Source organism: Carassius carassius, chromosome 18 (assembly GCF_963082965.1).
Source record: "Carassius carassius chromosome 18, fCarCar2.1, whole genome shotgun sequence".
NCBI classification, from domain to species: domain Eukaryota; kingdom Metazoa; phylum Chordata; class Actinopteri; order Cypriniformes; family Cyprinidae; genus Carassius; species Carassius carassius.
Window position 1 is genome coordinate 13221438 of NC_081772.1, and position 72089 is coordinate 13293526.

Sequence of the window (72089 nt, forward strand, 5' to 3'; positions counted from 1 at the left end):
GTGGCGCGATATGCAACAAAATGCTTAAAAAGACTAATAATAATTCATTATAATCAGTAATTATGTCCCCACTAAATGCAACAAATGCCTCGTTTGTATTGGGTGTTATTGTGTTTTTCTCGTCGCACCGGGACATGGCATCACAGTATGGTAAGGGGTGTAACATTTCGGTCACATGCTTGAGGTATTCGGCCAATCAAAATGCACTGGATAGCTGGCCAATCAGAGCACACCTCGATTTTCAGAACGATGAGCTTTGTAAAAATCGCTGCGTTTCAGAAAGGTAATAATATAACCCCTTTAATTAGTCTCTTCTCCAGCTGAGACTCCAGCACATGTGAAATGTGATCTTGTTCATCTGGTTGGTAACTTGTATTATTTGGGCATATAACATTACACACTACTATTTGAAAGTTTGGGCTCAGTAAGACTTTCTAAAGTTTTTGAAAGAAGTCTCTTATACTCAACAAGGCTGCATTTATTTGGTCAAACATACAGTAAAATAATTTATATTATATGAAATGTTATTGCATTTTAAAATTACATTCCTATTTGAACATATTTTAAATGTGATGGCAAAGCTGAAATTCAGCAGCCATTACTCCAGTCTTCAGTGTCACATGATCCTTCAAACATTATTCTAATATACTTATTTGGTGTTCAAGAAATATTACTTAAAATTAACTAAGAAATTAAAGTCTTTAGTCACTTTTTCTTTTTCGTGTCCTTTCTAAATAAAAGTATTTATTTTTTTAAATCTTACTGCTTTTGAATGGCATTGTAGTTCTTTTATTTTCCTAACAAATGTTGATGATCATAAACTCCAAGAGTGTAAACTGATGTTATACTGATTTACCTGGTAGAATCCAAGATATAGTGAAATGGAAGTATATAAAAAAAAAAAGTTATCATTTGTTAGAAAAGCGGAATTAATTCAGTTTTGCAGATTATTTTGCACATACAGTACATACTTGTGTACAAATTTGGGGGTATTTGTACTAAGGCCTTCACTGTATAACACAAGAAACTTGAATGTGCTTTTAAAAAGAAAATACTTATTAAATACTACTACTAATAAAGAAATAAATATGTAGAAAAATTAAATAGCCAAACAAAGAATTACAGAGAGGAAACATTCTTTTTATTCATAATTTTATGGTAATGAAAACTTAGGAGTCTATACATGGTTTTTAAAAAAGGATAAAAAAAAACTGTACAGTACAAAGCAGGAACACTGGTAAAATATCATAGAAATTGAAAGTCTAAATGCTTGGCAAATCTGTTAAAGTATTAGTAGAAATCACAGACAAACATACAAAACAAAAAGGAAATATATATATTTTATTAACTCAAAAATGTCATGCAGCAACTTGGAGAAAAAAAAGGTCTGATCGTTTTTTTCCTTTCTCTTTTAAATTATTATTTAACAACAAAAACAAAAGAAAGAATTTTAAGAAAATATCCACATATTCTACTTCAAACCTTTGCAAATCCATATAATCAATTTTTTTTTTGTTTGTTTCTTTATAAGAAACAGCAGTCACGCTTCTCTCCAGAGACACAAAAATCATCAAACATCAGAGGCTGAAGATAAAATCACTAGACACAGTGAGAAGGTCCTGTGCTGTGAATTTGTCAGATGATAGCCTTTGTAAATCTGAACATTTTCAACAAAGAAAGGCATAATCTTTTGAAGTTCAGGTAGATACAGTGGATTTGTTTACCACGTTAAAAGATACCAGCTAAACGCTGGATGTTGCATGATCAGAGAAGAACAGACACATGCATACATTACAGTATGACGCATACCACACACACTGAAATTTGTAAATACAAACTCACTTCGGTTTGATGTCCTGAGAAGTGTTTGAGACAAGCACTAATTTCTGATTTACCACCAGCTGCACCAATCAGTTAAAGTACTAGCTCTGGATCAGGGGAAATGACATGTCATCAGAGAGCCAATCATTAACCCCAAACTATACTTTGGCTGTCCGCATTCCATGACGGTTCACGCACTGTCCTAGTGACAAAATTTTCATCAGAAGGGTCCACGGACATCTGTCCACGTGCAACAATTTTTGTGACCACGTGGATATGTCCGTGTGCAACAGTGCAGGTGCAAGATTGAACGTTTTAGACAGAACGAGTCAAGTAGGTGGTGCTGTGCATGTGTCGAGCTCCGTGGTTGAGTATGAAAGCTGAGCAGATGCGGCTTTGCACGAGATAGAATGGAACGCGGAAAGTGAAGTATAACAGGGGTTTTATGCAGAACGACTGTAAATAAATGAAGACAGACGATAATGCCACTGATTCAGCATCTTTATCCAATCGAGTGACATCACATCTGTCAGGGGCAAGCAAGTTTTTGTATGATAGTTATAGAATGGGGAATTTTTTCTTAACTTTTTTGTGTTTAATATTTAAAACTATATTTTTTAATCACTTTAGCTCTTATAAATAGACTATACACTGCATTGCAATGCATAATACTTTGTTTTTCAAAGTGTACTTGGGTCTCAATATTAGCACCAATCATCAAACAAAGATAATTCTTGGGATTTTTGGAGGTTTAAGGCACTTCCTGGTAAAGCTTAATGAAGATCACAGGACACAGTCTTACTCTTATTCCATTCGGTCTCTGTTTCTCAGCATTTAAGGGAGTTTCTAACCATACTTATTCAGTACCTTCATTTGTGTTGCTCCAAGAAGGACAGTCTCAACCCCCAGAAAAAAGGGGTCTTGCTGTAACTCACAGTCCTGTTTTGTTCTCTTTTAGACCTCCATCTCCTGTTGTCCACTCTGTCCTGGGATCGTGGGCACTGCGATATCAAAGCAGGTCTCCATCATCACACGAGACTTGCATAGGTTGACACAATACTCCAGGTCTCCTGTGGCCTGGGCCAGAGCCTCCAAGTAATCCGGTGACTCCTGGTCCAGATCTGGGTCCACATCAACTAATTGAAAAAAAGGTGAAAAATACAAACAAAATTATTATTTAAAAACTTAAACTTACAGTTTAATAATATGGGATGTCAATTTACCATTTAACATTCAATTCTTGAAATGATTGATTTACTGACTGACTAATTGAGCAGTCATGGTAAGCCAATTAATGTCCAAATTATTTAAATAAATGTATAAATAGTAGGCCTATGTTCAATGAAATTGTCACATGTTTGTTCTTGTTTTCCTTATTTGGTCCTTCCTGTTCCTGTCCTCGTTATGTGAATTTGGTTCCAGCTGTGTTTCATTAATTAGTTCATTTGTTCCCAAGTGTGTCCTATTGTGTCATGTGTTTAAATAGTGTTCCCTGTTTTGAGTTCTCGGTCTGCTGTTAAATGTTATAAAGGTCTGAATGTCTCAAATGTTATATGTCTTAGATGTCTTTTAGTTCCTGTATATGCCTGTTGATGATTAAGCGCTATATCTTGAAGAATTCTCCAGCATCTCCACACTCATTCCTGAGTTAAACGTGACAGATATGGACATAAAATGTACTGTATAATATAGAGTTCATCGTCTGCTACAATGTTTCAAATTATCTTTATTTAGGGGGGTTTTCTCAATAAATAATTTGCATTTGTAAACTTGATTTTAATAGAGTAACTCATTTGAATACAGCTCTCATTACAGTGTGTATGTATATAAAAATCTAACAATCTCTAAAATACACATAGAATCCACATTATTGTACTACATAATGTATGTAATATACATAATGTGGATGTGAGATGCAGCCCTGCTGACACACCTTAATTGACAGTTTTATCACTCAGAACATAAACAAAAATCTCTGCATGTGATGGTTTTCTGGTGTGGGAGATGGGCTTGCAGAAACACCATCTTCAATTTACTAGGCTCTGAAGAGGGGCTGATTTATACAGCATGACATCACCAATCACAGCTTTACTCAAGACAGCAGTCACATATGAATGGTAAACATCACCTGGCCGGCGGGCAGGTAATGATTGCAGAAGAGAAAAATAATACCTTATTGATTCAAGAACACACGCAGACACACGTTTTCACCCCCTCTCTCCATAGACCTGCCATTTTCTCTACATTATTCCTTTACATCCTGTGATTTTCTTCCACATACTGTTTACAGTAAGTGTATTTTCTAGCAAAGTGGAGACAGATACTTTGCAATATCAAGGTTGTTGTATTGGTGGTTTGTAATAGTTGTAATTCTAACTAAAGCTGGGGACAGTTAAAACAGAGATACAGAATCAACAGAGCTTTCTTTGCTGCAAATGTTCTTTTTCATTCTCAGTAGAGTAAACAATACAAAGTAGCCAATGCTCATGACATTTCTGTGAATGCACCAATACCTCAGCATTTCCTCTGGCACTAAGTTCAAACACTTTTAAATTAAAGTTATAAAATTAAAGCCCTTAGTCTACATCACACTACAGGGAAACTTGCTGTGTATGATGTGTGTAAATGCTGTGTAAGATGTGTGTAAAATGAAACATTCCTGACTTTAATGCATGGTATTGCATTCCTTTTGGCTGGAAGCAAGTGAAATTTGTAATATGAACAAAGAGTTGCTCATGTATACCACACCACTAAGTTCAGTCAAACAATAGACACTTAAAGGGTTTTCATACTGAGGTCAAAGGTATTGGTATATTGTACCAATATACCAATATAAAGGTATATTATTGTATTCTATTGACAGTCCTAATTATTAAACAATAAGTGGATAGAAAAAGGAAACTGTGAACTTAATATGAAGTAAATATTCTTCAGATAATGTTTTATAGCTTTGATTTTAGTGCAGTTAAAACAGCATTTTAGCGTATTCTATATTCATGCATAAATGTGACTTCATGCATAAAAATATATTTGCCATAATACTCATTAGCATGAAAAAAGTTTGAAAACCCAGACATAAAACAATAATACACTTGGGAACTTACATTCTCCTATCCATTTACTGGGGTCCAGCATGAGACAAGTCTTGGCATCCTCCAACTCTTTTTTCAGCTTCTCATGCTTGGCTCTTATCTCCCTGATCTGCTGCTGCCTCTTCTCCAACATCCTAAGGCGGGCGCTGAAGTACTGCAAACCCTGCAAGTGTGGGACAGCAAAGTCAGTTGCATACAGTCAACCACAAACCTTTGTACCAATTCCAATCACCTGCTACAATGTCTGGTTCTCCTCAGGGTTGACTTAAAATGCAGCGGCTTAAGCCGAATTGATTCAATACTCCCTACCCTATACAGAGGATTTAGGTCCTCAGCCCTTTGGTCAGATTAATTAGGGCCAAGCTGGAAATAAAATTAGCATCCAGGTTAAACACTCGCTGGTCTCTTAAAGGCACGTTTGCTTAAGGGATTAAAAGCAAAGATCATGTTCAAGAGGAATCTGTTACTGAATGGTTGAATTACAGTATATATTACCCTACTCCTCCTATCATGTTTATTCTGTCACTAAAAGGTAGCCGTTAGAAAGTACAGTACATGAAAATTCAAAATAACAATAGAAATTTTACTTATCTTTAAATATAGCAGGTTTTGAACTATAGATGAAGAAAAACTTAAACTGTTATGCTATGCCCACTGCATATAAGATTTCATTTCATGAAACATACATAAACTTAGCAGTTATACAACCCCCTACTGACACACATACATAGCGATTCACATAAAACAAGGGACTGAACAGCCTAATCCTTTATAAGCAAACTTCCAGACTCTAGCATGTGAGCTGAGATCATTGTATTGAAAATAAATCAGAGCATTTCGACTGAGTTAATGTCTTTTACTCTCGTCTTCTCCACACAATTGCCTGTGTGATCAGGGTTAGAAACTTACAGAGAAACGGTTTAATGACCCATGGACGCGCTGTGTGGAGTGGGCCATAAAGACTGATCAGGCGGGCTGCAGATTGTGGAGCCACACCTCATTCATCACGGGCACCCCTGACCCCTCCCTGATGCTCTCCCTCCTTCTATCTCTCTCTTACCATCACTTCCTCTCTCTGGAAAGACCTTTGCTAATCTTTTTTTCACTTCTTTCTGTCTTACAACACCAGTCAACACCCTGTCTAACTAAAGTGATCGGTCCAATCTAGAATCAATTAGCCAACATAAGTAATCGTCACAGAGATAAGCTTCATTCCTGACAACTGCACTTTCTCAGATTTGAGAGAATCATCAGAATCTCAAGATATCTGATGCTTTTGAGCTTAGCATAAATTAAATATTTATTTTATTCCATTATACTGGGACTGAGCCACATGCTGAATACTAAAGTTACACAAACAACTTGAACAGAGTAATTTACTTCACTCTAAACTTGAGCTATTTACTTCATAATTAGCATACAAACTGCATAGAACACACTTGTCAAACATAGTCTTCTTACCTCTGCCAACCTTTCTTTGCGTCTCTGAAGGCGCTCCACATCATCAATCTGGTACACTTTGATCTCAAAGGGCTCCTTCATAGTACCCCCCAGTGGAGGTAGATCGACCCACTGGGCTGCTGCACCAACCTTCCTGCCAAGAGAAGAGGTGTCTGGCAGAGGAGCAGGAATCAGACGGCGTCGCTGCAGGCCTAGAGGAGTTACACAGATAATGCTCTTCATGTGGGCCAAAGATGAACAGCAGAGTTTGTAGGCATGCTTTTAAATATGCATGAGGCTTGCAAGAGGTTAAAGGATTTAAAGCAAAAATGATTTTTGGGTAAATGCAGATTACAGAATAGGGTGAATGCATATTAAACACCAGACATGCCTAATAACCTTGGGTTCATAAATTTAAATGGACTAAATAGACTGACTGGCTAAATGGAATGCTTTACTAATATTTATTGCCCTGGTGGAATCTTAGGTAAAAGCCATGACACACTGTGCAACATGAGTGGGCTTTATGTCAGACTGTAAAAACACATAGTCTAGAATTTTGTCCCATATGTCCCCACTGACTGCTTTAAGGGGCAGTCATACTGGACAACTGTGATGTAAAATCTGGCTAAGACATTCTGCCAAAACGTGTGCACCCCTTTTGAGGATGAAAATATCAAGCAATATTTGTGGTTCTCGTTAATTGAAATATACATCATAACATAATTTACAACAACCTTCACTGTACTACCTATTTTTCATTCTAACTTTTGAAGGCCATCAAATAAATAAATCTTGAACTGGACACCAGTAAATAAAGCCCTGATTGGTTTCACACTAAAACTCACCATTGGATCTCTTTTTGGGAGATTTTGAGGCCTTTGTTCGACTAGACCTGGACACTCCACTCTCACTCATGGAATCATGGGCAGAAGATGCACTGCCTGTAGTTTCACTGTCCCGGATCATGCTCTCATAGCCACTGCTGCCTCCACTGTGATAAAAAAGTGCAGTGTGCCCCATGGCAGGGGGCAGTTCACCACTAAGTACACTGCTGTTGTCACTACCATGGCCACTACTGTAGCGCTGAGGATTGCGAGGGGGCGTGATTTTGCTGTAAGGAGAAGGCAAAGGAGCAGCCAGTGGGGTCTCGCTAGACGTTCTGGAATCATTGTTGCCATCTGCTTGGTCAGTGCCCCTGAGGTGTTTCTTGGAGCTTCCACCTGCTAATTCACTGACCCGACTGTTGGCTGCACGAACCACTTGCTTTGTGCCCATAATAGTGCCCCTTCCTTGTTTAGCATTGGAGCCTATGACAGAGCGAGCTGGGGGTTTTCCAGTTGGAGGTAGACTGGTATTCTGAGCAGCTGACACAGCAAGGAACTTGGTGCTAAAAGACTTTGAACCAGTGCTCGACAAGGCCTTTCCTTTGTTTCCATTACCAACAATGGATCTAGGAGATATAATGGCTTTTATCTGTCCAAGCTTACAAATTCCACTAGTAGACGGAGGGGAAGTAGCGGTTGGTGTTGATATTGAACAGGGTGTCCCAAGTTTTGGCACCATTTTAGCAGATTTGCCAGTGCTACTGATACTGACATTACTGTTTTCCTTTGAGGGTACTGGTTTGGAACCCACTGAGGTTAACCTGCCACACCTTTCAAGGGACATAAGACTACCACAATTCCTTCCATTGTCTCCTTTAGCATTATGAGATCTGAGACTAGAAGCTGTCTTCAGGCTGGATGACTTAAAGCTAAAGTATTCCCCTCTTACTCGCACATCAATGTCCTCCTCAGAAACTGATGCTTTGGAGGAAGACAATTTTGTTCCATCATTACCTACTGACTTTAAGGCACTTGGAGACAACAAAATGTGTGTCCTCTGGTCAAGGCTTGACTTTCGAATAGGTGGAGCAGGGGGTGACATGCTTCCAGATTTAGGGAGTATACTACCTTTCTGTCCATAAGCTCTCTTTCCTAAGGATGAGAATTTTAGGCTACCATTCGTTTGTGAGGAATCATTACCCCATTTCATCTCATTTAAACTACGGGGCACTGAGACCATGCCGAGAGTGGTGGCTCCTCTCTTCAGCTGAGGCATCTTGCTCAGGTCCCCTTTCTTAATGCTCGACTTTTCACAACCATCCACAACCCTTTGAGATGTGGATGACACATGCATTTTAGAAGGGCGAGGTACACTGTTGCTATTCCCGCCTGTCTTTCTAGACGGAATCCAACTTGTGCCAATTTTTGGTGGTTTGTTAACAGAGTGTAGCCCACTAATAGTGTGGGTCCATTGTTCATCTATTCTGCTACTTTGACGTTGTAGCTCATGGCTGTAGCTACTGCTAGAAGATGCAGTTTGGGTGCTTTTTCGCGGGAGTGTAGAAATGAATGAGATTTGGGCAGACTGTGAAGTCATGAGTCTATTAGATCTTATCGTCTTTGGACCACCAAGGGATGATTTGGTACTGTCATGAGATAGAGGGCACTTAGATATGGACAATTTGTCAATGGTTGCAGAATCATAGTCTTGTTCTGAAAAGCAAATTCCACTGTCACCCAGTGGACTATTTGTTCTTTGCTGGGTGAAAGACTCTGTCTGTAAACCACCAGGTAAATCCGTCATAGAGCTGCTGACTGGTCCCTTGCGCACTCCCTTTGATAAAAGGCTCCCTTTAGTCTTATCACTACTTTGGGTACAAATATTTGTCTTGCAAGACCAGGACTGGACTGAGGAATGTGCAGTTGCATGTCCAGCTGTAAATTCCTCCTGTGACTTAGTAGTAGCAACTTGGTTCAGCTGGGACCTGCTCATATGGCATGTGTATGCATCAAACTCATCGTTGATGCTGCTGATAATGCTAACAGACCGTGAGTGAGATGCCAGGGGCTGCAAAGAACACTCTGTATTGAAGCTAATGATGCTGGATGGTCTCCCATTGTCTGGAACCAAACCAGCAGGCAGCTCTTCGACCACCATAAACACCAGCTCATCCTCTCCATTGAGCTTCACAGGCTGCTGCAGTGTAACTGTAGTCCTTAAAACATCCCTGTCGAGGCACCTGTTCCTCAGAGCAGCACATAGGTGGCTCACCTCCACAGGATTTCTACTGAGGTGATGGGATCTGTCAGTAATTGGGGATTCATTGAGTTCTCCCTGCCTTAGGGCTTGTTGACTCATACCTACTGGAGGTGTCCGTATGGTTAAACTTGACTCAGTATTCAAAACTGAGGTTTTTGAGATGCTCTGCAAGGATGAAGAGGCATTGGGCTTTTGTATAGGTACTCTACTAAAGACTTTCTCTCTGACAACAGGCTCTGAATCTTGCCTTAAAGTTGTGTTAATTTCAGATGTGGCCCCATGTTGCGTGTGTGCAGACTTCTGAAGAGAGGACTTGGCGGTCCTGGATGATACAGAAGCACTTTCCACTCCACTTTTTGAGGCTGTCAGTTGGCCTTTTCCTTCACTGGTGAAAACAGATGTGCTCTCACTGCCATCAATACATTCAAGCCGTTCTTGTAACTCTGCAAAGGTGTTACATTTGAGGTGGTCCCCATCAGACTTAGGTCCCTCTTTTACATGCTTCTTGTTCAGGGAGGGAATGATAGGAACAAATGCTGGTGGGCCTTCATTGTCACTGAGTTCACGATCAGAAATAGCGGTCCCACCAGGCCCTACATAGATCACTGTATCACATGAGTGCTCACTGCTGGAGGAGTAATCTGGGTCACTGGATAACATTGCAGGGTGGTCTGGGTCAAGAGCCACAGTCCGAGGGTAGATAGGTCTCGGTCTGATGTGTCCCTCTTCACAGGAGCTCTCCCCTCCAGAGGAATTTGATGCATACTGAACAAAATAACATACCAAACTGATATCAATTTATTTTGGCAGAAAGCTCTTTCAATGTGAAACCAATGTGAAAAGTGCTGTCCAAAGGAGAAGTTAAAATAGTTGTCAATACTATGCATAATTTAGAAAAGGAAATGACTTTTTTAGGTCTATAAAATATTAACATATTATGTCAAAAAAAGTTTAATTATGGTGAAAATTGCCTCTGTGATGGGATAGATTAAATGCTGTTCGGCCCCCGGGAAAAATACATTGATTACATTTGTTGATTACTTGACATAGGTCACTAAGAAATTTTGCAGCTAAATTATCACTATAACATTTGTTTCTCTGACAAAGCATGAATCGTTATTTAAATTTGGAATGATTCTGCTGAAAAAAAAAATTAAAGCCAAAATGTAATTTAGGAAAATGAGTCATGACCTATTGCAGAATGTATACAGACAAGAAGAAAATGAAAAAAATGCTGACAAAAATAAAGACTCTCAGTATATACTCTGTTGTCACTGTATCATACTAAAATAACAATAAATATAAATACAATAAAATAAATATATATATATTTTTTAATGACCTAGAAAATATTAATGTTCATTTTTAATTAACAATTAAAATATAGTTATTATAGTTATAGTAGTATATTACAGTTATATAGCATTTTCACAATAAATATTGGTCCAAAACATCTTTTTTTAATTAGCAGTTTTTACTTTTAGAAAAGTTTAGTGCCATACTTACTGCATTATATAGATACCTTGGTACCAGAAGCAATTCTTCATAAACATTTTTTTAAATAACCATGAATACATAAGCATACATAATTCATATAACAAATACATCTGTTTGAATCACAAACCTTGGATTTCTTCTTTCTCATGCGGTGAATACGGGAAGCAAGCTGCACAGTGGTGAGAGATATGGCATAACTGGCTGGTGACTCAGAGATGTGGGCGATCATGGTGGTTCTACAGTTGATGTTGCCCAGTGATTCCCTCAGCAGCATGGTAAGCTTGCTGTCTCTGAATTATACATAAAAAAAAAAATTCTCGTTAGCCAAAAAGGAAGCTAGGCTTTACAACGTTCTTCCCTCTAAGATCATTGACAGGTTGTCTTAAAATAGAGGATTATGAATCATACTTGAATAAAAAGAAACCCAAAAAAATTATGCTCACTCTCTAGAGACCTGATTTGGAGTGTTTTTATTTTATTTGGTTGTCGAGGATGTTATTTTCTGAAGCAACGTTTAAAAGAATATGGTGATTATTTCTTAATTTTCTTTTAGCATAAATCTCTTTCTCCCTGACCCACATTCCTATCACTACTTCCCACCTCAAGTCCAATTCACCCTGGCTGCATTCTCTCCCTGGAAAGCTGGCTAATTAGCTTCACTGTTTTGAGGAAGGTGAGCATGAAACCCTGGCAGATTTAAATCAGAAGGACTCAAAATGTGCTCAGAGACACACTACCACCATTAACAGATATCTATCATCTCCTGCTATTGGTTTATATTGATTAATTGAACCACAAAAGACATACCTGTATGGCACATGCTTGGCTCCATTGACCAATGCTAGGATGACATTTCCAAGAGCAGCCATTGACAGACATTGGCCTCTCCCTCCATCTCGTGTTTGACTCGAATCAGACTCACAACTGCCCAAGTCCAGAAGATGCAGACGGCTATGACTCCCAGACTCTTCAAAGTTAAAACAGAAATTTACTCCCAATGTCCATGACTCTTGGTTTCCATTTTAATACAGTTTTATTGTTTATGGGGCACATCTTAATTCCAAAACCCTAAACATAATCGAAATTTATAAAAAGCAAAGACTTTTGTCCTAAAGAGCAGTAGTTTCTACTCCATCAGCAGTACCAAATAATCCATTGTTAAGACAGACAGCTAATTTTGCTACTGTATGTGGACTACTCAAATAGCGATGCTGAAAGCACACCTGTAAAAAAACAAAACAAGATTCCACCTACAATTGACTTAGTTGTCTCTGGACATTAAGCTGAGACAGTGTTGCAGGGGACCTAATGAGACAACAGTTGTACTTAGGATCTTTTCTAGGTACGTGGGGATTCAATATCCTTGGCAGTCCATCAAACAGCAAGCAATAAATGTAAGTACAGCTAGTTAGATTACAGTCCCATGTAGGTCACTAGAGTAAAATTCATTACAGAAGATGCATTTATTTCACACTAAAATGGAGGCCATTAACCTCACGTCGGCAGGATTTACAAAGCCAGCGCTCAGAACCAAAACCCTCTGTGGAGCGGGAATGTAAACGAGCTTCTCATTTCATGCTGGGCACTATAAACATCTCTGCAGAAGAGACTCCAGCCTCATTACATATTAAAATCTATTCTGGCTAGTGTCAATGGCAAGAACCCAGCTTGCACTGCAGTGAAGGGAGTGCAATACTAATGACCATTCTAATGTTGACATGCTGACTTTACAGAATGGCTACGCCCAGTAATGAATATGTGCTAATCCTTCTTGTTAGTATTTTCATAAAGCAATTTTCAGCGGGACTAAATTGAGGTAACTGATACTCTCTGTGAACATGGAAAGCATAGTAATGGCGAAATCAGGTATCGGCCACCCTCAGTAACAGTCTTCTCAAAATACTAATGATGCATAAAGATAAATGATATTAAATCCTAGACAGTAATAAGGTACAGTAACTTTATTTTTGAGGGGAAGGTAAATTGCCCTTGAAGTTGAATTATTTTAAACCCTGGATGTTAAGGTATGGCTACTTAAAATATTACTTTAACATTTCTTCCCAGCTTTAAAAGTCAACTATTATGCTCTTAAATGACCAACAGCCATATATTAAATGGCCTAAATTTCAATAAATTGTTTGTTATTTAGTTTTTCTAAATAAATGTGAAAATGAACAGAGCATGCCATACTTCCTGCTTTGGTGCTCTTCTCCATAGGGTACTGGGAAATGTGTAGAGTGAAGAGCATATGAGAATTCCGATGGTCCTCTTCCTTACAGTCAGGTCTGCTGGTGCTGCGTGCTGCCAGAGCTGCATCCAGGAAGAATGCCACTCTCTCTGCAGAGTACGCCCGCAACTCGCTCTGGTTCTGCAGCTGAACAAATGTTTAATTGAGAATAAGACATGTACTTTAGGTGGGAAGGTGGGAAGTTGTGGCCTAATGGTTAGAGAGTCAGACTCGCAATCGAAGGGTTGCGAGTTTCAGTCTTGGGCCGGCAGGAATTGTGGGTGGGGGGAGTGCATGTACAGTGCTCTCTCCACCCTCAATACCACGACTAAGGTGCCCTTGAGCAAGGCATCGAACCCCCAAGTGCTCCCCGGCCACCGCAGCATAAATGGCTGCCCACTGCTCCGGGTGTGTGTTCACTGCTGTGTGTGTGTGTGTGCACTTCAGATGGGTTAAATGCAGAGCACGAATTCTGAGTATGGGTCAACATACTTGGCTGAATGTCACGTAACTTTTTATTGTATTAAATGCAGCCATGGTGAGCATAAAGAGACTCAAAATATCTTACTGACCCAAAACTTTTGAACGGCAGTCTGTATAAAACAAGATATTATGTTGCACCTAATTATGTTACATTTAATAATAATAATAATAATTGTACCAAAAAAATTTATTTGTCTATTTAATCTATTCCCTGGGAATCAAACCCATGACCTTAGCATTTCTAGCACCATGCTTCATTATTTGAGTTACAGGGTCAGTTTGTAGACCTACACATACTAAAAACAAAACTCTAATGCACCTGTGATCCACAGACCGGATCCTCTAGCAGGGAAATTCCTGCACCATGACTGTTCTGGAAAGTCTCTGTGGAAAAGTCAACCAACAGGTCTCTCAGCACCTCCTCCCTGCCACAGATTTCCACAGCAGACACGCGGATGGAGAATCGTGTGCCAGTCTTCTCTTTCCTTTCCTCGATGAGCTTGAAGAGCCAGGAGATAGCACAGGGTGCCACACCCAAGCTCTGCATAGAGCTGTCCCTGCCGATCATGGTGTAGCTTTTGCCTGTGAAGTAAAGGTGAGCTAATGTCAATGAAAGATGTAAATGAACATTCAAGATTGGTATGACTGAAGATAAAATGTAATTATTTACTCAGTGTGAGGAAGACAATACTACATTATGCTTTAGTTGTCCTTACATGGTTCTTATTTTTTTTAAAAGGACATAAAATAAGTGAGCAGCGTTTGTCAACAAAGACATGATAAAAGTTACACTGTCAATTGATTAACTTTGCATGACTACATAATGATATAAGAGAAGGTCTATAATAGGATTTGTGTTAATAATAGGACTGTCTATGTAAAACACCCCTAAGCTAATAAAATGAACCCACAAAGATGTTAGTCATAAAGAATATAGCACGATAAAGCAGAGCAAATGAGCAGCCAAGGTAACTATAGGGGGATTGAAGCAGCACGATGGGAGGCACACAGTCTCTCAAAGTGAGGGCTGAACAACAAGAGAGTATAAGAGAGAAAAAACTGAGCACTTTTCAAACACAAAGTGTAAAAAGGGAGCATTTTGTGTTCAACAAACCGCTATTACAGCTCAAACACATATGCCCTCCCTGCATTTTCTCTGCCTCCTTGTTAGGAAATTTCAAATGCTGCCAAAACAGTGTATTTTGCATCACTTTTCCTTTCGCCTCTTGTAAGTGATGGCTACTCCATCTAAAAATGGATTCTCAACAATGCATTATCTGTCAAAGCATGAGGAGTTGTAACAGAAGGAGGTGAGATATCACAACAATAAAGTGAATTACAGTAAAATATGGGCTACTAGGTTGAATAGATGTTTACTAACCGAGGTTGGCTTGACCAAAACCGAAGATGCAGCCATCTGCCCCGTTGACCACAGACTGGATAACCTCTGCCACTGTCCCTGAGCACACTTCTGCCTGAGGACACAACCCCTGATTTAAACAATAACTCGAACAGTATTAGTTGTACATACAGTACTTCTAATTCAGACAGACAGACAGATAAATTTACAGACAAAACAACAGATCGAACCATTGAACAACAGACAAAATGATAGACAGAACAGTAGATTGATAGACAGATAGAATACAGATGGACAGAATGATAGAAAGGAGATCAGGCAGATCAGACAGGATAGACAGACACATAGGTAAAACAACAGACAGAAAGAACAACAGACAGACTGAATGATAGACAAAACATCAGATAGACAGACAGACAGACAGAACGACAGACAAATAGAACAATAGACAAATGTCAGACAGATAGAATGACAGAGCAATAGATCGAATGACAGACAGACAGACAGAAACACGGACAGAAACAGTGACAAAGGTAAATAGACAGACAGAAAGACAGACAGAATTGCAGATGGACAGATAGATAGAACAACAGAAAAACAGACAGACGATACGACAGAGAGAGACAGACAGAAAAACAGACAAACAGAACAACAGACAAATGTCAGACATAAAGACGATAGATAGAATGATAGACGGACAGAAAAACAGACAGACAGGCTGATACATAGACACCACAACAGACGGCCAGACAAATAGAATTACAAACAGATAGATAGATCCTTGTAAACTTGATCCTTGCTCATCCTTGAAACTTCCCAAAGAGATGCAGAATACAGTAAGAAAAAAGGTGAAGATTTCAAACCCTGGAATTATGTGTGTGTATTTTGCAGCTTGAGTTGTCTCAACAGTGTTGTTGTAAAAACCACCTCTGATGTATGCTCGTTCAAAACCTCTTTTGTTCTGAACAATGTGGGGTAGTCATTGATCATCAGACCTGATGTTTCTAGGACAGGAAACCCAAAGACTCGAAACTCCCAAAGAGATCAGGAGGAAGCAGAGAAAAGAGCTCTGTTATCTTTTCCTCTGAGATCCCTTCAGGCACTGCGGACTCGGAATGATAACCCCAACTCACCAACCCAAACCTTTTATCTACCTCGCAAACGAAGCGAAACTGAATATCTCCCTTATGCATTGCTTTGATCTCAGCATATATGTCCTGCCTGTTTGACATCAGTTCTGTGAAGATTTTAGTTCAGTATAAAATTATGAGTACAGACAGGAAATAGGGGATATCTCCTTGGTGTAACTTGTAAAATGCTTGCTTTTATTAATCTGATTGACAAAAAATTAAGTCTTTATACCATTACTGTACCTGTGAAGCATCCTGGGTAAAGACAGCATCAAAGGTAAACATCTTTGGGGCGGTGGAAGAGGTGGAGCGTGCACAGGTGGGTGGCTCAAAAAAGGTCAGCTGTTTCTTATGGCCGTCTACCTTGAGAAAGGACATGGATTCTGAGGTGTCTCGAGATCCTTTGGCAGGACATATCCTCACCATTACTTTCACCTGCAAAGCACACAATTATATTCATATCATAATTATATTCCTACATGATTTTATTTGAAACAAGTTATTTTTGAATTTGCGGCTGAATTGAAAGCATACGGCTGTAATTGCACCCTCCAACCACCCACTAATTCTCACAATTATTTAGTGGTTTGAGAATAATTTATTTCAGTTTCCTGGCCAAGAATGCCCATCATAGTGGAAAGCATGTAATAAGCAGAAGAAGAATACGGAGATTCCCAAAGCTCTTCTGCTCCCACAAAAGGAACATCAAAAGTGTGGTAAAGTGTGGCTGGAAAACAGAAAACAGACCTGCCTTGTTCTGGCTTGTTCTGAATATATATAATATAGCAAAGTGAAACATGACTGAAGCAGAACAGTTCATTATTAAACCTACTTAATGAAGCAATAATGTACTCAACTGTCTGCGTTTAACACCTTGTTTTATAGCTCTGCCACTAGGGACACTTTTAGCAGCAAACAGCCTCTGAAGTTTACGGATCCTCCACTGAGATAAAGAATTAAATTGGCAGACAATAGCAGATGGGAGTTTTACTTACTCAAACATGTTATGAGGGCAGAAAGGAAAGTGATTGGTTTACAGATTCAACCAATGAATTTGAAGCAGAGGTTGAGTCAGGGAATTTGAACGTGTGGAAGGAATACTTCAGACAGATACGTTACTGATGCTTCATGGGAGACATTTATTGCAAGGTAAGTTAATTTACCATGTATGCTCATGAAAAAAATTAAAATCTCTTACATTTTAAAAGATAATTAGCGAACAAAGATACACAGAACAAATAATCATGCATTTTCACTTGACTGCTTCATCAGTTGATTGCAGCAAAGCTGGTTATGAGGTAACTGGAGTAAAACATGCTTTTCCAATGCTTCCACACTGTCTGTGAAACCGAAATGAGCGAAAAAGTACTAATTCATATCTCCTTGACATTACATCAGTCAGTTAGCGTTAGCATTAGCATTAGCACTGCTCTCAGGGCAGGAGTACTCGCTATTACTGTTATTTTTAATGAACCGTGTGTTGCTCTCAGGGCAAGAAAACTCCATATTCATATTACTATTATTTTACTAAACTATGTGCTGCTCTCAGGGCAGGAGTACTCAATATTCATATTACTATTATTTTACTAAACTATGTGCTGCTTTCAGGGCAGGAGTAATCAATATTCATATTACTGTTATTTTTAGTGTATAATGTGCTGCTCTCAGGGCAGAAGTACTCAATATTCATATTACTGTTATTTTACTAAACTATTGTGCTGCTCTCAGGGCACAAGTACTCAATATTCATATTACTATTATTTTACTAAAATATGTGCTGCTTCCTCAGGGCACGAGTACTCAATATTCATATTACTGTTATGTTTAGTGTAACATACTGCTCTCAGGGTAGGAGTACTCAATATTCATATTACTGTTATTATTACTGATCTATGTGCTGCTCTCAGGGCAGGAGTCCTCAGTATTCATATTACTGTTATTTTAATAAACGATGTGCTGCTCTCATGGCAGGAGTACTCAATATTCATATTGCAGTTATTTTTACTGATCTCAGGGCAGGAGTACTCAATATTCATATTACAGTTATTTTTACTGTTCTATGAGCTGCTCTCCACGTAGGAGTACTCTATATTCATACTACTGTTATTTTTAGTGTATTATATGCTGCTCTGGAGCAGAAGTACTCAATATTCATATTACTGTTATTTTTACAGAACTATGAGCTGCCCTCAGGGCAGGAGTAATCAATATTCAATTACTGTTATTTTTAGCGTAACATGCTGCTCTCAGGGTAGGACTACTCAATATTCATATTACTGTTATTTTTGCTGATCTATGTGCTGCTCTAAGGGCAGGAGAACTCATTATTCATATTACTGTTATTTTAATAAACGATGCACTGCTCTCAGGGCAGGAGTACTCCATATTCATATTTTAGTCATTTTTACTGATCTCAGGGCAGGAGTACTCAAAATTCATATTACTGTTATTTTTAGTGTATTATGTGTTGCTCTCAGGGCAGAAGTACTCAATATTCATATTACTGTTATTTTACTGAACTATGTGCTGCTCTCAGGGCAGAAGTACTCAATATTCATATTACTATTATTTTACTAAAATATGTGCTGCTCTCAGGGCACGAGTACTCAATATTCATATTACTGTTATGTTTAGCATAACGTGCTGCTCTCAGGGTAGGAGTACTCAATATTCATATTACTGTTATTTTTACTGTTCTATGAGCTGCTCTCAGCGTAGGAGTACTATATATTCATACTACTGTTATTTTTAGTGTTTTATATGCTGCTCTGGGGCAGAAGTACTCAATATTCATATTATTGTTATTTTTACTGAACTATGAGCTGCTCTCAGGGCAGGAGTATGTGATATTCATATTTTTAAGAGTAATCAGTTTTTTTTAATCATTAAATTTATAAATCAATAGACAATTTCTGCATTATTGAATGATCTTTTATTTTGTTTTCCAGTTACCTGGATGAGCTGGCAGAAACAGGACAAATTAAAGGAGTAAACACTGAAGAGGCATCTGATGTTGCTGAGTGCAAAATGGTGCAAAAATGGAGATGAAAAATGGTGTGTGTTTGGTTCCAACTGATAAAAGCACATAATAGCCAAGGGTATTCGAAGGGTAATTGGTTCTCATGGGGACGTTAGCAATTATCAACATTTACAGGGGTTAGTCTGTGATTTTATTGCCATCTGAATCCAGAATGTCATTGTTTTTTCTCCCACAATCCCCATGAAAATCTCCGGCCGAATCCCAAGGTCATGTGGTAATTTAATTGCTGTCCAAATCCACATCTCTGAGATTAAATCATTTCAAAATTAACCGTTAAAACAGTTTTCACCACTGTTTAACACCATATATATGTTGAAATACTAAAATGTTTACAAGAATACTATTTCAGAAATGCTCAATCACAGTGATTGGATGCTTATTAAGAACAAAAAAACAGAAAAGCACGTAAACATTTTAAATGGGTCATTATTATGGCAGTAGCAGGTATGCAACACAATTTTTCAATATTTATAGGCCTACAATTACATACTTAAAAATGCAAACCAAGTAGCTTTGTTTGCCTCTTGCAAATAAGAGGTTGCATTTACTTATTACTGCTAATCTCCACATTTTTAATAAAACAAATCATTTTGAGAGATAAAATTTAAGAAAACTAGTTCAGCTATATTGGGTCTATTTTCCTTTTAAACCAGAGATTTAAATAAATAATAAATATTATATTATTACATTTAAATCTATTATTCCAAGAGTATGACATTTTATTTAGAGCAGACAACCATGCAACTGGTCATGTCTGCAGTGCGTTCCTAGGTTCACACATCTATCTTCTCCACTGTGAATAAATCATCAAATCCATGAGTTATCACTGAGGTGTCATGTAAATAATTCTTTACATATGTTCATATGAATAACAATTGCCATCTGAATTGTGAGAGAAGTCCTGAGTTGACTTGGTGATACATAAATGTGATTTCAAAAGTAATATGGGGTGCTGCGCCAGATGACCTGGCCCCCACAGTCACCGGACCTGAACCCAATCGAGATGGTTTAGGGGTGAGCTGGACCGCAGACTGAAGGCAAAAGGGCCAACAAGTGCTAAGCATATATATATATATATATATATATTGTGCTGTAAATGTTGTTTCATTCAATGTCTGTTGTACAGATTATTTGTGTAAGAACAAAATGAAATGTTGATTGAAAATAATCAGTTTACAGGTCCAATATTACAATAAAATAATCAAGTATAATTATGACTTCTTTTTTCCTTTTTTAAACAATTACAATTACAAACAAATCCAGTGAATTAAATGCATGTACAATACACAGGAAGATTTCGCTGCAAAAGGTAGGTGCATCATTAAACTGCTGTAGTTTGAACGTGCTCCCTTTAAACCAGGCCCTAGGTTGCCTTGCAAGATATCTTCTCAAAGCCAGTTTCTCAAAGTCTCCAGAAGTTTGCAACGTCTTCCTGCTTTTGAAATACATAAAGAGTCTGGTTTTAATTTACACTGATGATTGTGAAAAAATAAGTAAATATATAAAAATAAAAACAAAAACATTATTTTACCTGAAGTCTTTAGTTTTGGACATTGAATCATGAACATCCTCATTTTCATATATTTTCTGGACCAATTTCTTTTGTGGAGCAAACTTGCACACCAGGAACATTACATATATGAACAGCTCACAGCCCAGCATCTGAAATTTAGCAATGTAAGCAAACATAATTACTAGTAAAATCAAATAAATCACATTTCAACTCCCTCAAAATTGACAATTTCTTAATGACACATAATACATCCTTAAACCCTGTCATTCTTACAGCCTAGTGTACTCTGTTTGGCCTCAGCTACAACTACAGTGATTGAGGGAAGATTAGAGTAGTAGACGTTTGAAGGACAGCAGATGACGTCCATAAACTGGCATTATGCAAACAAACTTAACAGGTAACTGGTAACATGAAGTGAGATTGGAGTTTCCGACACTCATTTCAGCACAGTAGTTCAGAATCAGTTTTCTTACTTTTACGAGACAAAACTTTATTTGTTGTGCAATTTGATCTGTAAACCTTTGTAGACCTTTTTACATTTACAAACAGCTATATTGCAATTCATGAAAAATAATATTTGAGGGGAAAATAATATGGGCACTTATATCAGCAATAAAATGGGCACAAATATCAGCAAGATTCTCAAATAAAACTAGAGGAGCTTACAAAGAAAGTCCAGAAATTTACTTTCTCCAAGAAGGGACCACTGATGGCTTCTGCCTTTTCCAAGAATGTTATTCTGCAAAGAGAAGAAAAACTACATGAAACAGTCACAGCTGTAATAAAAACAATGTATGGGACCTGAGTGCAGCACATAGTTTAGTAAAATAATAGTAATATGAATATTGAACAATCCCGCCCTGAGGGCAGCATATAATACACTAAAAATAACAGTAATATGAATATTGAGTACTCCTGCCCTGAGAGCAGCTCATAGTTTAGTAAAATAATATTAATAAGAATATTGAGTATTCCTGCCCTGAAAGCAGCACATAGTTTAGTAAAATAAAAGTAATATGAATATTGAGTACTCCTGCCCTGAGAGCAGCGCATAGTTTAGTAAAATAACAGTAATATGAATATGGAGTACTCCTGCCCTGATAGTAGCACATAGTACAATAATAATGACAGTAATGTGAATATTGAATACTCCTGCCCTGAGAGCAGCTCATAGTTTAGTAAAATAATAGTAATATATATTGAGTACTCCTACCCTGAGAGCAGCGCATGGATTATTAAAGTAATAGTAATATGAATATTGAGTACTCCTGCCCTGAGAGCAGCTCATAGAACAGTAAACATATCAGTAATATGAATACTGAGTACTCCTGCCCTGAGAGCAGCACATAGTTTATTAAAATAACAGTAATGTGAATATTGAGTACTCCTACCTTGAGATCAGCACGTGGATTATTAAAGTAATAGTAATATGAATATTGAGCACTCCTGCCCTGAGAGCAGCTCATAACAAAGTTAAAATAACAGTAATATGAATATTGAGTACTCCTGCCCTGAGAGCAGCTCATAGTTTAGTAAAATAATATTAATAAGAATATTGAGTACATCTGCCCTGAGAGCAGCACATAGTTTAGTAAAATAATAGTAATATGAATATTGAGTACTTCTGCCCTGAGAGCAGCACACAGTTCATTAAAAATAGCATAAATTTAAATATTGAATACTCATGCCCTGTAAGCAGCACACAGTTCATTAAAAATAACAGTAATATCAATATTGAGTACTTCTGCCCTGAGAGCAGTGCTAATGCTAATGCTAACTGACTGATGTAATGTTTAGGAGAGTTCTTTTTTTCGCTCATCTCCGTTTCACAGACAGCGTGGAAGCATTGGAAAAGCATGTTTTACTCCAGTTACCTCATAACCAGCTTTGGTGTATTTTGTCATTGATTACGTGTTCTGTGCATCTTTTTTTGTTAATTATCTTATTAAATGTTAGAGATGTTAATTTTTTTAATGAAAATACATGGTAAATGAACTTACCTTGCAATAAATGCCTCCCACGAAGCGTCAGTAAAGTATCTGTCTGAAGTATTCCTTCCACACGTTCAAATTTCCTGACTCCGCCTCTGCTTCAATTTTATTGGTTGAATCTGTAAACCAATCATTTTCCTTTCTGCCCTCAGAACATGTTTGAGTAAGTAAAACTCCCATCTGCCAGACAATAAGGAACTCTTTTGCCCGATCAGACTTACTATGTTCCTTACTTATACTGACATGTTTGCCATTAAATACTGTTACAGACTAAGCTTTAACTTCCAAGGAATATATGGAAGACCAGCAGCTTTTAAAAGTCACTTAGTACCGTAGGCAAGATAAGACCAATAGGGAATGACATGGTAGTCCAGAAAATTTATTTTCGCAAGTTTGGGGATCCAGAACCATTAATAAAATCAATTGCAATGTCATACTCCACAAGATCAGTTGAATGTTTGAAATAACTTCCTTTTGTGTGGCTTCTTATCACAGAATGACAGTGTTTGGAATAACGCCATTTAAAAGAACAGCGTTAGGTAACGACGTTATTTTTTCAGTAACGGGGTAATCTAATTAATTACTTTTCCCGTCGTTATAATGCCATTAACATTACTGGACGTTAAATGCGGTGCGTTACTATGCATTGAATAAACTGTGATCCGAACGCACCCCTGGCTCACACAGCTAGTGAGGACGCAACAGCCAGAGCCATATAGAGAGAGAGTTGCGACAACTCCATTGACTCCAATGGAACGCTTTTTTTACAGCAATGGCGGCTCGTGGAGCCTCTAAATAGTTCCCAGAAGTAACAGTAAACCGATGCCGCGCCATAGAGATGCAGCAGAACAAACCGTTTGCAACGCACTTTTAAAAGGTAAGACGTTTAAATAATAATATTGTATATTATCAGTACATCTTAATAACAATAAATTGAAAATTAAAACCTTCTAGTAGATTATTACTCATTAAATGAATAGATTTAAGGGATGTTATCAGATAACTAACATATTAGGCTAGGAATGGAGCTGAATAAAGCTAGTAACGAACATCCTATTAATTGTAAAATCTGTTCTCTTAATTCAGTTTGATTCAACGTGTTTGGAATTAGAAAAAAAGGAGTCTAAACATTTTTTTTTTGCAGGGTGGGAAAAGTTAGCTAACTTTACATAGCCTATTATGTTAGTTCAATGTAACGTTTGATCACGTGTGACAGCGGTGAGGGGAAGTGGTAAAAATGAGGTTATAAAGTTGTTCCTTATTACACGTATTAAATAATTAAATTCCTTAAAATGCACCCTATTGATATAAATTTAGAGTGAATTGAGTTTGCAAAAACATGGATGGAGTGTTTTTAGTCATTGTGATTCATTGACTATTACCTGTCTATATTATATAACCTGTCTATATTATATAATACTACTGTATTATATACTTAAACTTGTTAGTGTATAAAAGTAACATACTGTAACATTCTGTGGGTGCTGGTAGGTGGAGGATTAGTGGTGCCACTGGACTGTTCTGTGATGGAGCATCAGTGATGATGCAGGTTAGGAGTGCTGAGGGGACCATTTTTTATTTTTGAGAGCTGCATTTTCATTCTCTATTTTTCTTAGTGCTGCCTTTGCATTTTTTTATTTTTTATTTTTTATTTTTTCTTGTCTCTTTAATTTTTTTAATAGACCCAGGTAACTGGCTGATGGTTCACTGGAATGCTGACTGGCTGCTGACTGACTTGCTGCTGGTTGACTGGGCAGTGTCACCTGTCCCTGTCTCTCCTCTCTAGCCGTGTCCTCTATTTCTTCACTGTCACTTTCCCTTCTCTGAGTGTCCTCATTCTTTTTTTCCTCAACCTTTGTAACTAATAGAGGCAGAATACATGGTATTGCTAATTTTAAATATTGAAAATATCACATCACTTCAAAATGAGAAATATTACTTCAACTAGTACAAGTTTGCACTTATTATATATGCATCACCTGAAATAATATAGCTGTAATCAGCAGCCATTTGCTGTATGTTTACAGGTCTAGGGGTGCATTGTGGAACAGGGCCCTCCTCTTTTTGACCTCAGGACGATGTACAAAGATTGTGGGAATAGCATCTGGTCTCAGCCTACTCTTTAATTTTTTAGTCATGACAAATTGGTTTGCCTCAAAAGGTGCCTGCAGAGTGACTTGAGTTTAGTTTCCACACACAACTTTTTTTTGTCTACCCACATACGGTACATATCACATGGTGGTTAAATGCACTGTTATAGGTCAGCGGGGAAGCCATACATTTGCACACCTTTCTCTGACCGAGTGGAGCATCCCCATGCAGCACAGCAAACCATGGTGGATACTATGAAAGGACAACATGAAAGAAAGGACACATTCAAAATGCTTGGCATGCTATTAAATTTATTAGAAATGTATTCATGAATTGCTGTAAAAATTTAATTGCATTTATTTGAATAAAAATACAAAGTAATCTCGTAATATATAATTACAGTTTAAAATAACTGTTTTCTATTTTAAAATGTAATATACTCCTTTGATGCCGAGCTGAATTTTCAGCATCATTACTTATGAATGGCAGTGTACATGTTTATATATGAGTATGCTTATATATGAGTATGCTTAAGTTGTGTTAAACCTGAATATATTGTGTACATGAATAAGTATTGTGAGAATTATACTAGATATAATAGATATATTATCTATAATACATAATTATATTACTATATGTAATTGTATTTTACATTTCTTTAACATGCTAATTGCTGCTAACAGTTAATTGACCCATAGTGCGGTGCGAGCTGAAAATCACCTGTCACCAGCCTGTCTCTGTACTACCTAAAAGTCATCAATATGACATTAGTTAACATAAGATCAGTGAAAAAAGAACAATATGTAACGTAAAAAGGCAACAGCAACCGTGTTTATACAACTTAAGGTTAGCCTGAAATAAGTTGTTTTTAAAATAATGGTAATTGAACACTAATCCTCAAATTACCTGATTTTGATATTTTAAAAACAACATCGCTGTAACTACATACTCATGCTACATACACATGTTGGTGTGTTGTATAAATATATAAAATAAATGCATTTATTGACTCCTTATTACCAGAAATCGCAGTTCTGTCACTCTACTCTTATCAGTTTGAATGGCCACTAACGCACTTCCTGGAACTATTTGAAGTCGACATGAATCACGTGACAACCAAACGTTTCGAACTTCCGTTGTCACAATTCTCTCTCTATATGGCTCTGGCAACAGCTAAAGAGATTCGCAGCAGCAGCAGAGATGGCGAGTCAGGAGCAATCCTATGAAAAGTTGGCATTTTCAAGATGGCGATATAAGCACTGCTTCAAATTCATTGTGGTCAAAGGCAGGAACGTGCATGTAATGTGTACATTATGTCCAGGACCGAAGACTTTGTCGACATCCGTTGTAAGCAACTCTAATTTAATGAAGCATCTCACAACGACACACGCATCTACAAAGCTAGTGGCCAAAAACACTTTTCTTACAAAGATAATACTTGAAACGCAGGATAAAACTCTTGCTGTCTGTGTGATGTGCAATAAATATCAAAAGTTATGTACGAACACCTGTCTGTTCTACTCATTTCAACTGACTTGGCAACGCTTATGTCAAAGGATTTGCGGAGGGGAACAGAAGTACACACTCTCACAGAAACGGACATCAGTAATGCTGAGGATATTGTGAAAGTGATGACACCCATTAAGATCGCTACTACTATGATGTGTGAAGAAGAACAACCAACCGTGTCTGTGATTGCGCTTCTCCAGGCTAAACTACTCAAACATCTCGAGCCCTGCGAGGACGATACAGACATGACTCGAGAAATGAAATCAGCGATGACAACGGACTTTTCATCCCGGTATACCAACTCCCGCGACATTCTGCTTAAAGGTAAGAGATGTCTCTCTAATTGTCAAAAGCAAAAGTATTGCAAATGCACAACAATCTTTGAATTATTTATTATTAAGACCAAATTGTTGCTTATATTAAAACTTTTAATAGCACAACATTGTTCAAAGTTTTCATTTTGACTTGGTAACAACTAATAGTATTTTTTTTTTTTTTTTTTTTTGCTAGCATCTGCATTGGACCCCCGCTTCAAAGGGCTACCCTTTCTAGAAAACGAAGAAAGAGAATTTGTCTTCACCAAACTTACTGTTGATGCCACAAACAGTGTATGTTTGCAACTTCCCTTATTTTCATGAACCAAATGCTGGCTAATTAACTAGACTGTATTAAGGATTATAAGTTGTAATATGATGGTCCGAAATAGTACTTGGCTTGTTTTAGTGAAATTATTGACTTGACTGGTGTTCATATTTATATTTCATTTTGTTACAGATTCAAGTGGAACAGCAGGAGGATGCAGTTGAAGAGAAACCACCAGACACAGCTGAAGAAGGTATTTATTTTAATAACTTGTTAATAATAAGTAATCTGTTTAAATTTAAAGGGTAGGCATACTGTAGCATAAAAGTTTGGGATGCATTTGTAATTTAAAATGTATTCAAGGACAAGAAATGAGATGCAAACAAACAACTTTTTCATTATGTGTTTCCATCAATCTAATTAATTTTCTTTTTCAGATGAGATGCGTCCTGCAAAAAAATTGAAAGCTATGGATTTGCTCTTCGGCAACATCTTTCAGCAGGTGCCAGAGACCTGTCCACTATCAAGGTCCGCTAGCGTGGTCAGCAGAGACAAGGTACTCAAATACAGATCCATGGTTCCTCTGCCACTGACTGAAAATGCACTGGACTGGCGGATGTCCCATGAGACAGAGCTACCAATCCTTGCAAATCTGGCAAGAAGTTGTCTTTGCATTCCTGCTACCAGTGTGGCCTCAGAGAGAGTTTTCAGCACCGCAGGAGACATAGTGTCTTCTCAGAGAAGCAGTTTACGGCCAGATTGTGTTGATCAATTAATATTTTGGAAAAAAAATCTCAAGTAGATGGGGTTAGAAAAAAGCAAGTCATATCATAGCCATGTGTTTGTTCATATCTGTCTTACTACACTCACCACCATGTTTTAATCACACTCTGTGTGGTGTTACTGCCCGTTGGACTTGGCCTGTTGCATTTCTGCACTTTGCTGTATTTACACACTTTCTTTGCTGTATTTACACACTTTCTTTGCTGTATTTACACACTTTCTTTGCTGTATTTACACACTTTCTTTGCTGCATTTACACACTTTGCTGTATTTCCTAAATGTTCAGGAAATGTGTGCAATGTTTACAATAAAAGCACTCATGGTGCATTTAATATGTAGAAGTAGTTTTATTTTTCTTGGTTTACTTGCCTTAATGTATTTTTGAGTCCTAAGAAGTTAAGCTATTGAACTGAAGTTCTGAATCAAGTTATTAAATCTGTTGAATGGTCATGAATTTCCCCCAAAAATATTTTATTTGCTCAGATACAGATGCATACTAAAATTTACAGAATAGAATCGTTAATAATCTAATCGAATCAAATTTCATTGTTAATCGAATCGAAATGAATCGTTCTGATTTGCAAAGATCGTTTTTGAATTGAATCAAAAACCTCTGAATCATGAATCGAATCGATTCGCTGTCTACCCAAAGATTCACAGCCCTAATACTATCGGATACTGCATTACCGTTGCCTTTCCACAATCACTTGATACTCTCTACCTGTCGACTAAGCACTCTGACATTTCCTTCATTCAAATATAAAAAATTAGAGTGTTCATACCTATTTCTTTTACAAGTGCCTTTTGAAAGCAACATACTTCAACTCAGTGGGGCTTATTAGCAATCACTTCAATCTTTTTCTTAATAAAACTAATTAAAAACTTGCAGCTGCCTGCCTTTGATGTAACTTTAGAAAACCTTTAATGCCTATTGTGGATATTTTCAAATGCTGTGTTTGCACAATGCATCAATACAATCAGGTGCACAATTAAGGGAAGGGAAATGCTTCATTTACATAGCCATCCAACTGCAGTGGATATGAGGATGATGAAATAAACTGACTTTTCTAGAGGTGTCTGGATGCATTTCAAGGAGTAGCTCAGGTGACCTCACCATTCTTATTGGTGGTTCAGTAGTAGAATTCTCACCTGCCATGCTGGAGACCCAGGTCCGATTCCCGGCCAATGCAAAGACAGACTCTTTTTTGGGAAGTCATGGCCTAATGGTTAGAGAGTATGACTCGTAACCCAAAGGTTGTGGGTTTGAGTCTTGTACTGGTAGGGATTGCACTGTAGGTGGGAGGAGTGAATGTACAGAGCTCTCTCCCATCAGAACCCCCAAGTGCTCCCTGGGCTCCGCAGCAAAAAATGGCTGCCATGGTTCATGGTATGTGTGTGTGTGTGTGTGTGTGTTTACTGCTGTGTGTGTGTGTGCACTTTGGATGGGATAAATGCAGAGCACTAATTCCGAGTATGGGTCAACACACTTGGCCACATGTCACAACACTTCACTTAATGAGCGAATCATATCCCTGCACCACCTGCTGGTGTTTATGAGTCAGCAGTCTATTATAGTATCTAATGCTAAGAACACACATTATCTTCTTACTTTCCCACAGAGAAGTTGTCCTAAACCAGACTCTAATTGGTCCAATCTCTTTGAATTTATTTAGAGTGCATCACCTGTGCTGGAGAAGGGGTCATATGTGGGTCAATGCAGTCTTCCATGGCTTTTAAACCTCCAAGGGGTGTTAAGGAAAGGAATGAGTTTGTTACCCAAAATAGCGGGCAACATGCTGAGATGCTCATGATGCTCTAGAGAGTCCCATGAGAGAGTATATATGGAACTGTCAGTTACTTGTCAAGATGTAGCAATATGAGTTTAGATATTTCAGTAAAAGCAGAAGGACATGACCTCAGCTTATTAGGTTAATATTAAGCAGATGCTCTTTATACAAAGTGACTCAAAGTACACTAATTGCAGCAACAGTCCCCTGGTGTGACCCGGGATTAAGTGCTTTGCCTAATGGGTACCAACATGCTTTAGCATGACAGTTATCATCCAGTCACTAAGAATTATGCCGTTTTTATAAGCAAAACACATTATACACATTAAAACACATTTTTATTATTATTTGTTATTTTTATTTTATATTATTTTTTAATTGGTATTGGTTGGTACGGCCTACTGGATATGGAATGGAATATGCATTTTTCAATTTTATACATTATAAATGACATACATTTACATTGAAGTTTTTGATGCATACAATTCACTTGCAGCATTTAAAACAACTGATTTTAGTTTTGTTTTTTTTGTGCAGTTTTTTTTATCTTTGATCAATTAAAACTAAATTGTATAGAATTTCTGTCAGTTAATATGATAACAATTATCAGCTTATCAGTGTTGGAGATGTTTTATTAGTTTAGTTTAGTTAAGTTTAATACAGTAAGTATATCATTGCTCTTTTGTTGATTTTGCTTGCTTCCATTGACCTCATTTGTAAGTCGTTTTGGATAAAAGTGTCTGCTAAATTTAAATGTAATATACTTTACTGTATTTTTCACAAAAAATAGGAGTTTTAATACTAAACCCCAGCACTAATACTAAACGACTGGAGAATCAGGGCTGTTAGTTTGCTCATTTTATCCCGTTATTTTACATTGCTCATTACATCTTACATTGCTACAGGTTCAATCAGTCCCAAACAGCAAACAACAAGATTTGATCTGTTCATATACTTAAAGGAAATAATATTCCAGATGTAATGCTCACAAATCTGGTACTCAATTAGTCCAAGAACGAGGCACAAATATGACTCCTTGAGACATTGGGATATCATAAGCATTTCCACAATCAAACTTTCCAGCACTAACAAACAGCTCTACTCTGACAGAGAAATATATCTTTCATTCAAATGCCCCCCGATGTCATTCTCTGACCCTTCTGTTTTCATACATTGCTTTTCCCACTCCCATGGCCTGCCAGTAACTTACAGTGAGGAATGCTGTCTGGCATTCCGAAGGAGCTTCTTGGAATTCCAACAGCCTGGGAATCAGGACAACTGGGCCAACCCATGCTGTCACACACAGTCTGCTTTGATGGTAACTCGAGAACCAGCCAAACTTATCAACCCACGGGGCATTCTTGAGCAGAGGGCAATCAGGGGTTTATGCATGATGTCATTTATTTAATAAAAAAAGAAAACATCTCTACAATGATCAAATGTAAGATGTCAACATTGTTTCAACATTACCAATTATGCATTGTCAGATTACAATAACTATGGCACAACCTTGACCATCTAGGCTTTGATCATGTTTTAGAAACCATTTCCATCCAAAAACCTCTGAAGAACTGGTATAGGAGACAAAAATAAATAAATAAATAAAAAGTTTCAGCAGTGACAAAATTGCTGTACCTTTCCTATGCCGGGACTGTCCTTAACCTTTGACCCTGCCCTGAGGAGACATGGGGGTACAGGTGGGGGTGAAAGCTGCAGGGCAGCACTGAAGCCATCAGTGTAGAAGAACGGCTCTTCTGGGTCAGGTGGGGAAGGTGGAAGCGGCTGGCACTTTTTCCGTTTGGAGAGGTTCAGCTTCTGGGCAGCCCTGTGAAAGAGCAGCAAACAAAAGGGTAAGTCATATTAGACCTGCATCGCAATACTGCTCCATATCTGGCCTCCAAAGATTTGAGATGAACACAATTTGAATGGATGAGCAACAGTTTCTGAGTCCATGACAATCCAGCAGCAAAGAATATGGTAATGGATATAAGAAAACTACATGAGGTGCATTTATTTGATCAAAAATACAGTACAAACAGAAATATTGTGAAATAATTGCTATCTATTATAATATATTCTAAAATGAAATTTATTACTAATTTATTTCTGTGATGGCAAAGCCATCGCCTATTTGCTGCTGGATTGTCATGTGGGGCAGTCATGACCTGATGGTTAGAAAGTCGGTCTCGTAACCCGAAGGTTGCTGGTTTGAGTCTTAGGTCCAGCAGGTTTATGTATGGTTAAGTAATTATAATTATCTATATATTGTAACCACTCTAAGCTCAGTGTCTCAGACATAGTGATCCATAGTGATAGAGGAAGGACAAGATCCCTATTTATGAAAAAGTACATAGTGGTGTGGTGTTTGGTTGTTAACATGCTTTTGACCATACATGTCTGGCAAATGGTAAAAAGATGCAAGCTACCTAAAGCTGTGTGTGTTTTCCATCTCACATTTTTGTCTTTATAGCAAGAGTTTGAAGGGCCTGACGAGAATAGCTTGAGCTCATTAAATGCCTCACTCTTCCTCACATCCTTTCTCTCTCTCTCTCTCCAACTCCTTCAGCACAAGCTAACTGTGAACACTGTGTAATTACAGTCTCCGTGAAGGACACAAGAGCAGGCCCCCACAGGAAGTGTGCATGTGCCATGCATTAAAAGGTGTGACGGGATGTGTGGGTAAAGATTACAGAAAGAAATTAGCACTTAGCATTATCTCTATGTGCATGATTAAATTGAGACAAAGCTTAATTAAGTTAGCAGTTTTTATAAATTGCAAAAATCAATACTAACAATATATATATTTCTTACCAGCTGATATTAAAAGCATATACTGTACAGTATATTTATATTATAAGTTTACAGTATATATTTTTTCACATTATTTCAAATGTATAAAATGTTTATATAGACAAATATAAATATATAGATAAAAAATATTTATACTTAAATAAGACATAAAAATAATACATTAAATAATAAACACATCTAAATAAATAATTAAAAATAAACAGCAGGGCATTTTATTCCCAGTTGCTTGTCAGTTGTTCATTTTGGACTCTGGGTGTGAATGAGGGAGAGAGACTGAGAGTGAAGATGAAGGGCACGTAATAGGGGAAATAAGAGGTTGGGAAAAAAAATACTTGACTGAGAGGAGGAGGGTTTTGTTATGGAGACATATGGAGACATAGCCTCTTCTTTGCCTCCTCCTCCACACACCTCACCTATTCACACACACATACGTACAGCTCCTCCTCTAACATGAAGAGGAGACCCACACCAACACATAGGGCAGAGAGCCACATTCACCATGTCTGGCTGCACGACAAATGCTATACACGCTCCTTATGAAGCACAACACAGTCACGCACACACAAAAGATTGAGATATCTGTCTGGAGTGAACAAAGGTGGGTGACCAGAGTGGGTGCAAAGTAGCATGGTAGAGTGAGCTCCGATACGCTAGGCTGGGCTTTATCCAGATGCATCCACCTGTTAAGTCTCCTTTCCCTGCCCTGCAGTCAACAGTTTGCCTCTGGATTTGGAAGTGAGGTTTCAGGGTTGCAACTGAGAGCAAACCAGTGCAACTGTGATTACTGAAGCACTTTTACAACCTTTATTATATATACTCAGCTTTTCAACAATGGAGCAGCATAATATAATAATAAAAATTTATATTAATTTACATACCCTCATATCGTTTATATATATATTGGGTTGTTTTGGCCATACAGTTCCAATTAATTGGGTTCAGTGTTGTTTGGACCCTACTGACTCATAGTAAGGACAAAAACAATTGAAACATTATTAAAAATATATTTTGTGTTTTGCAAAATAAAGAATGTCATACAGGTTTAAAAAGAATTGAGAGTGAGTAAATACTGACAGCATTTACATTTCATAAAAAAAAATAAAACCTTAGGAATCAACCCCAACATCCTTGGTTTGCCAAAACCAGTTGAACTGCACAAACCCTACTGAAAAATGCATGTAACTTCAATAAACAATTTAAATGAGTCCATTATACTTACAGTTCTCTCCAATCCATTATCTCAGTTCAGAGGGCATATCATCACAGTGGTGAGAAAAGCAGCTTTTTAACCGGTAAGAGCACTCCATGACTCTCAGCAAACGTGAGAGCGAGGCGGGGCGGGTGTGGAAGGTGGGCTGGAGACAGGGGGCTAGAAGTGTCAGCTGGAGGACGGGGCGATGTGATTACTGTCACTGTCATCAGGGGTCCATTTCATGCAAATTTCCAGATGAGGAAGTGGATAAAGTTGCGAAGAGATGAACAGGGCAATAAGGAGATGTCAGAAATGCTCATGACGACCCTCAAAATTTATCTGTAGAACAAATGGGTATGTGGCGCTCCTGCAGAGATACATTTTCCGCCACACTCTATTTCCACAGAGCAAGTCACCGGTGATCGACTTCCCAAAGTTTGGCGCTTCCTCTCACCTGTCGGAAGAGTTTGCAACCCAAAACTTTCAACACATTTCTTTCCCTCTTCCCTCCATGTTAGCCCTCACTTCACCTCTGCATCAAAGCTGGGCGGGGGCACGTCCTCTCTCTCTTTTGCACTCCTCTCCACCACTCTCCCAATGACAGATCGCCCAGGGAAGGCAGTGGAAAAAGGGAAAAAGGGGAAAAAAAAAAGAGTAGATTCCTGCTTCTGCTGTTGCTGGGAAACCCTTGCAGAAGTCTGCGTCCGCGTCTCTCTCAATCTGGTGAGTCACTTTCACCTTCTCCCTCTCGCTTTGCTGCACTCGCTCTCTCCCTTTCCTCTTCTCTCCTCAGCCCAGCCCAGCCCCCTTTCCATTTCCCTCCCAGACACAGTGTCAGTATACAGCTGCTGTGCAAAGCACCACTGATAGGCAGCATACTCCACACAGACTTGTCTGCACACACACATTCTCTCTTTCAATCACATGAACACACGTCGCTGACGTGCAATCATGCACTTTCACACACACTGGCATGAATACTTTATGAGTGCAGAGGAGCCCCCTTTACTCATTCTGCTGGACTTCAAAGAGACTGAGTTAGTTTGTGTGAAACTGAAGCAAGGAAACACAATATAATAAGTGTCTTCCTACTCTAACACGTGTCAATCCATTTCCTATTATTGAAATAACAAAAAGAGACTAAAGAGCTTGGATGAAAATTACAACAGATAAAACAAACAAAGAATGCATGCGTGCTGAAGGAACAGGTGAGCTGTGCGATGTTAATGAGGACATTAGCCCGCAAACAAAGCTACAGACCTCCACTGCTTTCACTAATAGTCAGAAAACAACGCTGTTAACTATTAACCATGCAGACCATGAATTTAGGTGCTTGGGGAAAAGAAGAGTGCCAATTAACATGTAATATCTGTGTGTGTGTGTGTGTGTGTGTGTGTGTGTGTGTGTGTGTGTGTGTGTGTGTGTGTGTGTCTGTGTATATATGTGTGTGTGTGAGAGAAGATTAATTGGTGAATGAGGTGGAATGAAAAAAGAGGGATGTTCTGTTCCAGCAGAAAGTATGACATATAGCCTTGCAGGACTTAGTCTGATAGCTTTGCTCAATAGCAGATTCACCTGCTCTGAGTCACCATTCCCTGAGCAATATGTAATGTGACCATTGGTCAAGCTGACAATGCAATAAGCTCAGAGAGTTCTGTCTCTCAAAACTCTAATCTCTCCTCCAAAACAAATTGAACTTTCCAGGTTTTTTTGAGTTTTAAATTCAAAATCCAGCAGTTTTGTCTTCTCTTATCACCAAAATGTGACAAAATGTTTAAATGTCAGCTGCAGCTCATTTTATTTCTATAATTTGATTCATTGGTATGTGAAGGATATAGGATTTTCAGGAGTAAAGAAAAATCTCCTTGATATTTTTTAACCATCAGAAATTGTCTGGATTATGTAAAATGGGCATAACATACCAAAAACAAAAGTTAATTTGCTAAAACAATGCCTTAATATTGTGATGCGGGGCAGGTTATAACATTTTAAGTGCATATTAGGCACCAATGAATTGTTTACAATAAAATAAGATACTGTTCAAATGTTTGGGGCTGTCAAGATTTTTTTATGTCTTAGAGAGATGTCTCTTATGCTCACTAAGGCTGCATTTATTAAAAAATACAAAAAAAACAACTAATCAATTTAATGTGTTCTTGCCGAATAAAAGCATTTCTTTCTTAAAAACAAAATACTGAACAGTAGTGCACGTGTGTAAAAATGTAGATTTCATGTTGACGATTGGCATCTTGCCCAGTGGATGTCTATGTACGTCAAGAAAGATTCAACTTTGCCAATTGGTCTTTAGCTGAGAAAGCCTTTAGGTTCCTTAAGGACAATTTGTCACCAGTCTCTCTAATCCACTGGTGGCCTATGTCTTGAAGCTCATTATTTGACTAGACGTCTAACACGTCCTTATTTTCCCCCCACTTCCTTCCTCTCCTTATTCTCTTTCCTTCAGTCTCCTTGGATCAGTCAACTGTTAAGGAAAATCCTAGGCAAACCATGGTGGCAGATAAATCTATAGCAGCTTAAAATCACAGGATGGGACAAATGTTATTTCTCTTCTTTTTTCCTTCTTCTTACAGAGTTTCTTTCATTTCAAACACATAATGCATATAACCTTCAAAACGTAAATTCATTTTAAGTAGAGGTTTTTTCGAGCCAGCATCAAAGTTTGACTTGACAAACTTAAACTTCTTAACTGTGGTTTCAGTTACAGTCTTGCTGAGAAGTTCTGTTATATCTGTGACAATTGCAAAGTCTTTTCAATAAATATTCCTGCTAACAGCAAATACATTCTGTAAAAGTATATAATTTCACTGAAACTACTGGATAAATTGAAGGGTGCTGCATTATAATGCACCTCAAAATAGCCCAGTCTGTGTGGGAAAATCAAGCTTTTTGCTATGAATTATATTTCAAATATCTATAACAAAATCCCACACTGAATCAATATGAAGCCAGTGGACATTGAAAAGAAGTTTCAAATGACTTAAGAGAATGCAGATAATACATGGACTAAAAAGCTGCTCTTAAACTGAAGATTTGCTGAAGAATTTTGTTTTTTTTATTATGACCCATTAACCAATAAATAACCTTTGTTAAAATGCTCTATTATTTAAATTGTATTTGTATTATAATTTTGTAAAAAAAAAAAATAGTTTTGACCTTGCCCTGAAGGACATGGGAGCTTTTGTCATATAGTGCCAGGGGGCTTTAATTCCACAAATGATGGGGCAGCTCTTTAACAGCATGCTGGCACATGTGAGTTTGTTAGAGACTATTATTAGTCATTTTGACTATTATTCATTTTGATTGAGTCTGGCAGAAAACATTCAGTTTATATAGAATAAAAAGAAAATAAATAGAACAAAGAGAAAAAAGAAGCCACTAAGGACTAATTCCAATCAAATATTCCCATTCAATTTTAGCCAACAACAGGTTGAGCAGTTGCTGGAGGCACCAGGAGCTACCAGGGCTCAGCTGCTTCAAGGACATGGCAGCTCTACTGATCGAAATCCCAAATCTCCTGTTTCCCCTGTAGATATTATATGGAGAAAGGGGGAGTTCAGACAGTGGGGTGGAGGCAAACCCCCTTCATTTTCAAAGGAATAGTGCCTGACTGGAAAACATCAAATAGTCCAGCTCAGAGACTCAAGGATCGGCCATGTCAATATCTGCCTGCCATGTGTCCTTTATTGTTTTTCCTCCACAATTTTTCTACCCTTAGAATGACAATGAAGCTTTATCAACTGTATGCATGAAAAAAAAACTCTCGAAAGGAGGTTAAGATGCAAAGGTAGGTTTTTAAAAATGAAAAGAAGGTAATCCCTAGTGATCTTATTAGCATTCTTCTATGATGGCACAGAGTGTGAAATGAGAGAGGCAGGATTAAGGGGATACCTAAAAAGCAAAGAGTGCATAACAAGTGGAGGGACAGAAAAAGAATTACAGAAAGCAAGACAAAAAGAATTTCAACTAATTTAATAAAAAAAAAATTGACAGACTTGTGTTCATTTTAAAGGCATAATCCATGCAAAAATGATCATTTCTGACTGTGGCAAAACACAATAAAGACATTTCCAAAAATGTCTAAAAAGTACGGTTTAGATGTGTTTTCCTGAACTTTAATGAAAGTAAAGTTTTTTAGATCCTATTGACAACAGTTAAAGCATTGTTCAAATATCTTCTTTTAAATTCTACAGAGGAAAGAAAGACATACAGGTTTGGAACAACATGGGGTATGTAAAGTTTGACTTATTCAACAATGTAATTTTAACAGAAAAAAGTACCTTCATTTATACACAGACTGGGTAACTGACAGTTTCTGTCCATAAACTTAATCAGACTCAATTCATCATGAGATTTCACTGCAAAAGAAAAAAAAGCCTTTCCTTACTTAAGAGTTTCTGTCTTGTTTCTAGTCAATAGAATTGTCTCACTTAGAGACAATAATTTCTACTTGTCTAGAAAATACTTCTTGATTTAAGAATTTTTTAGATATTTGGACTAGACACAAAACAAAAAAACTCTAAGTGAGAAAAGCATTTTTTGCAGTACTGTACTTTAACCTAAGCAGTTTGAGCCAGAAAGAGACTTGATTAGTTAATCTCGTGAGTTTTCAGGTGTTTCGAGTCTTCGTTCATCACGTGACAGACCCATAAGCGCAACCAGTGCATTCTTGAACCGGAAAGAGAATAGTCAAGACAAATCGGTTGTTAAGTGATGAAGTAGAAGCGTTGTTTCCAGGTCCAAGCCTCAACTCGCATCACTCGAGAATATGACCTCAGCAGCCATTTATGAGCACTGTTTATTCATATTAATCATTTAAGCTAAACGTCTTAAAACTTACGGTGTACACTACAGTCTCTGTGCTCACAGCATCTCACAAATAATTTTAAATATCTATTAATTTATATTTTCATTGTCTGGCGATCTGGGACTTCGGTATGGAGTTAAAGGTTAGGATTATAACTTTTTCGGTAGTATTATATCACATTGTGAGTGTATATTAGCACCTTTTGTTGTTTTCTCGTGGTATCTGATAGATCGTTTGGACACGGAAGCGGTGACACGTGACGTCAGACTTATCAAGCGAATAGACTAATCAATTCTCTTTCCGGCTCAGACTGCATTGACTGAAACAGGTGAACTAGACTAATTCCATACAGAACCAATCAATTTAGCGCATGTGCTACTGAACGAATCCCTCCCCAAGATGACTCGTTCTTCCTAAGTCACATTAAAGATCGTTCAAGAACGACCCATCAATATTGTGAAATTCCAGGAAATTTATTCATAGCAATAATTTATAATATTATATTCATAATTGTTGGAATATTTCTCTCCTACAGTCTACTGTTGCACTTTAAGAGCTGACCTGGAAAAAGACAGCTTTTCACAGGTTTTCTGATGAGATGGTTCTACTGTTGCTTCACCTGAATTCTCTCTCATGTGTCTCTGTCAGCTGTTTCCTGAATGTCAAGAATTCCACACACTCGGACTGATGTTTAATTACCACTTAGACAGCATCACCTAGATACATACAAATATACTCACACACACATCCGTGAGAGTGCATTGCTGACAGGCAGCTTCAGTGCTCAAAGCACCTGAGAATATTCTTTCTGTAAATAGCATTTTAAACAGGCTTGTCATGAGTTACTTACATGGAAACGAGGAAAGAGGGAGAAGTGAGAGAGCAAGACAAAACAAAGTTGGGGGAACAAGCCTGACAAGGAGTGATTGTAAAGAGAAAATTAACGAATGAGAAATTAAATGTGATGAGGAAAAAGAGAGAGAATGTGAGCTCTTTCTCGTCAGAATTTTACAATTGATTATTCAACACCATCTTTCTGTGAACAAACACGGGCTGAAACTTTGGCCCAGAATTATCGACACAGACTGCCAGACCAGAGACATGGCTAAATGCCAAACAACAACAAAACACACTCGACCTGTGAAACAAAAGCTGCCACACGACTCACACACTGATACACTATACAATGTGTCCTCATCAGAAACATGATGAGAAATAAGAGTGTGGTGCCCAGATGAATTTATATATAAGTAACTTCATTATATAAATTTTGCTTAAATTTCACAGCAAACAGTCCTAGAGCAGTGATTCTGTTCTAATAGAGGCGGACTGGACAGCACTGAAAATATGCAATTAAACATATAATCAAGCATTGCCAGGGTAAATAAAATGGACATATCAACCTTAAACAAGAAGAGAAAACTATTGCTAATTCATCTGTCACTTGGAAGGAGCTACACTAGCCAAATTAGCCACAACATAACCCATGTCCCCATTTTCCCAAGTTTCCTGTGAGGGTTAGGTTTAGGTGTAGGGTTGTTGAAGGGCGATATAATATACACTGTACAGTTTGTACAGTATAAAAAACATTACGCCTATGGGATGTCCCCACTTTTCACAAAAACAAACGTGTGTGTGTGTGTGTGTGTGTGTGTGTGTGTGTATGTGTAGTAATGTTAATAAATATTCAGATTTATTACAAATAAATACAATGTTTACTACTATACACAATGAATAAAAAACAGCTGGACAATCTGATTAAAATAACCAAATGTAATCATGTAAATCATGATTTTTAAGAAGCGTTTTAGACTAAGACATTGCATACAGTATAATAATTGTGATTGAAATTTTCAAATCATGAAAAAAAAAAAACTTCAGTTCATTGAAAGTTCACTTTAAAAAAGATATTTTTAAGGTGCCCTTGTTACTTGTTACATGTACTTACTATTATAATAACAATTAATTATGTATAATTACATGCAAGTAACCCTAATCCAATAGTAAGTACATATAGTTAATTAATATTACTCAGTACTTAAATGTATAAATGCACTGTAATGAGAACACCTTAAAATAAAGTATAACATAAAAAAACTGTGTTACCTAACATCATATTTCATATATAAAACCATATATTATATATATTTTCAATCATATGTATCTGTACTATAATAGCACTGAAATCTGTTTTTGTGGACACAATATGTGACCCTGAACCACAAAACCAGTTATAAGTGTCAATTTTTTTTATTAAAAATGTATACATCATCTGAAAGCTTTCCATTTATATTCCATTCCATTTATATAATGATTTTTGGCATAAAAGAAAAATAGATAATTTTATCTAATTAAAATAAAATAACATTTATTGTTGGCTATTGCTACAAATATACCTGCGTGACTTTTGGCTGGTTTTGTGGTCCAGGGTAACATATAAGTTATTTTGAAAAATGAATAATAGTAACCACATTAAATTTCACTGTCAGTAAAGCCTAATGCAAATTGATAACAAAACCAAAATGCGGAAACAAGCAGTAAACAATGTCCTTTTATATTACGGAAGCTTTGTATTTACACTGCTGCAGCAAGTCTTGTTGCATTGAATTTTGTATTGCAGTTTCAATGCACTGTCACAACAAATTTACATTTAGGCTTTTGTTTTTAGGAAGTTCTGCCGGTTGTAACTTTTCCTAATCATGATAAGCTGATACAATTCTACAAAGTGCATATAGTAGCACACAAAGAAAGAGAGAGGTTGTTGTAAACCTAAAAGCTTTTGTTAAAAGGAGGTAACAGAACTTGTTAAAAGCAGAAATGCGTGTTTAGCCACATCAGTTACATGTTGCATCCCCAACCCCTGCATTCATTATAAGCACTTTTATTCACTGCAAACAGGGGTCAGCTCTGTTGTTTCCTGACAATTATGCATTTCAGCACAGCAGTCAGCAGGACAATAATGTTGTGCATGACTCCAGCTAATAATACACACTAAGGGTGCCGCTGACAGCCCATAGAAAAGCACAAGAGAAGCCCTTGTCCACAGAGCCGGGGCATCAAAACCGGGGCAAGACAGCTTTTATCTGTAAGTCTTAAAACCCGAGATTACAGCTGGCCTTCAGTAATAAAAACCCACTTGTTCCTGGTACTTGCTTTTTGCACACCTCTGCACAATTCAGCATCATGCTTGATGTGAAGTAAATTACACACAATACATGACACATATATGTTTGCTATAAAACATAACACTGATCTGCTATATCCAGTTGTGGTCCTAAAGGTCCCAGGGCTGCTGATTGCAGGAGATAAGTGTAAATATCCCTCCATCACCAGAGCTGAGTGCTAACCTCTTCACTTATGGTTATGCTGTGCTATATAAGAAAATAAAAAAACTACTTTATGCCTCAAAACTCCAAGGTAAATCTGTGGGTGAGAATGTTGTGTCTGTATCTGTTCTTCACTCCCTCTGGCGTGTTTACTAGACTGCCACTTTCAAACAGATGAGAGGAAGGGAATCTGTCACAACAACCAAGCTTGATCTGTATCTGTGAGGGAAACAACTGGGGTTAAAGGTCACAGAAACCAGAATCTCTTGCTGAATTGAAAACTGCACAGAAAAAAGACTTGTATGGCCCAATAGGAGCACAGTAGGAGCACAGTAGGGAAGCTCTAATTGGGTCATTCTCAAAAAATATTGACTTAACTAAATTAATAACTTATCAATTAATAACGTCTTCAAAGTGGTGGGAATATTCACTTAGCACTTATGGAACAGAAGCTATATAGCGTTTCTGATGGGGTGTATACTGTATATCCACTTTACTGCACCCATTTGGGACAGAATAAGGACCTTCTTCATGATCGCTATAATTTGTGCAGTATTGTTCATTACTGACATTTCATTAATTCATAAATGTTAAATGCTAGAATCAACATGATTATTTTGTGTATTCTTAAGTTCTTGCTAGATGCATGACTCATCACAATAACATTCTGTGTTATAAAATAACTGCTTATTAAAACCAAGGTTGATGTCACTGTGTTCTGTTTGCATCTATATCTTTATTTGTGCATTTATGAAATATATCAATGTTATATATTTTTAATAAGTGGGGATGTTGTGTTTATCCAAAAGTAGGATGCACTTTAACGATGTAGGCTATTTGTAATGTGCCTCTTTTCCTTATTTTTAATCTTTATTGTTAATCATTAAATGTATATTGATGAGAAATGTGAATAATATATTAAGTGTATAGGCTAATTTAATTCAGTGATGTTCTACACTGTTGTAATCTTTTGTGTTTTCTACATTTCTTTGTGGAAACCACTCACACAAACACACACGTTTGTTTTTGCGAAAAGTGGGGACATCCCATAGGCGTAATGTTTTTTATACTGTACAAACTGTACAGTGTATATTATATCGCCCTTCACCAACCCTACACCTAACCCTAACCCTCACAGGAAACTTTGTGGATTTTTACTTTCTCAAAAAAACTCATTCTGTATGGTTTATAAGCGTTTTGAAAGATGGGGACATGGGTTATGTCCTCGTAAGTCACCCTCTCCTTGTAATACCTGTGTCATACCAGTGTCATTATACAGAGTTGTGTCCTGATATGTCACAAAAACCAAGCCCCCCTCCCCCCCACACACACACACATAAACACTCTTTTCAAAGAGAAGCTTGTAACGCACATGATATCAGTTCACAGCATATCATGACTACTAAAAATTACAAATTATCTATAATTTAATTTCAAATAAAAGGAAAATTAAATGTGAGTTGAATCCAAGAAGCTCTAAAAGATTTTAGAATATTTCTCTGCATCCTGAAGGCACTACGCCTGTGTTTGCAGTGTTGCTTTGACCATTTAAACGTTAATTACACAAATAAAAAGGTTTACTGTACTGTCACCGACAGTAATTGATTATCCTTTATTTATATATTGTAGACAATATTACTAAGTGAAGCAAAATTTGCTGAAATTTCCACTACATACAGTAAGAGCGCACGTTTTATCTGTCTATCAGATGCGTCAAAGCTGTGTTCATTACTATAGCAACATTAGATAAAAAGAAATCGTAAAAAAAAAAAACATTTGTTATATCGTGATCACAATAAAACAACTTTCATTAAGTCAAGATCACAAGAAAATATTAAGTTGTGATCACGAGAAAACAACTTTCGTTATGTTGCAATCACGAGAAACAAGAAAGAAAAAAAATTATAATTAAAATACATGCCCACTTACGACTTCCGTAGTAAACAAAGCAGTTGCCCTTATTTAATATTCATTATATGGAGGTAAATGGTAGGGCTGCAACTAACGATTATTTTGATAATCGATTAATCTGTCGATTATTTTTACGATTAATTGATTAATCGGTTTATGTACTTATATTTTAGTTTTTCCCATTTTTTCCCCCCCAAGTAAATTATTAATAAATGGTCTTTATCCTTCAGCATAGATTTTTAAGAGATTTTAACCATTTTGCACTGTCATATCCTAATCAAAAATATACCTGGAGTTGTTTTATTGTGTTAGTAATCCTTTGTCGAACTCTTCTGCAATCAGAACCCTGACCCATACTCTAGCAAATTTCACAAGGAGTTTAAAATAATGTTTTCACCATGGCAGTCCTTAGAGCTCCTAAAGTAGTTTAACATCCCGAACGAAGCTTATTAAGGAATCTTTCAGAACATATTTTCACGAAGAATAAGGATAAAACAGAATAAAATTGCAGTGCATTGTATTTTATTATTTACTGGGAAACAGCTTTATAGCTTTTGCTGTGAAATTGTAAACAATCCTTCGAATAAAGTGCCAGTGGCATGAAACCTGAATGGAAATCACAATTTAAAGTAAAATCCATCAGAAGGTTGTCCAGAAAAAAAAAAATTGGACAGTCACACACAAAAAACCTGCTGTGTGAAAAAGAGCAGTGAATACTTAGAAAAAGTGCATTTCAAATATCTTTAAACATTTACCTCTCTCATTCAGTCATAATTAGGCTGCACGACTGAATTTTGAACTGGTAAACTACAAACACATATCACATATCGTGCCTAAAAACGCGTGGAAAACGCTAGGCGCGCCGCTTTCTCCTCCTTTCCAAAGCGCTCGTGCAGAAGCGCCCCTGAGGCGTCTGCCTTTGATAAGCAACCATGACGTGCTCTCTCCTTGAAGACGCGGAAATTTCAGCAAAGGATAAATGGATTTGCAGCTCAAAAAATCGCTTGCAGTAGCTCTGCTACTAAATTTATTTCAAAATGGAAATCCACATACAACTATGATCAGCTGTTCCTTTCATCTTGACTGAGCTTTTAACGTTGTTACGGGAAAGGATGAAGCTGATTGGTTAGTTCTTGTCACATGACCCGCGGTGCGCTTGCAGCATTCTGAAAAGTTGAGATGTTTTTAACTCGACGCGGTGCGGTGTTGGAAATAACGAACTTGAGCGCGCAAAAGACGCGATATGTGAACGTCCCCTTAAACAGTTCAGTAGTGCAGAGTTTACAGGTTACTCTTCTTTTTTGAAGGCTCAAAGTAAAGTACTCCCAGTCTCCCACATCCCGCTAAATGCTGCAGAGACGCTGTTCGGGAAGCACGTGACATAAAACGAGGCCAGCTATTGGCTATTCGCTACTTCTCCTGCTGTACTGGCTGAGTAAAACCTCCGGTGGCATATTTGAAATATGCACGAAATGAGCCGCTTATGGCAAATAAAAGTTATTTAGCAACGAATCGATGACTAAATTAGTTGACAACTATTTTAATAATCGATTTTTATCGATTCGTTGTTTCAGCTCTAGTAAATGGAAAAGAAAATGGCATCAAAAAATTTTCTGAACAAACATTTTGTTCATCAAAATTTACATTTATGACAGAAAAGTTAAGGGAAATGTTTGTTGCAATATTTTGAGAATGACCCATTTAAAGAGTATAGTCAGGCAAACTTAACGATTTATCTGTGCTGTTCCCATCCTGTCATTCCCCCTCAAAATGCCAACCAAGCTGACAACTGGGATTTATTTCCCTTATTTTATCTTATTATTTTATTTTATTTTTTACTTATCTCCTTGACATCTTCAACATACTATCGCACTTGCAGTTTTATTTTGTGTACTTTTATAATTTCTATATCATCTATGGTCCCATTCTGTTGTAAGTACAGACTCTTGGAAGGCTAATGCTTCGGAAAGGTAATATATAAATATTCAAATTCAGTTTTAACAAAACATGCCTTCAATAACGAAAAAAGCAAACGGGGATCCTAAATTATATGTTCCTGATCACCTTACCACCTCCTCTCTCAATTATTTTGCCTTTTATGCCTCATTTACAACTGTGCAAGCATGGCAACTTGCTTTTAAAGACTCTGCGAGGTGTGAGCTCCAGGTGTAAGTCAAGGCCAGGGAGAGGACATAAGCCCAACACCTGACATTTGAGCTGTTCTGACTCGTATAATTGAGGAAAGCATGAAAACATTTTGCCATGAATATGGATATTTTGCCACAGGCAGTCTAAGCAATATTCAAAATGTCTATATGTCAGTCATTCCTAATTTGCATAATAGCACATTCTTTCATTCGCAGGATTTTGGACTGACTGAGTATACACAGAAATCACTGCCAAAAGCTTCCCTCATGACCCACCTTATTTATCAACCACTGTGTGCACTGGGCATCAAAAAGACAGATGTGCTTCAGCTGACAGTGCATGCTACAGTAATTCACTAGATTCGGGTCAACTCATATGGAAAAATATTAGCGGTAATACCTAATGATGTACACAGAAGCACAGGTCATACAGTGATCAGTGTCTAAAATCAATGGCATGACTAACCCACTGCCTTTTTATTACTTTTTAAGGGAATGTAATGGCAAAGACTACCCCCACCCCCGGGTCGATGTCTGTCAGTCATTTATGGCATTAATCCAATAACTAAATTTGAGACATCAACTATGTTAAGGTATTTGTACATATGGTGTTCTTGCTTTGATTAAAGTATGAGATTAAAAAAAGTGAACTAAAATAAAACTGCATAAATATTTTTTTAATTATTATTATCATAAATATTTATTAGGGATGTCAAACGATTAATCGCGATGAATTGCATCCAAAATAATTTTTTGTTAACATGATACGTGTGTGTACTGTGTATATTTATTATGTATATACTGTATAAAGACATACACATCCAGTATATATTTTTTAAATATTTACATGCATTTACATGTATATGTATACATGTACAGTACAGACCAAAACTTTGGACACACCTTCTCATTCAAAGAGTTTTCTTTATTTTCATGACTATGAAAATTGTAGAGTCACACTGAAGGCATCAAGGGCTATTTGACCAAGAAGGAGAGTGATGGGGTGCTGCGCCAGATGACCTGGCCTCCACAGTCACCGGACCTGAACCCAATCGAGATGGTTTAGGGGTGAGCTGGACCGCAGACAGAAGGCAAAAGGGCCAACAAGTGTCATGAAAATTAAAAAAAACTCTTTGAATGGAAGGTGTGTCCAAACTTTTGGTCTGTACTGTATGTTCATATTTATATTATATAACATATATTTAATATATAAACCTAGCATATTTTTCTGAAATATATACATGCATGTGTGTATTTATATATACATAATAAATATATACAGTACACACACACAATTGGTCCGTTACATTGTAATTAACCATTATCCCTGCAGATGCATGGCCAATCCAGCTCTGAGACCTCTTCCATTTGGATTTAGCACTCTCTCGGACTGCTAAGCCTGAGCATTGATCGTTGACATTTCCAACACATTAGGCTGAACTGCCTTCAACATCACAGCAGTCTCCATGGGCACTAAGAAAGCATTGCTGTGACGTGACTGCAAGTGGCAATGGAGGATTCTGGGTCCTTGTAGTGAGGGCCCAAGGTGGGGCTAAGGGACCACAATATTAAAACTGGGATCCACAGAGCATGACAAGCTGAATTGATGGCTGTGTACTGTGACAAACACATTCCCAACAGCCTGTTAGGCTTACCTGAGGAAGAATGAGGCTGCTGAGCTGGTTTGAGGTGCTTGTGGGATGGCTGACTGGTCACTGTGGGTTGGTTTATGTCCTGATGACGAAGCAAAAGTTGCAGAACTGTCCTTCTCTACAGTTGGACTCTGTTGAGAAATAAATCACAAAAGAACAAACAGTGCAGTAAATGTTGCCTTAAAGAGACTGGATAATTCACCCATTGGATAATTCACCCAAAAATAAAAATTCTGTCATCATTTACATTTATAATTTATACATATATACTTAGATATATACATATTATAGCCATCCTAAATAGTTTTGTTTGTTTTAAAATAAAGAAAACCCCAGAGGATTAATCCCCCACAATTATACTGTGATGCATGCCATCACTGTTAAAGTTTAATGAAATGCTAACAAAAAAATTGCAGTAATAATAATAATTTAACTATAATCATTTCACCACCCTGTTGATTAAATGCTTCTATGCTCTAGTTTATAGTGGATAAACACTGTGGTTATGACATGATTGTGTCTTGAGGAGAGAAGGTTGCTGAAGAGTGGGTCTTACAGCTTTTCCACTACGTTCAGTTTTGACTAACAGGATTACAAACACATTCCATACTTCCACAAGCACAGCCTGCTATAAAATAATGAAATCCTGTGGGATACTTAGCAAACACTGGTGTCAAAAAGACAACAGCTACTTGTGCAGAAGTAATGTAAATACAGCCAAGCAGCCACAAACTAAAAGTGAAGCCATTTTTCAGTGGTAATGATAAATATGGCAAACCATTTTCTCTTTTTATAACTGCTATAACACCTATCATATAGGTATCTTTTTTATAGAAATTCAGTGGTGTTAGGCTACTGGCTGATACAATTTTATACAATATTACTACAGCTTATAAATATTTGTATCATTTATAATTGACTTGCACAAACACAATGAAAGAGTTATTATCTACCCACTCTCAAGCTGCTTAAAGCATGTATGTCTTTAAACACAGAATTACTAAGAAAATGTCAAATCTTTGTTAAAATTATGGTTAAAAAAGGCAACTATGGGTGGCAGAAACTGACAATGCTTCAGGTTGTAAAGTAGGGCATTTTGGTGCCTGCGTTATTAACCAACTTTTTTTTTCCATCAAGTGATATTAACATACCAATCTATTTGAACTAGCAAAATTATATTTTTTTGAATGACAATACAACAGAAAGCCCCACAATGAAGGGTGCACTGTAAGTGCTCTGTCCATAAAACACAACTAATAATCACAGAGGGACGGAGCACAGGGTCATTAAAACACCATCAGGATATAACACATAACTAATATAATTCAATGAACATTTTCTAAATAACAGTAAATGTTATTTAGACAAAACATCCTAATAATACAATATCATTTATATAAAATATAAATCACATGTGATATGTCAAACAGGGACTTCTGGGAATGTCCTTTTACAGTTTTTCACTGTAAATTGTGTGTTAATTCATTGGTTTTACTTGCAGAAACCATTTTGACAGTATTTTACAGTAAAATTACATATAATGTGACACTAAACCAATTAGTTTTTACAATATAGAGTATTGTCACGACCCTTTGGATGTTTTGTTCTGTTTTTCATCCCTCATGTGTTTAATCACCCTGTTTCTGTCTCTTTCATTTGTTAGTTCCTTGTCCCCATATTTGGCTATGTTTCTGTTCTCGTTATGTCATCATTAGTTCATCCTCCTCACCTGCCTGTCCCACATCAAGCTCCCCTTTATTAAGTCAAGTCTGTGCAGTCTGTGTTTGTCCAGTGTTAAAGTTGAGCTGTGTGACTTGCCTGTCTTCTGTGTGTATTATATTAAAGAAAATTTGCGTTTATCTTCATTGTGTTTATCACACCGTACCGTGTGAAATATATGGTTGGATAATTTAGTTCGTAATCTGCATATTAGGTTTGGGTTTGAACAAAAGATCAACTTCCCCGGCATACTAAATTGAAAACTGCAATACTAGTCTAACAAATTTTGCATTCACAATGAACCAATCATTTTCTAATTGACCTCTTCATTCACTTGTTATTTCGTCTATTATTGTGAATAAAGCATTATTTACTTGCCTTAAGAATAAAGTTTACAGTGCAAGTTTGGATACATTATCCAGTGGAAAAAAAAAAAGCTCATCTATCAAACAAATTAAAAAAAAAACAGCCATGACAATCCATTTGAGTTTGTCAAATTAAGGTAAATTGCTAAACGACCTTCCCCTGTAGTCAACATTTTAATACAGAGCTTTCCATTTTATAATGCAACATTGCTCTCTCTCTCTCTCTCTCTCTCTCTCTCTCTCTCTCTCGCTCTCTCTCTCTCACACACACACACACACACACAAAGAGGCTCACAAGAGTGTGTTAGATGGGCACAGCTGTGTTCCAATAAAACCCAGCAGCAGATGGAGCTCAGTGACAGCAAAGAGGTCACATTGGACTTTAACTCTGACATTTATAGAGCATTCACCAGCACAAGTGGTGACAGGAGAGAGCAGCCCCTCTGAAACGATATTAATTATTGGCTTATATTAAATGTTGTCAGACAAGAGCAATCTGTTGGCCACAAAAAACAATTTATAGCTAAACCCTGCTACCAACTCAAATATAACCTTAGTGCAGTACTACCAATAATCACTGTAAGTAATGAGTGATTCTCCACTGCAGGACAGGACAGGAAATTAAATTGTTAAATTTGGTCTGCTGTTTTCGAGTGTTTCAGAGGAGGCCCTTAACGTCCTTCAAAGAATGAAACCACTGCCAAGTTAAAGCAGGGCAGCATGTGCAGTCTAGCAAACAGCCATCCCAGGTGGATGTCAGCAGTGTTGGGGAGTAACTAGTTACATGTAACGGCGTTACGTAATTTAATTACAAAATTATTGTAACTGTAATTAGTTACAGTTACTACGAAAAAATGAGTAATTAAATTACAGTTACTTATGAAATTTTTAACGATTACAAAGGGGATTACATTTGAATGTTTACACGCATCCACATACAGATTTAACTGATTTATTTCCCAAATTGCACTGACTATTCTGAGACATACGTCCTAATAATTTCCGGGATGCGGAAATACAGTCTGGTTCGTAGAATCCAGTCATAAAAACGAAATGCCTAACGCGGACGGAATATGCCACATTTTGGATGACTAAATCAAAAGTAGGTCAGTACACTTGAATCAAAACATGACATGGACTAGTGTCTGTGAATATTAAGCCCCAAAAATGCAATATATGACTTGCACATTCTGCGTGTCTGTGGAAATCAGGCGCGGACTGGACACCGGGAGAACCGGGACAATTCCCGGTGGCATGGCAGCCGATTTTGCCCGCTATTTAATATCATTATTGTATAATTGCCTGCCGAATGTACTAAAGCGATCATTTGCGAATCCGCCATTTGATAATTAAATCTCTAAATCATGAATTGTTAGTCATGACTCGCGCGCTCTCCGCGCCTCCGCCAAACGGTTTGGATCAGACTCAGAGTAATCAATGCGAGAGAGAGAGAGAGAGAGAGAGAGTGAGTGAGAGAGAGAGAGAGAGAGAGAGAGAGAGAGAGAGAGAGAGTGAGAGAGAGAGAGAGAGAGAGTAGAGTGGACTGTGGAAGCGCACAGCTGGAGCAGAGAAGCAGAACTACTGTTCAGGGTTTCAGGTCAGTTTCATCTGTAAAGATGCTTTTTTGTCTGTGTTTTTTTATTTATTTAATCAAGCAGCAGCACGTTGCTCATCAGTCATCACTCAAAATACTAGGAGATCATTATTATCTGTTGTAATGTTACAGTAGTAATTTAGCTGAAAAAAAATCAGATTTTTTTTTATAGGTTTAGGGGGAGCTACGACAGACAACAACACAACCCTTACGAAAATTAACATTTTAATATTTAACTATAAATCCAGAGAAAATGGTTACTATTGTTTAACTGTGATAACCAAAAATGTAAAATTATTTTACAAATGTATTTATTTAAAAATAAATACAAATCCATTTGCAAAAAAAATAAACATAAGTAAAAAAAATAAACAAGGTTATTTTACTTTTATATAGGCTAATAAAAACATGGTTAATTTTTGTAAGGGAAAAATATGACTCGTGTACAGTATTAGGATTTTTCTATAAATATATTGTAGTATTGTAGAGTATTGTATTGTAAAGTATAGTTTTGTTCAATCTTGAGTATTAAAGTCACGAGAGATATGGATAACAGGGTAAAATAAAGAAACTGAAGAGAAAAATGGAAGTGAAGGTGCAGTTCAGGAGAGAACTTTTAATTATTTTGCATGTCCCCAAATTAAAGATTTAAAATAGATAAAAAATAGTATGTCCATGAATTTGTTTGTATGAGTTTGAATTTTCCAGTCTGAATTTTTTTCCCAGTCCGCCCCTCCTGTAAATTAATGGCAAAGACATGGTTTCATTTACTACACATAGGCCTACTGAAGCTCGCAGTGTTTTCAACCTCTGCTGCCTCAATATAGGAGTACACGAGCACATAAACACAATTTCTAGAACTGCTCTGTGTCACTTCATGTGCATTTGACTTATTTTGAGAAAACTATCATCATATACAAAGAGACAGCAGTTTAAAAAAAACACCAATGTTTCAGGAGTTTATTACACAGAATACGTCACATGCTTATTAGATAACTGTATTTAAGTTGATGTATATGCTTTTATTTATTATTCTTTACTTTTCACAAATTTAGAAAAGTAATCAAAAAGTACTCAAAAGTAATTAGTTACATTACTTTAATAAAGTAATTGAAAAAGTTACACTACTATTACATTTTAAACAGGGTAACTTGTAATCTGTAACCTATTACATTTCCAAAGTAACCTTCCCAACACTGGATGTCAGGTGCATTTTATCACCCCAGGTGAGACTGCAGTCCCATCTGTTGACAATTTGCACTTTTGGCTCCCTCCACACAAATATAAATAAAGCTTGTGCTAGGCTCCTCAAGGCCTTAAAAGAGCCTGACTGCCAGGGAAGGCCCATTAGTGGGCTACCGGTGGCACTTAGGCCTGAGGACAAGCTGATGAGGCCTGTTCTACAGTACAGAAACACATGGGCTGGGATGCCTTTACCTGCTTCCAAGCTGGTATTATACTAAGTGGGCTGTATAGATGAAGATTTGACTTTACATCTCTGCTTTTCTGATGCAGCTGTGCAGTTTGCAGTTGGCGCAATGTCTTTGTCTTCAAGGGTGGAAATGTTCTCCAGGGTATGTTCTACAGCCTTGTGTTTCTGTGTGGATTGAATGTGCTGTGACTTTCAAGGTCTAATTACTTTTCAAACTCTCTGAGATGAGGGGGAAGACAGCATCTATTGTGTTTCTTTGAAACAAGGCCAGTCTGCCTTTCTTTACTACAATATTCTAATGCAGAGGTACAGAAGAACCACCAAATGCAAACTTGTTAACATCGGAAAAAATACACAAGTGATTAATTCCAACATACATGATGGCAGTAAGCCCATATTTCATCAAGAGTTGCATGTTATACTTACTAACAATATTTTACACACTAATTTACACACTAAAATAGTTTCTATTTTTGAAACAATATTTTATATCCAGGATTTTTTCTGCTCCGGGTGTGTGTTCACAGTGTGTGTGTGTGTGTGTGTGTGTGTGTGTGTGTGTGTGTGTGTGTGTGTGTTCACTACTGTGTGTGTGTGCACTTGGATGGGTTAAATGCAGAGCACAAATTCAGAGTATGGGTTACTTCACTTCACTTTCTTTTCATTTTTTTTTTACCTGAGGGCCCAGTCATAGTAATCATGACTGGATATAAAAATATGAAGGACTTTAGGGGGTTGTTACATTACTAAACTTGATGAACTTGCATGCATTCATAACTTATTATAAAGATTCATGATGCATAAATGCATAAAGCTCAAGGGAACACTAACTGCCGACAGACAACAAACTACTTCACATCAAAACAAAACAAAATAAAATGAATAGGTTCATACTGTTAATACAAACCACTACAATGACCACATACAACTTACTTTAATACTAAATTACAAAATAAAATAACTACAGACAGCACACTATTTCACACTAAATAACCAAATAAAATAGAATAAAAATACCAATGATAATGATATATATATATATAAAAAAGGCTTTTATATGCATATTATACAGCCACAAAGAATTATGATAATCCCCCATGTCCTTCTCAGTATGATTTACTATAGTAAATCATCTATGTAAATATTAACATATTTGAATATTCAGAACTAATTATCTATTGAGAAATTGACTGATCAAATTCTATGCATGCAAGGTCACTCTCTCCTGTCAACACTTTATTGCTTGAATACTGCATTTCCTTGGAAACCTTGACAGTCCAAATTACTATTGACAAGAGAAAGACGTCTACTCAAGCACATCTGCATCCTTTAAACATTACTCTCAAACATGTCTCCGTTCTTCAAGCGCATAAAACTAGGGGTAACTCACAATCACAGTGCTTAAGTTTTTTTTTTTTATCTTATTCATCTCTAAGCATCAGCCATGACAAATGGCTTATCTGTGACAGTGGGGTCACCGTGAGCCATCCAAATGCTTATAAAAAAATTGCATTCCATATCAAGATGACTTAATGCTCAATCTCCTGATGGGAAGGTCAAGTAGAACTGAAAAGGCCAATACAAGAGTCACTCAGCACGTACAGTAATTATATCAAAGTTGGAATATAAAAATTGTTACAGTTTCTTTGGGGCTTCAGTGAGGACTTACATCTGTGGTTGTGGAATTTTGTCCTTTTTGACTTTCTGATGTGCCACACACCTTTTTACAACATGCAAAATGAATTAGCCATGATAACCTTAAAACAACTTATAAAAAATATATATATATCGAAAATATTTTACCAATAAACCGCTATGTTTGTTTAAGTCACCTTAAGCCAGAATACTACCATCTGATTGAGACAGACATTATCAAAAAGCTGATATCTTATTTTCTTTGAGAAGGGTACTTGAGTCCTTTCACAACAGCCTGATCCTCGACTCTGAACTGGACATGAGCTCCATAATGGCATAAATAGTCACATAAACCCTGCGATGAGGGACTCCTTTATGAAAGCTAATAAATAATTCTGCTCAAGGTCAAACCACAAACCAAATCACTAGGCCATAATCACAAAGATTTGTATATTTGCAGTGCAACCATGATGTGCCCAAAAGGGCCTCAGCAGAAACAGCCCACAGAGAGGCCTTGGAATCCAATTGGACCCAAGGACCACCAAAAACATTCTCTATAAACCTCTTACAACCAATCAATCAATTTAAAAGTTTGAGGTCAGTAATTGTTTCACATGAATTAATACTTTTATTCACCAAGGATTCATTAAATTGATCAAAAGTGAAAGTAAAGACATTTATAATGTTACAAAAGGTTTCTACAGTACTTCAATTAAATGTTGTTTTTAGGACCTTTTAATTATCAACGAAGCTTTAAAAATAATGGTGTACACAAACATATTAAAGGGATACTCCACCCAAAAATTTAAATTTTGTCATTAATCACTTACCTCCATGTCGTTCCAAACCTGTAAAAGCTTCGTTCGTCTTTGGAACACAATTTCAGATATATTGGATGAAAACCGGTAGGCTTAAGACTGTCCCATAGAATGCCAAGTAAATAACACTGTCAAGGTCCAGAAAAGTAAGAAAAGCATCGATAGAATAGTCCATCTGCCATCAATGCTTCAACTGTTACATTATAAAGCGAAGAGAATACTTTTTGTACATGAAGAAAACTAAAATAATGACTTTATTCAACAATTTATCTCTGTTTCTCTCTGCATCACCGTAGCACCATTTTGGAGAATATGAGCTGAACGCAGACTGTGTATGCTCTTCTGTGTCAAGCTCGCTGCACGGATGCTCTGTTTTCGTTCCAATCAAAGTGTAAATACGCTCATTCTGTGTCGCGGCTGACACAGAATAGCGTACACAGTTTGCGATATTGTAATGCGGAGAGACACGGAGAAGATGAATTGTTGAATAAAGTCTTTTTTTTTTTTTCTTCGCATACAAAAATAATTCTTGTTGCTTCATAACGTTACGGTTGAACCACTGATGGCAGATGGACTATTCTGATGATATCTTTCATACTTTTCTTGACCCTGACAGTGTAATTTACTTGGCAGTGAATAGAAGCAAGCCTCCTGGTTTTCATCCAAAATATCCTAAATTGTGTTCGGAATACTAACAAAGCTTTTACGAGTTTGGAACAACATGGGGGTAAGTGATTAATGACAAAATGTTCATTTTCGGGTGGAGTATCCCTTTAAGCAGCACAACTCTTTTTAACACTGTTTATAAAACAAAATGTTTCCTGAACATCAAATCAGCAAATTAAAATGATTTTAAAGGACACTTGAGACTGTAGAAAGGATGCTAAAAATTCTGCATTTCCATCACAGGAATTCTAAAATACATTAAAATAAAAAAAATACTATTTTGAACTGCAATAATATTTCACAATATTACTGTATTTTTGAACAGATAAATTCACATGAAGCCTAATAAATTTATCACAGGCTACAATGTATACTTTTCCATGTGTATGTGGACGTCTTAAAAAAAACATTTACAAAAAAAATCTTACCAACCCTAAGCAGTAGTTTATTTACTAATCGTATTTATATATTTGATTTACTTTAATACAAATGTTTTTTTTTTTTTGTTTTTTTTTTTTCAGGCAGTCCCTGCCAAATGCTTGCATTTCAACAAATCAATCTGTGTCCCTCCCACTTTTCAGATCATTGATACACTCCTAAACATAAAGAGGTGGAAATACTTTCTTCCCAACACTGGATATTCAGTAGAATATTCAGTTTGGATATACAACGTATAGTCATGCTATAGCAACTCTTACCAATGAACGATGACAGTCTGAAGTGCTTTTCACACGCCACACTCCCTCCAAGTAGTGTTGTGCATGTAGAGGAAGTGGAGTGACAGTGGCCAAACAGGTTCGTTTGCCACCCACTCTCGCTGCTCCGTCTTGATTCCAACCCATTTCCTGCATTTTCTCCCTAGACTGTGGACCACATGATTGCTCGGTGAGATTTTGACGGCTAGAAACTGGAACACAGCAGGAAGCAGGGGGTGAGATGAAACTGTGAGATGCCACATGTGGTGGCAGCAGACCAGAAAGGGGTCCGGGTTGCAGGTCAGGCATGTTGTCGAACGCCAGCCGCAGGGCAGAGTGGAGTGCCAGGCGCCTCAGGTGGTGAAGGGGGGTTCCACACACTAGCTGCTCTGAGCACCGCAGCCCCTCGGAGGCCATTCCAGAGTCTGGAGCTTGTCAAGAAGGAAGGCTGCAAAGCTCGGGTCCTGCAAGAAAAGTCAGCAACATGACAACGTATTACAGAACAGCTGCTGAAAACATCCTGGTTTTGTTCATGCTGCATTCCGGTAAAATTAGCAGACTGATTATATTTTCACATCGTATTTTATAATTACCAGTATTTTGACATCCTCACATGAACTATGTAATTTAAATGTTTCATGAGAATAAAAAAAAAACATTTCTTTGACAACATGTACAACTGAAGCCATATTTATATAACTAGGTATAGAACAACAATAATATATATAAATATTAACAAAAACTGAAATAAAAAGTTATTATAAATATTTTATAAATATAAGTGTTTAAATATAAATATACAAATAAATATAAAAGCTAATACAAAAATTTATAAAACTTACAAAATCTCACAACAACAAACTGAAAATATACAAATAAAACTAAATCAAAACATTAATAAATACTATACAAGTATATAAACAATAACACTGCAGTGGTCCCAAAATTGTACTGGACACTAAAGCTAATATATGAAAGCTGAAAGTCAGTGCATTCGATAACTAACTACGTATCAGTTTAACTAACTATAAACTATAACATTCATAGTTAATGTGATGAAATTCAAGGTGAAACTGAATATCCTCTAAAATTACTTTGAAACCAGTTGGTTGTCCAAATACTTTTTGGGGCCACTATAAAAATATTTAGATGAAGATATATAAATTATGGTGAACTTCTGTTAAATTTGGACATATAAATATCACACCTAACAGCTGCTTCTTTTAAAAAACAAATAATCAAAGCTCTTTCTCCCTGCATTGTAATAAAACTTATAATGCTAGCACCCCAAGTGTATATTTTGCTGGAGTGAAATGAAGGTCAGTGGCCAAAGACCCGACCTCAGCACAACACTATACCATGATTGAGTGCTTTTGTCTGGGAATGGAGGACTTCTACTGTAGGTTAACTCACTAAGGGAGGAAACCGTACAACATTGGCATGCCAGATGCCTTGCAGTCTGCTTCAGTTTGCATGCAGTCAGTCCCTCCAACCTGTTAAAGTCGCCTGTAGGCATAAGCAGACTTGGCTAACATCTTTACAAGGAAGTTCTATCTTTATAAGGAATTTGTATGTTTATAATTAAACATAGTCCAGAAAAATGATTATATTATGATCAAGACTGAGAAAACTGAAAATGGTACTGCTAATGCTACTGACAATGAACATGGATTAGTTGGGACTGAACAGAATAAAATGGTTCAATTCTGACTCAAAGATGTTAAATGGAATGGAATAATGGAAACAAACTGCAGTGAGACAGTAAAATCGCTTAAACACTTATTCTAAAATAAAATAAAGTTAAATTATAAAACAAAACTACTCTTCCACCAAGTAGTATACAGTAGTAGTTCATAGCACCTTGCATTTGCACACAAAATCACTAACACACATCCAACTTCTCGTATTTATACATAACATCACTGTAGCACACAGCCTCAGACTAAAATATTAATAATTTAAACATTAATAAAATAAAAAATAATATAGTATATACAAAACGACCAGATGACGTGAACGCGAGCACAAATGGTGTGTGTTTGTCCATTCACCCACTTAACAGACACAAGCTGCAATTGTTAAGAGCTAGTCACACCACAGTGCTATTGGAGAGGGAATTCCTTTGTATAGAGATTTAAAACCAGGGTGCCGCCTGCATCATTTATTATGTCTGTGGCTTCTGGTGGCTTCCTAGACAAACACACAGAGGTTATTCAAAAGTCAATGCCTTCCTATGAGCCTGTGCCCTCTGAGTCCCACTCCACATGTGCTCATAGGGGCCACTGCATTCTGTTAGACAGGACAAATCGGTGAGGATGAGCAGGCACACTTCTGGATGACAACAAGGTTTCAGATTCGTACCCGTCCATCAACAGAGAATGAAATAAATTAAAATTGTAGGATCTATAAATACACCTGCGATAAATCCAAAATACTGTCTGGTATGTATTTGCAGTGATGGACTACCTATCTCGGTTCACAAAAATGAATAAATAAAGGATTAGCTTAAACAAAGAGGAGCGTGACATACTGACAGAGTTCACGGAGGCTGTCAACCATGATGCAGTGCAAAATATAAGGATAAGAGAGAATTGAGGCCTTCCTCCGAACACTGCATCCATGCTCCACAAAGGGGAAAATTGCTGGTGAATTGCAATTTTCTGTTCTGTTAAGTAACAGACAGATGATGGAGGTACTGAAGAAAAAAGAGGAAATGGAAGGAAGACATGTACGGAATAAGTAAGTACTGTTACAAAGGTTGGGTGAAATCAAGTGTGTGCATGACAGAGCACAGTAAGATGGTAAATACGAGTGAATAGAATGACAGATCACAGGAAGTTTGAGAAGATTCATATTACAAAAATTCTGAACACAGTATTATGGGCTTGGACTTGAGACGTGTTTTAAGAAGCATACCTTTTAACTTGATGCTAAAATAAAACAAAATAAAATAAATTCATTCATACACATTGTGCGATTACAGGTGTATGTTTATCTACATTTTACAGCAGCTTTGAAAGGGGCTTAACCAATCAGAATACAGAGTCCCATACATCAATCAAAGAGTTCTAAAGCGTGTTTAAATTATATTTGTAAAAAAAGGAAGAAAGAGAAATGGACATTTATTCATAAATGTAATCCACCTAACAGCTTTGTTAGACCTGTTTTTTGACCAACAGCCAATCTGCACACACATAATTGTGGGATATCATGCAGTAAATAATGAATGATACATCTATGCTTCCTTCAAAAACCAATCAGATAGAGGCATTTTACCAGACAGGGGGACACAAAAAACACTGGATTTGGACATGTTTTGTGGTCTTGCAACCTTCCAGAATTCTTAGGCTTTCAGACACAGTCCATCACATTCTCAACAAAAAGACCAGATTTCTCACTTATCTATTTTACAACATGCACATTTTATAAAAACGAAATCTGGTGCAACAAGCTTTCATTTTAAATGTGATATATATACTTTACACTATACTGTACATGCTGAAATGTGTTTACCAAAATATTGTGACAGTAGGCACCAGCACACTTTAAACAGCTGAAAATAAAAGTTGGATTTATATTATATTGGGGCAAAACAGAACCCTGGGAAATTCAACATCCTCAGCAAAACTGATGTTTGTAAAATGTGTTTATATGACTAACCGAATGATCTCAAGAGCAGAAGATCTTAATACCTTTATCCACAATTCAATCCTAATGTAAGTTGTTTCTAGATTTTTGTACATAAAAAAATGCATTACCTGTTTTTCTCAGCAATCCATAAAACTGACAGATAAAACTTGACTGGTCACTTGATCACTTCACTTTCTCACAATCTCTCTAGCCAAGGCTTCTGGTATGCAGTCTCACCACAACTGAATAAACTCAGAAACAACTTCTTACTTCCTCGCAGAGCAGAGTTGTAAATCCCTTAACATAAACAATTGAGATTCATCCTCATAAGCATTGCAACAGATGGAGTGATTTGTATTTTGGAGGTCTGAGGGGAGAGTGGATGATCCTATCAGAATGAGTAGCTAATTTCAGAAATGCCAAGTCCTTTAAAACGATAAGATACTTAAAAAATTAAAGCCAAGAATATATTTAAAATGTCATGCAAAATGTCTTCATCCAATTGTATTTAACTCACCCTCAGGCCTTCCTAGATGAGTATGTTTCTACATTGGAACAGCTGATAAAAACATATAATCCACAAGTAATCCAAATTGCTCCAGTCTATCAATTTACATCTTGTGAAGTGCACAAGAAACAAATGTATCATTAAGACGTTTCTAACTTTAAACTGTTTCTTCCAGCTAAAACACATACTCCATCCATAACATTGCATTTTCCAGTGAAAAAGTCATCTTGTCTAAATCAGGAAGACGTAGAGCTCAGCTAATAAATTCAGAGATACATTTTTTGTTAGATATTCTCTTTTATTCTTGTAATGGCAAAACTGAATTTTCCGAAGCCATTAAAGTGTCATATTGTCAGTGCATTATTGTACTTTTATTATTCAAGTGATATTAAAAATATTTAAACCTGATGAGACAATATCAGTATGTACAGACTAACATGATAGCTATGATAAAATTTTGAGATCAAATTTTTATGATAAAATATCTTATTCGTTATAGAAAATAAGTATGATACCAAACAGAGTTTTAAAAGTGCACCCCTCTTCTTGGTCTCTACATAATTTACCATCTGCAGGTCAATGTCTCATCCACACAAGGGCTGCCCCAATACTGCTTTGAAGAAAAGCCTCATATATTCACCTCTGCTTATTCATGCTACTAGCAGTCTTCTCATAAAAACACCAGTGTAAATACTATCCCTGTGAAACCTGTGCTATCCCTCAATGGAAGTGTACTTCAGTTTAAAAGATTATTGTCCTTTCCTACAAAATTTGCCTTAACACTCTTACTGTGACACATGAAAGTATCTCATAAATGTAATAAATTATTTTGTCTCATGTATGTCAGTCTTCAAAGAATCTCTGCTAGAATAAATCATCTTTGATCACCTGGATGCATGATATAGGCCTAGTCATCCTGCATACAGTAATATTTACTTTATTTCACTGCAATGACAAAAACCATAGCATTGACATTACAGCTAAATCTATATAGCATGTATACTCTAACATTTCATTTGCTTCTATTTTAGAACACTTCATGATTATCTAACCAAAATAAGAAAATATGGACACACCGGACAAGATGTAAAGTGCCACATTGCATTGCAGCTAGCTACTCGTGACCCAAAAAAACTATATGGATAAATTGATCAATACTAAGAGTCAAGTCTTTGCTCTACTATATTTATTTTGTTACGTACACTGTTATTTTTGTGGTGAAAAATTCTTCCATGGAAGTCAATCCACAAAATGTTTTTTGCCTTCCTAATCTTTAATCCAAATCTGAAAATGCGCTTCCCCTCTGAAATGACAGACCTTCTCTGATGATGTAAGTTTGACGGCATGGGCTTGAACATAACATCCTTAAACACACCACTTCAACTTTCTCATTCAATATTCCGTTTCTCTCTGAAGTACGTCACAATACGGTATTAAAGTCAGTCAAAATTGTATTTATTTATTTTGTCTTCAGAGTACAGTTTGTCTCTTTGACAGTGGAAGAATTTATATGAAAAAAAAAAATTGCTTATTTTCCAAGTCATCAAGTCTCTGATTGGTCATACAGCACCAATGACACCAAAGATAATGACATTAATAGAACAGGCATATTTGACTATGAGTTGCAGGAAGAAATTATAATGATGGCACTAAATAGAGCAATTGTGCCCCATTATGATAACATCTCACCCAATAAGCCAATAAGATCCCATTATCATAAGCAAGCACAGAGATGATGACAGCATTTGATTACATGTGGGTGGATCTATATTACACGTTCAAATAACCGTCTATAGAATACACTTTTTAGTCCCAAAACATTTACACAAATTGTTGTCCAATTTACATTTAGAAGACTAATTTCATAGACATTTGTAAACAAACAGGTTATGCCAGACAAACAAATTACAGCAAGCTACTTGAGTAATTTGGTTGCATTTATAGTCCTTAGTGGCTAGAATTTATGACAAAGATTTTTCTTAATTAGTTTTATATTGTCACTCACAAATGGTTCCCAGACAATATTAAGAAAATGACTGCAGCGTTCATAAATTACTTGGGTGTGGAGGAAAGTTCCTTAAGAAGGGGGAAGGACTAACATGCCTGCAACTGTTTTGAGAAATGTCATAGAAATGCACACTGTACATTGTTGGACTGTGTGTGACAGAATACCAGAGTGTGGGGATTTACTTCTGTAAAGAACTGAGGGATGAAGCACGTGTGTAGATTTTGTATAATGCACTGGTGGATATACACTTACATAAAATAAGAATTTAAGAAAGACTAGATAAGAACTGCCAAATCAAATCTACAAGCTGTTTAAAAAAAATAATAATAGAAGCCCTTGGTTCCACTTTGATTGTTTTGAACAAACCAAAATGGAGATTTGTTTCATCCTGGTTCAGCTCTGTGGTCAAATAAAGCGACTTTGGAGGGCTTAATTAACATTACACACAATCCTTCCAGAAGTGATTATGGAACAAGTATGTCAGCCCGTATTGAAAAATGTAGCACTCTCATTAGAATCATTAGTGTCCCACTGATGCATATCAGCCAAGCCAATTAGCCAGATGATTAATACAATCATTCAGCAGAATGAGTCACAATAAATGAATGGAATAAATGATTTTTTTTCAGATGGTGTATAAATAAATTCATACTTTGAACATAAATATTATCCTATTCCCATATGCACCTATTCCAACTGTTTGTATCTGCTGGTCTCAAAAGCTGCTGCATTTAGTGTGTAGAAAATGCAGATAAAGTCACTCTTTGATGGATATTTTTTCACTGACATGCACTATAATATTTCTTGATAGAAAATACAGTACTTACAGATAGGAATAGTCAAAATTAACTAAAGCAAACACTATTTTTGTCTTTTTCTGTTTCACATAAATGTTTGCAAACAGGCCCTAACAGTGTTGGAAAAAAAAAGTTTTCTTCAGAAATGTTATCACACATTTGACACACAGTGAGTGAGCATCAAAATCCATATCTGCCCTGGCCAATGCCAAAAAAAATGAGGAGGATAGGTAACTTAAGAGTTTTCCATAACAGTTGGAGGTACAATTCAATGTTCCATGTCAAGTTCCTATTTTAGGAACCTCACCAAAGGTTTCATCTTTTATGAACTTGTTTTTGAGCAAAGAAGGTCAAAGCTGATCATGCCAGGGCTCCAGTCAATAGAGATCAAGTGACCAGTTCCACTCCTCCCTGTGTCTGTCTTGTAGTTTCCTGTTTTTACAGGGAATACAGTGATTGCACCACCTTTTAAAGAAAACAGTTATGGCTTTTTTTTAAGCTTGCTGTTGTGTCCTTTAACACAATGCCTCTGGTTTACAGCAGACTACTAGCTAACTACTAGGCTCCCTCTCTATGGCTCTCACATTATCTGTGTGCATTCTGCTGGACACACATTCAAATGTATCTGTATGGAAGTAAAATAATGACTTATGTCTTTGAAACAAAAAAGCATGCTGAATAGCACTATCTGAAAAAATAATGCATTGAATTAACAGTTCTTGCATTTTAATGCCTTGTATTTCCAGGGCTTGCATTGTTAGGTCCTGAAATGTAGTATAGTTGTTCGTTTAAGCTGTGAATATTTCAATTAAAAATATTTCACACACTTTTTCATAATAAAAAAATCAATAATTCATATTCACGTTCCAGAATTCACTTCCAAAATATTAAATCGGTTAAAAAATACGATGTATAATATTCAACAGGCAAATTTCGGTCCATTTTATTTCACTTTCCAAATTCGCTTCCACAAATTCAGTGGTTAAAATTCGGCAGATAATTCGCCCTTTCACATCCGGGAGCTGCAGGAATAGCAGTAGAGCACAGAGGCATGATCTCTATCTACTGTCAGTCGCTCACCAGCAGGTGGTGCAAGCGGCTGTTAAATAAGGCCAAAGCAACAGGTGGATTAAGTAATACAGTTACAAAAACTGATCTGCAGAAATTAAGCAAGCGCTAAGTAGAAGTTTTGATTATCGGGGCATTTGGAAAAGCTGATTGTGCGTATGTTTATTTCAACCTCTTTTCTGTTACCAAGTAAGCAGCATTCGAAGGAGATTATTATGGTGTTTTACCCAACGCTGAATTACAGAACTAACATTACATCTAAGGAAGACATATATTGCTTTCGGTTGTTTAGTTTGCCTAACTTTGTGTCATGGCTTGTGAGTCGCTGTGCTGTAGGCTAATACTGGGGATCCCCTCACGTCACATTCCAGGATTCCCCAATGACGAGTAATGCTTCTCAGTCAAATAATACTGTGATATAAGACCTCAGATCTCAGAATACATTTTATTGATGATTATGCAAACTATATAGACAGTTAAGCAGATGTAAAATATGAACGAACGCTCAAGGTTTCACGCGGTTTCCCTCAGAAATCTGTTAAAGAAAAGAAAACACGTGGCTCAGCGCACTAACAGTGACAGCGATTTAAAGACAAACTCACATCTTACTGATGATGCAAACTATATACAGACAGATGTGGATATGAACGCAAGTTACGGAACAAGAAAAAGTGCATGTTATATATATAAAATAATTTAATTTATTTAAAAAATAATTAATGAATGAATAAGGGGCAATTCACATATCGCGCCTAATAACGCGTGGAAAAGGCTATGTGCGCCGCTTTCTCCTTTTTTCCAAAGTGCTCGGGCAGAAGCGCTCCTGAGGCTAAGCAACAATGACGCTCTCTCTCCATGAAGACGCGGAAATTTCAGCAAAGGATAAATGGATTTGCAGCACAAAAAAATCGCTTTCAGTAGCTCTGCTACTAAATTTATTTCAAAATGGCAATCCATTCAAAGGAGATTATAATGGTGTTTTACCCAACACTGAATTACAGAACTAACATTACATCTAAGGAAGACACATATTGCTTTCGGTTGTTTAGTTTGCCTAACTTTGTGTCATGGCTTGTGAGTCGCTGTGCTTTAATACTGGGGATCCCCTCACGTCACACTCCAGGATTCCCCAATGACGAGTAACGCTTCTCAGTCAATTAATACTGTGATATAAGACCTCAGATCTCAGAATAGATTTTATTGAGGATTATGCAAACTATATACAGGCAAGCAAATTGGATCAAAAAGAATCCAATGCGCTGCATTTTCTTTATAATTGATTTCCATTACCACTGGTCTATAAAGTCGACAGTCACACAAAGATATCAAGACCATGATTAGTTTTAACAATATGCAACCAATTTATATTAACATAAAAAAAATGAGTTAAAAACAATCTAGGTATATTCTGAAAATGTAAACTGAAGAAATTATTGACGTGCTACCGCACCCAAGGGACCGTCTGACAATTCCACTGACTGGGTTAAAAGGTCCGATGTGTTTTAATTAAAATTCTAAATAACACAGTCAAATTCTTAATCTTGTATTTCTCATAGTGATTTTCTACAGGTGAGATTTTGCCAATACCTCCCTTCATATATTTACAGTATACAATTATTTACATATTAAAGATCCCTGGAAAGGGTTTTCATGTTCCAACAGTTGTAGTACATTGCTAGATACAAGACTGACTTACTAGGGATGGGCGTTTTCCATAAATATCACATTCGACTATTTGAGCTCACAAAAAAAAGAATATTCGTTTATTTAAATTAAGTTTAATGAGTCAGACATTTTTCAGCAACATTTGTTTTCGTCATTTTGAACAAGCTTACACACAATAAGCTTGAACATTACACATCGTGTTTTGTAGCTGAAAATCTTTAACAATGCGTGCAAACAAATAAAAGTACAGATTAAAAGCAAAAAAATAATAATAAGTGAACAAAGAAAAAACGTAAAGCAGCCTGCAGCAATTAGGCTATTGTACACTTAACTTTTAAACTGTCAGCAAATCTTTTTTTCTTTTTTTCTATTCTTTCAAATGTTCTTGTTAAGAAATACGGGCATGTAAACATGATTGGGGGAAAGTCGGCTCCTTAGTCTGTTAACAATAAGGACGGCCGCGGAGAAAACGCGCTCTGACGGCACAGACGTTGACGGGACTCACAAATAACCAGTGTTGGGGAGTAACTAGTTACATGTAACGGCGTTACGTAATTTAATTACAAAATTAATGTAACTGTAATTAGTTACAGTTACTACGAAAAAATGAGTAATTAAATTACAGTTACTTCTGAAATTTTTAACGATTACAAAGGGGATTACATTTGAATATTTACACACATCCACATACAGATTTAATTGATTTCTTTCCCAAATTGCACTGACTATTCTGAGACATACCGCCCTAATAATTTCCGGGATGCGGAAATACAGTCTGGTTCGTAGAATCCAGTCATAAAAACGGAATGCCTAACGCGGACGGGATATGCCACATTTTGGATGACTAAATCAAAAGTAGGTCAGTACACTTGAATCAAAACATGACATGGACTAGTGTCTGTGAATATTAAGGCCCAAAAATGCAATATATGCACGTTCTGCGTGTCTGTGGAAATCAGGTGCGGACTGGACACCGGGAGAACCGGGACAATTCCCGGCGGCCTGGCAGACGATTTTGCCCGCTATTTTAATATCATTATTGTATAATTGCCTGCCGAATGTACTAAAGCGATCATTTGCGAATCCGTTTGATAATTAAATCTCTAATAAATCAGGAAGTGTTAGTCATGACTCGCGCGCTCTCCGTGCCTCCGCCAAACGGTTTGGATCAGACTCAGAGTAATCAATGTGAGAGAGAGAGAGAGAGAGAGAGAGAGAGAGAGAGAGAGAGAGAGAGAGGGAGAGAGGGAGGGAGAGGGAGGGAGAGGGAGGGAGAGAGAGAGAGAGAAAGAAGAGTGGACTGTGGAAGCGCACAGCTGGAGCAGAGAAGCAGAACTATACTGTTCAGGGTTTCAGGTCAGTTTCATCTGTAAAGATGCTTTTTTTTCTTTGTTTTTTTTATTTAATTAATCAAGCAGCAGCACGTTGCTCATCAGTCATCACTCAAAATACTATATAAAGGACATCATTATTATCTGTTGTGATGTTACAGTAGTAATTTAGCTGAAAAACAATCAGATTTTTTTTATAGGTTTAGGGGGAGCTACGACAGACAACAACACAACCCTTACGAAAATTAACGTTTTAATATATTTCTATAAATCCAGAGAAAATAGTTACTATTGTTTAACTGTGGTAACTGTATTTGAGTTGATGTATATGCTTTTATTCATTATTCTTTAATTTTCACAAATTTAGAAAAGTAATCAAAAAGTACTCAAAAGTAATTAGTTACATTACTTTAATAAAGTAATTGAAAAAGTTACACTACTATTACATTTTAAACAGGGTAACTTGTAATCTGTAACCTATTACATTTCCAAAGTAACCTTCCCAACACTGCAAATAACGCTGTGCTAAGCGAATAAGTTTTGTGAAACGCTTCGTGTTTTCGTTTACCACTGAATGGGATCCTCATCTGGTGGAATACATGGAATACATGGCTCCAGCAAGAACTGTACCCACTCGTCTCGGCTGGACTCTCTGTAATCATCGCTGAAGTACTGGCTCAGCCTTTTCCAGCCTTTTCCTACGAGTTGTTATTGCATCCTCTTCATCGTTGGTGACGGCGGCTGCATCCGCACCACTTGCATCAAGGAAAATGTTCTGATAATGTTCAAATAAAGTTTTTTTTCTTACTTCTCTCATGTTTTCATCGAGAAACCTGAGATGTTTGTGCCGAGGGTCTACGGCAGACGCGAGAAGAGGAGTTTCCACTGTATTCTCCAAGTTAGCGGTGTTTATTCGCTGCATGAGAGATGCTGCAACAATGTTCTTGAATTCGGTCACTTTCTGTGATTCTCCACGGCATATTTGAAGTACTGTAGAAGACCGCAGTTCTTAGGGGGCGTTCACTTATCGCGTCTTTTGCATGCTCAAGTTCGTTATTTCCAATGTAGGCGCGCGGTATGCGCGCTCATAATGGAAGCGACGCGGTCGCGATGCGCACGCGGTGCGACGCGGTCCCGTTTTTTCCAGGCGCGTCCGAACAGCATCGAGTTAAAAACATCTCAACTTTCAGAATGCCGCAAGCGCACCGCGGGTCATGTGACAAGAACTAAACATTCAGCTTCATCCTTTCCCGTAACAACGTTGAAAGCTCAGCCAAGATGAAGGAACTGCTGAACATAACTGCTTACTTGGTAACAGCAAAGAGGTTGAAATAAACATACGCACAATCAGCTTTTCCACATGCCCCGATAATCAAAACTTCTACTTAGCGCTTGCTTAATTTCTGCAGATCAGTTTTTGTAACTGTATTACTTAATCCACCTGTTGCTTTGGCCTTATTTAACAGCCGCTTGCACCACCTGTTGGTTAGCGACTGACAGTAGATAGAGATCATGCCTCTGTGCTCTACTGCTATTCCTGCAGCTCCCGGATGTGAAAGGGCGAATTATCTGCCGAATTTTAACCACTGAATTTGTGGAAGCGAATTTGGAAAGTGAAATAAAACGGACCGAAATTTGCCTGTTGAATATTATACATCGTATTTTTAACCGATTTAATATTTTGGAAGTGAATTCTGGTACGTGAATATGAATTATTGATTTTTTAATTATGAAAAGGTGTGTGAAATATTTTTAATTGAAATATTCACATCTTAAATTAACAACTATATAAAATTTCAGGACCTAACAATGCAAGCCCTGGAAATTCAAGGCATTAAAATGCAAGAACTGTTAATTCAATGCATTATTTTTCAGTTAGTGCTATTCAGCATGCTTTTTTGTTTCAAAGACATAAGTCATTATTTTGCTTCCATATATCTGTCTTAACGAACATTGACTTCTTATAACACAAGTTTAAGTATTAGCAACTACTCTACACACATCTCTGCTACATTAACAATAATGCAGCAAACCACCTATATAATATTGCACATACACAAGAAAGCTGCTTAGAAATGTCAATGAGAAAATAAACTTCAAGCAATAAGTTATTTTATTTGCTGAATGTAAATGTCACACTAGACCCAGTCAAATAAAACCAACAAGCTGCAAACTCCATTTATACATTAAAAAAATATTCTTGCAGGTGTAGTAAAAGATAAGTGGCAAAATACTCGTCCATGGGAAGTGGGAGTGACCTCTACATGCACCCTCTCTAAGAAAGGCCATTTGAAATATTGACAGGAAGTCCTGAAACTCAACATAAGTGAAGCAATTAGACCAGTGGTTCTTAAACAAGGGCCACGGCCCACTAGGGGGCTTCAGTAAAGGGGGCCGCAGGATGAATTAAGATAATTGCAATTGATATACTAAAATAGTATAGCACAAGATGTAAACTGAAATTATGTGTATTTTCCCCTAAATAACTTTTATTCAAGAACATACCGTTCTTTAAACATTTTGAATCACAGAATAAATCATAATTCTCAAAAAAAACTGTACACTCCTAGTTTTCGTTTTTAAAAAAATGGGGCAGCAGCCTTCAGATATTGTGTTGGACAGTGGGTGGAGGGGGGGTCTTTGACCGACAACAACTGAACTAGAGGAAACCCTTTGTTGATATCAACAGGAGCTCAAAGTTATGTGGGCTAATATCCCATAATGCACCCCAAATGTTGTTTTATGAGCTGAATATCATAGAGGTCATTGTAAACTTCTTTGCATTTCTGATTGCCCATTAAGTTATTTTTTGCAAGCAAAACATTTTTCACATTACATTTAAGAATTTGATAAGAGGTAGGGATGAAACAATATATGTACTGTTAAAAATGTATTTGGACACTTAGTTGAAATACTTTGCTAAGACACCTTAAAACCAGATGCTGTTTAAAAGAAATTGCCCAAAAAGTGACATTTGTTTTGTTTTTTTCTTTGCTAATGTCACTTGATTTGATATTTTGTATCCGATGTGTTGCAATGAAATGTATACATTTTATTTGGCTCAATGAATGAAATACTGTGGATCACCACTGAACACTCCTCTTGGGTCCCATTTTCAGTCTTTGTGAAATACACCAGATTTTCAATGCATGACTTTTTTGCTCTAACAAGAAAAGTATGAAGTCTGTGAAACTTTGTAATTAATCCAGACAGCTTACTTTTGATGACATTCAGACTTTGTACTCTAAGCTTAAACTCAGGTGTGAGAATACAGCTATCTCCTCAACACAGCTGCTGTGCATCTTTCCAAAACACCAAAATCTCACATTCTAATCTTTGAGCTATCACTAATGACAGCTAATCTGAAAATGTGACCATCAGGCAGGCTGTGGCCGAAAGGAGATAAGGAGGTTGAAAGTAAGACAGAGACAACCTGGTTGCATGAAGTGACAACAAGGACAAATGACTGATGGAAGTTACTTAATCGAAGATGGGTTAACACACCCATAGCAGTAATCACAAGTTCAAAGTAGCCAAAATAACACCAGGAAGCTTGTATTGACCCATATTTGCTTCAATGGACCGCTTGTATCCCTCCTCTGCTACAGCACTGAGATGCAGAACTCATGAGGAGAGAGCTGTAACCTTGCAGCTTTATCGCTCTGGTGGCAATTGAAAATGAGTGTGGTGAAAGTTATAAAGCTGGTGTGAACTTAATGCCTCATCTGAACAAAGCTCCTTTATTATATCTGCTTTATTATAAGGTTGCTTCTTTTTACATTCTGAAGTCCAATTCGTTCTACTAAGACTTTTGCACCCATACAAGACACGTAATGAGCACCCCCTGCTGGCTGGACTAAAACTAGCTCTAGTTGCTCACATCGGTCTTCCAGCCATCAGAATGTGTTACCAGCTTCAAAAAGATAACAAAGTTACAACTGAGGTGGGAAATGTAAGGAGGCCAATTTAAATATTCCAGCTTTGACAAGGCGTATGGGGTCTGTTTGGGCAAAATAGTGCATAAAACTGTGGCAGTGCTAAACCGAAGCATTCTTTTGAGCATCCTTTAACTCAGCACTGTGAAAGGATAAAGTGTCTGAGCTACTACATGCACTGTGCTAACATTTTAGGATATTTGTCGATGAAGAGAAGACTTTTTTTCCTTTTTTGTCTGTGACTTGGTCTTTCAATGTGACTTATATGATGCACTTATCTCAGTGCCAGACGATGAAAGTTGGTGCAGGTTCAGGGACAGAACTGAATTACAGCTACCAAACCACTACACTGATCTGTTTCACAGCTCACTTAGCCTGTTATTCAATCTGTTCCGGTGTGCATTTATCAGTTTACCAATCCCATATACTTGAGCTGATCCGGCCCTTCGGACTGTCAGAACCCCATTGCCTCAGGTTAATGACAGACTATGAAGGATGCAATGACAAACCTCTATATCTCTTCTTTTTTTAAGATGGACTCGCCAGTTTCCTAACCTCTTCTCACCACTGATCCTTTCTGGTCTTTTCTACACATTGGACTTTCTCTTTTTCTCCAGGTGTGGTTATACTAGACTTTGTGGTCAATCCAGTTCTAGTATATGCATACAAATCAAAGAGATCAGTAGTCTGCCCTGCAAATTCACATACTGTACATGTTTGAGCAATATGGATTCTAAACATCACAGATTGACCTCCTGTATGGCATGATATAAAGAATACAAACTTCAAAGCTGGATGGATCCCAGTTTCTCAGGACTAAGAGGAATAGGTTATATTTTAACATTTAAAATGATCAATTTACCATTCGTGATGTATTATTTATTAACAACACAATCCCTAGAGTTGTGGTTCTCAACCTTTTTGACTCC

At 37.0% G+C, this 72089-nt stretch overlaps 1 protein-coding gene and 1 long non-coding RNA gene across 2 annotated transcripts; one reads left to right on the top strand and one right to left on the bottom strand.

Moving 5' to 3' along the window:
• Window positions 1–2248: 2248 nt before the first annotated feature.
• On the bottom strand, window positions 2249–56635 carry LOC132091720 (kinesin-like protein KIF26A). The gene is made up of 12 exons (XM_059497849.1): window positions 56222–56635; window positions 31069–31263; window positions 16381–16572; window positions 15029–15122; window positions 13967–14229; window positions 13128–13311; window positions 11745–11904; window positions 11065–11227; window positions 7202–10205; window positions 6375–6565; window positions 4926–5076; window positions 2249–2957 (listed from the first exon to the last, which is right to left on the bottom strand). Exons 1-12 carry the CDS (start codon window positions 56633–56635, stop codon window positions 2776–2778), a joined length of 5193 nt encoding a protein of 1730 aa, XP_059353832.1. The 3' UTR covers window positions 2249–2775.
• LOC132091871 (uncharacterized) lies at window positions 23376–24927 on the top strand. The gene is made up of 3 exons (XR_009422154.1): window positions 23376–23558; window positions 24173–24230; window positions 24364–24927. It is a non-coding gene; the product is annotated as an uncharacterized LOC132091871 (long non-coding RNA).
• Window positions 56636–72089: the final 15454 nt, after the last annotated feature.

Excerpts from the sequence above, each read along its gene's own strand:
- LOC132091720 (XM_059497849.1), bottom strand. The coding sequence starts at position 56,635 with ATGGCCTCCGAGGGGCTGCGGTGCTCAGAGCAGCTAGTGTGTGGAACC. Across the intron at positions 16,573-31,068 it reads ACAGTCCCGGCATAGGAAAG|GTGAAAGTAATGGTGAGGAT; the intron begins GTACAGCAATTT and ends TGTGCTTTGCAG. Across the intron at positions 13,312-13,966 it reads ATCCGGTCTGTGGATCACAG|CTGCAGAACCAGAGCGAGTT; the intron begins GTGCATTAGAGT and ends ACATTTGTTCAG.